General features: G+C 38.8%; 2 protein-coding genes, 1 long non-coding RNA gene and 1 pseudogene across 3 annotated transcripts; 1 reads left to right on the plus strand and 3 right to left on the minus strand.

Moving 5' to 3' along the window:
* Positions 1-23,634: 23,634 nt before the first annotated feature.
* Positions 23,635-28,005, plus strand: LOC126599764 (uncharacterized). Its single transcript, XR_007615232.1, has 3 exons — positions 23,635-24,043; positions 24,164-24,449; positions 25,552-28,005. It is a non-coding gene; the product is annotated as an uncharacterized LOC126599764 (long non-coding RNA).
* Positions 28,006-30,102: 2,097 nt separating this feature from the next.
* Positions 30,103-34,563, minus strand: LOC126599765 (vacuolar-processing enzyme-like). Its single transcript, XM_050266203.1, has 9 exons — positions 34,345-34,563; positions 33,097-33,261; positions 32,799-32,955; positions 32,564-32,649; positions 32,200-32,399; positions 31,701-31,749; positions 31,067-31,273; positions 30,404-30,607; positions 30,103-30,237 (listed from the first exon to the last, which is right to left on the minus strand). Exons 1-9 carry the CDS (start codon positions 34,561-34,563, stop codon positions 30,103-30,105), a joined length of 1,422 nt encoding a protein of 473 aa, XP_050122160.1.
* A 6,506-nt stretch (positions 34,564-41,069) lies between these two features.
* Positions 41,070-42,800, minus strand: LOC126599766 (calmodulin-7). Its single transcript, XM_050266204.1, has 2 exons — positions 42,616-42,800; positions 41,070-41,754 (listed from the first exon to the last, which is right to left on the minus strand). Exons 1-2 carry the CDS (start codon positions 42,689-42,691, stop codon positions 41,381-41,383), a joined length of 450 nt encoding a protein of 149 aa, XP_050122161.1. The 5' UTR covers positions 42,692-42,800; the 3' UTR covers positions 41,070-41,380.
* Positions 42,801-54,589: 11,789 nt separating this feature from the next.
* Positions 54,590-55,970, minus strand: LOC126599029 (3-ketoacyl-CoA synthase 4-like; annotated as a pseudogene).
* Positions 55,971-72,089: the final 16,119 nt, after the last annotated feature.

Consider the following 72,089-nt stretch of genomic DNA (forward strand, 5'->3'; position numbering starts at 1 on the left):
CCAGCTGCAAAGGCAGCTTGTACCTTCTCTGCTGAGGCCCTCTCCCTCTTCACGTGTTGCACAAGAGGCAGCTTCTTCTATTTTTTCCCCGAGGCCTCCAGGTACTGCCCAAAGGGCAGCACACACACACTGCACAAAAATGCCGAGCCCCCCTTTTCTGCGCTGCTGACCTCCTTTTATTTCTGCTTTTTTTTTTGTTTTTCAAGGCTGCAAGGGCAGCTAAGCTGCTTCTCCCCCCTCTCCTCACGTCTCTTGGATTCTTTTTACCGTCCCCCGTGTGGACTCCTCTTATTCTTCTTTTAATTTTTTTATTCCTTCTTTTCTTCTTCTCCATCCGTTCCTTTCTTTTCTTCTACAAAACAAAACCATCATGATGATGTTTCAAACATCATCATGATTTATCATTATTATATATATTTTTTTTTAATTTAATTTAAAAGCTGATCTACACAGACAGTTTTGACGAATTTATTACATAAAATTCACTTGTTCTATTTTTATTTTCTTTGCATAACAAATCCTATAAACACAAAAATAACGTAAATAGCTCAAAATATAAGGAACTAACTAAGAAAAGACGAGTGAATTTGAAGTAAAAATATATATAAATATGATCCGATCACATATCTTAGAGTATTCTCCTTCTGCCATGGAAGGTTAGAAATCCCTTGTTGTGCATTCACATGCCTACATGACTAGATAGCTTGACCCCAACAATGCCATGGACACTCTCTGTGGAATGCCTTTGACATAGTCAAAGACCAAGGACCTAACCGTTAGACAAATGTGATGCCTTAGATCAAAGGACTACTTTGCATATTGCAACTTATAGATTCTTACGTGGCATGTATGTTCGAACTCTTTTTTTATCATTGTATAATGTACTTAATTACCCTTTCAAGCACTTATGTGTTTGTCTTAGTGTCCAACACTAAATGACTTAAGACTGTCATACTCACGCTTGAGTCAACAAAACACATATTAACCTTAGCAAATTGTCAATGCCCAATTGGCAATCCTATGGCTAGGAATGTTTTAAGAATGAACATAAGAGAAAGGTCTCATTAATCTAACTTACTTAGATCACCTCTCTCTTAGAATGAATGCATTCCTTAGATTCCCCTATTGCTTAAACACATGATACAATAAACAGTGATTGATAACAAGTTTTACCATTCATGAAATAAATAATAGTTTAACGATAAAATGGGAGTTTTTAAGAATCTACTCCCTAGTCACGCTCTAGTCTCAACATGCTAGGCCGAGGTAGTGTCCGATTTCCAACAGCCCCCACAATAAAACCTTTTTGCCTATTGTAGCCTCAACAATAATTAGGGAATCTAAAGTGACCGAAGTGGCTTTTTTGCTAGGTTTCTTTACTTAGAAATAGAGAATTTGTATTCTAAAACACATTCTCTCACCAACATCTATGATATGCCCAAACCGCCAAAAAAATGGATGATTCTCGCCATCTAGGAATCCAGGATTCTCGGTTTAGGATCGATCCCTCCAAAAGCTATTACATCAAATGAGTAGCTATGTGGGCATACTTCTGATAATCTCCCACTTGCACTCAAAGCCAACTTCCCATGTATCTAATACCCATTTTTTCCATATGGCGATCAAGTTGGATTTAAGTGATTGCCTTTGTCAGTAGATCTGCTACGTTATCGGCTGAGGCAACCTTGAGGATGTTGACTTTCCCCTCAGTGACATATCATCTAATGATATTAAAGCATTTATCAAAATTCTTATTCTTTTGATGATTTCTGGGTTCCTTGGCTTGAGATATCCCCCCTATTATTATCACAATACAAAGTTACTGGTGATGTAATGGTTGGAGCCACTCCAAGTTCAGTGATGAACTTCTTTATCCAAAACGTTTCTTTGCCAGCTTTAACTGTAACAACATATTCCGACTCCATCGTGGAATCCACAATTGCATCTTATTTCTTACTCTTCCAGCTGATAGCCCTACCATTCAGAGTGAATATATATCCGGAGTTAGAACTTCTTTCGTAGACGTCAGATTGAAAATATAAGTCAGTATAGCCTTCCACTCATAACTCTGATGTTCTTCCATAAATGAAGGACTTATCCTTAGTTCTTCTTATGTACTTAAGGATCGTCTTGATGGTTGCCCAGTGTCCTGATCTTGGGTTAGATTGATATCAACTAGTAATGCTCAATACATAAGTGATATTAGACCTCGTGCATATCATGGCATACATGAGACTTCCTATTGCAACAGCATAATGGGCTTATGTTCTGTATCTCTTCAAGAGTTTTCGGTCTTATAGACTTAGAAAGGTGAATTCCATATCTTATAGGAATAGGACCTTTCTTAGATTGTTCTATGTGGAACCTACTTATCACCTTATCTATGTACATGGATTGGGATAATCCAATTAATTTTCTGGATCTGTCACGATAGAGCTTTATCCCCAGTACATAAGATGCATCTCCCAAATCTTTCATCTGGAAGGTTTTGGATAACCATTCTTTTACAGAAGAAAGGATTGCAGTGTCATTCCCGAATAGTAATACGCCAACTACATATAGCATTAGGAATACAACTGCATCCTAACGACATTTTGATAAACACAATTGTCGTCTTCATTTTGAGTAAAACCAAACAATTTGATTTCAGTATCAAAACGAATGTTCTAGCTCCTCGAGGCTTGCTTAAGTCCATAAATAGACCTCTGAAGCTTGCATACCTTAGTCTTTTCAGACTTGGACACGAAGCCTTTGGGTTATACCATATAGAGCTCTTCTTCTAGGTAGCCTTTCATAAAGGTTATCTTCACATCCATATGTCATATCTTATAATCGTGGTATTCATCTATAACAAGCAAAATCTGAATCAACTTAATCATGGCTACATGAGGGAAGGTTTCTTCATAGTCAATCCATTCTCGTTGCCTACAACCCTTAGGTACTAGTCTAGCCTTACAAGTCTCCATGTTCTCATCAGTGCCTATCTTTCTCTTGAAGACCCATTTGTTTCCAACAGGTACTATACCTTCTTAAGGGTCTACAAGAGTCTAGACTTGATTTTGATACATAAAATCCATCTCAAATTTCATGCCTTTTTGCCATATCTTTGAATTAACGTCAGACATTGCTTTACTGTAGTCTCTAAGGTCCTCATTTGTGTCATTGCCACCTAAAAGGTGCAGTTCCCTAAAGTTATTATCCAAGCCATACCTCTGAGGTTGCATACTGCCCCTTTCAGATCTACGTGGAACTAGGGGTTCAAGAACTTGGTTGTCTGTCTGTTGATTGCTTGTTTGTAGTTCATTAGGAATTTCCTTTAATTGTATCGTTTTCTTACCAGTTTCATTGAGAACGAATTCGTCCTCAAAGAACATAGCAGTTCTGGCAACAAAGACTTTATGGTCGTCAGGGTGATATAACTCGTATCCCAAAGTCTGTTTGGAATACCCCATAAAATAGCACTTAACAGACCTTACTTCAAGCTGGACAACTCCAAATCTTAATATGTTTAAGATTTGTTCTTTTGCCATGCCATATCTCATATGGCGCCTGTGGAACTGACTTGGAATACACTCTATTTAGCAAATAAGTTGTTGTTTGTAGTGCATATCCCCAGAACGAAATTGGTAAGTCAGCGAAACTCATCATAGAATGAACCATGTTCATCAAGGTTTGATTTTTCCATTCAAAAACTCTGTTATGTTGAAGAGTTATTGGTGGAGTCCATTGTGATATTATTCCACACTCCTTGAGGTAACCTATGAATTAATTACTCAGATATTCACCCCCTTGATCCGATCTTAGGGTCTTTATCTGTTTCCCAGTTTGGTTCTTTACTTCATTCTTGAACTTTTTTATCCTTTCAAAGGATTCTGACTAGTACTTCATAAGATCCACACAACCAATCCGAGAGTGATCATGAGTGAATGATATAGTAGGAGAACCCTTTTCATGCTATAGTAGACATAGGTCCACATACATTTGTGTTGATTAACTCTAGTAGTTTTTTGGCTCACTCTTCTTTCCCAGTGAATGGAGATTTATACATCTTCCCCAATAAACAAGATTCACAAGTGCCCATTTGGTCATTACCTAATCAGTCAAAATATCAGTCTTTCGACATCTTGCAAATCTTATCTTGGTTTACATGTCCAAGTTTAAGATGCCAAAGCTTAACTTGGTTAACTTCTTCTCTAGCCTTTTTGGATTTTGAGGTATTCTTGCTATCAATCAACTATTAGTCTCTAGGTGAAAAAGTCCCTTGATCATATTACCATGAGAGATAACACGACCATTCAAGTATGAAGTGCAACTCATTTTGTCAATCAACACTGAGTGCCCATCTCGTAAAAGCATAGAGATGGAAATCAAATTCTTTATACATGAAGGAAAATATAAACAATGTTTAAGTTCCAAACTTCCCTAGAAGGCAGTTTGAGCATGTAGGTGCCTACTACTTTTGCATAGATTTTAGTGCCGCTCCTAACTTGCACAATCATTTCCTCATTGCGCAGTGTTCTGCTTCTTGTTAGTCTCTACAAGGAATAGCAGATATGTTAACTAACGCCTAAATCAAATATTCAGGAATTGGAGGTTACTATAAAAACAATCTCTATAAGAGATATATTTCCTTCAAAAAGGTCGTGTCATAAGGCTCGTAATGCGCACCCTATATTTCTTCTTCCAACGTTCATCATTTCCACAATGAAAGCATGTTCCTTTGGATTTTCTTTCTTTCTTATGCAATCTTTTCCTTGTGATTGCATTCTCATTCTCACTGTCTCTTTTGAAACTACGTTCAAACTCACAGCACATGTCAATCATCTTGGAAAAAGTATGATCGAATTTGTTTACTTTAAAGTTTACTTACTATAAACTTAGTGAAATCATCTGAGAAAGATGCAAGGAAAAAGTCTTGGGCCATTTTCCCATGATGGGAGTTCCTAAACTCTCAAGATCTTGGAAGATATTTTCCATCTTTTGTCCATCTGGTCCGATGTCTCCTTTGCCATTTTAGCATTCAACAGACCACAAATATTTGAGAATCATACATTACTAGTTTCAATGTCATACATCTTATGCAAATTATCAACCATGGCATAAGAAGTGTCCATGTGCTTATTTAGCTTCTTAAGCTCCTAGAAGTGAGGATTAACCATTTGGCTTATAAGTCATCCTCATAGTGTCTAGCATAACCTTGACACTCCTCTTTTGAAGTAGTTTCATATGAGGTACATGAGGAGGGGATTGCTTTAGCACAAACAATATGTCATTCACCTTTAAGACATTCTCAATGTGACCATACCAAGTAAGAAAATGTTGGCCCCTAAGGCCTTCTTTGTCAAGTATAATGGTAGGTGTTATTTTAGGCATGTCGTTAACTACATAACACAATAAAAATCGTATTAGATTGTTGATTTTAAAACTACTTGATTGGGTCTTAAATCAAATAGTACCACCCACTATTTTTGGAAAATTCCACATCTTTCTAAATGGGATCCAAGAGTTATGTTGAACTCTTAGCAGAGTATGGGAGACTCACCATTACCAAGCCCACCTCAGAAGAATATCATATCGACTAGCAACAATAATGATGAGAGGATAATGCTTTAGCCATTTACAACTTTTGTAGTTACCCACCTAGTTTGGCCTCTAGAGGATGATGCCTCAGAAGAATATCATATTGGCTCCATTGCACTTAGTTAAGTCATTCCCACCATGCTAGTTCGAGTAGGCATTCAAGAATGGCCTTAGAAGAATATCATATTAACCATACTCGTTGCCTACCTTCACTTCATCATATGTTTATAGGTTGTTCCTGAATGTAAGCACATACTTTGTATACCCTAAAACTAGACGAATATGGTGCATGAGTCACAAATGATTAGAGCCCACCATGGTGGAAGGCCCACGAGGAAATGTTCAAAGCACCTCTCGTTTATCAACTTAATATTTGTTTTGTTGAATGAGTAGTGTTGGGCTACATCAATTCATTTTAATCTTATTACAAGGACTTAGGCCTATCACAACCCTTGGTCCAAGTTTGTATGAATTCCTAGTAAGTAATACTCCCACTATTTTGATGAAACAAGTGAGACTATATGGAACTACTAACGAATGCATAACATCCTCATATGGACCATATAGTCATCTTAGGTCTTAGGATGATTATGAACCATTTGATTTGATCCAATATGAGCCTTGTGTTGGACCTTGGGTCTAAGGTAGGTAGTTGTTGATTTTAGTTACGCGTTTAATCTAATTAAACCATTATTTCCTATTGCGTGTTGGACCCAACTATTCCAATTTGCATGCAAACAAACTAAAAGGAATACTTGAAATAAAGAGAAGGGCTTATGCCCTTTTACAACACATTTGAAATTATCAAATTACATTCAAATCTAAATTACTTAAACCATTCATTCATAATGTAAAGCAACCAATCACATAGCTCAATTGTCAAGGCATTTGGTTCATAATCACCCTTTTCTTAATCAATCACATTAACTAAGAGAACAACTTAAACAATTGGTTTTCGGATTCCTAGAATTGATTTAAATGGAGCTAAATGAAATAAAAATGAAGTTCTCATTAAAGAGACAAAACTATTTTGTGCTCTAGCTAATTTGGGCCTAAATGCAATAACCTCAACTATTGGGCTATTGTGCAAAACACAAACTTTTGGGGTCACTTTGTAAACACACAAAAGTCCACAATGTGGATGTGATAGGAGCATATTTATGCGACTTAGTTAGCTTGTTTCTTGGCATTTATGTTGTTAGTTCATAGTTATTTTAGTATTTTAAGCTATTTTCGTGTGTTTGTAGGTCCAAAGGGTTAGTGTGGCAAAGAAGTGCATTTTGGAGCATTTTGGAGCATTTTTGGGCATGAAATGGATAACATATGCTTGGAGCAAAAGGAATGGACGAAATTTGAAGTTTGTGCATCATCCTCTCCCTATAAATAAACATTTTAGTACACTCATTTCACCCAACACATCCACTCATTACAACCACCCAACACATTCACCTACCACTACATCCACTCATTTCACCCAACACATCCATTCACTTACCACTACATCCACTCATTTCACCCAACACATCCACTCATTACAACCACCCAACACATTCACCTACCACTAAATCCACTCATTTCACCCAACACATCCATTCACCTACCACTACATCCACTCATTTCACATAATTCAATGAAGTAGTAACTAGAAATCAAGTTATTTGCATACATGTCATGTGTGGAGAAAAAGCCTCTAGCTATCCCATCCATCATCTTATTTCTCAAATTTGTTTTACAATCTGTCTAGTTTTTCATACTTGTTTGTTTGTTTCAACTTCGTCCAAAACTCAATCCCCCTTTACTTTAGTGTGTCTAATTAGTTAGAATCTGTTTTAATTTGTGTTTTTAAGTGTTTTGATTCAAGTAATAGTCAATTTTCGTCCAAAGTCATTCCTAGTTACTAGTTTAAGTTTATTTGGTTGTTTTAAGCTGTTTTGAGTATTGTAAGTTTGCTTTGAGTCTTGTGAGTATCGTTAAGTGTTTTTAAGTTTAGTTTTATGTTTTTGAGTCAGTTTTGAGGTTATTAGCAAGCCCTCCTAATCCCCGATCCAGAACGATCCCTACTTATACTTCTACTACAATTGTCAAAAGAGGGTTAAATTTGTGTGTTAAGATAATTTTCGCATCAGGATGCAAATTTCTTCCTCCTTGATTTTAGACAAAATTGCACCTACAAAACTATTAACACCTTAGGTCAAGGCCAAGAGCCTCACGCGCCCACGATGAATGGGGGGGTGCTTTGGTCGAAGAACCTCCGATGTCAAAGTTAGAATTTAGAGAGAAAAAGTGTTTAGAGAGTTTTAGGAATTTTGCAAGTGTGTTGCAATGATCTTTTGGTGAAAATGGGAGCCTATTTATAGGGATAAGCTGGTCCTCTTTGGAGAATGAGTGGTCAGCCATTAGGTAGTGCTTTTGGGTTTAATTTTGGTTTAATTAGGAGTTATGAAATAATTAGCAAATTAATCAAAATAACTCCCTAATTAACCTAGTTAATTATTATCATAAAAACGAAAGATGTGGTAGAAAAGGTAGAGGGCATGGTTGATTTATTTGGGGGTGAAGGATGGCCGGCCTTTTTGGGGGATTTGGGTAAAATGAATGACCTAATTGCTAATTAAGGGATTAATTAGGCAATTAACCCATTAATTAGCTAATTATCATGATTTTAGAAGGAATGTTTTAGGAGTTATGGAATGAATAAATTATTTAACTAATTGATTAGCTAAATAATGAAGTAGAAAATATATGGAATAAGATAGGTTTTGGGAATTACCTTGTGGATAGGATTTGATGAAATAGGTTTTGAATTGTTACCTATTTTGAGCACTTTTGACTTTGTTAAGGGATGATTGCCCGCTGCTCGCACGTAGGAATCCCTTTGTACCTCAAGGGTATTTTTGTCCTCTTTTGTCCCGAAATCCACACGTCACTTTGTGATTATTTTTGGCTCTACAAATGCCCCCACACCTGTTAGGCTGCTCGCAGAAAAGGACAACAGGTGTAGAGATTTTCTTGCCTTAGGAAACTTTGAATTGTTTCCTATTTTGATGGTGATTTTCTCTTTTAGTAGGAAATTAGATCCTTCTAGGAAAAGGAAATAAATTCCTCTCAAAGCTTATTTAAGTCCACCTTAAGCAGATTATTAAATCAACTTTTAGAGAGAAACTTATTTTACCCTACAAGAGAGAAAGAGAGAGAGAGCTTAGAGGATATTTATTCCCCCTCCTCTAGCTATCTTCTACATCTTGCCCGTGCAAAGGATTGTCTTTCATTGCTTGCTTCGTCTTCTCATTGCTTCTAGGTAAGAAAAATTTAATTTTCTTGTCTTCTTGATTTTTTTGGAAACCTCAGGGCTTGAGAATGGCTCGACGGGGTGTCGAGGTCGCCTGGAGAGCTTATAACGAAGGCTACTATGGGTGCCCTGTTGATCAAATTTGGGGAATAAACCATGCCGTAAGGCTTGGCAATTTTGCTAGGCCATCCTACGATTTGAACTTCTTTTTTTTTTAACCGGGTATGGGCCCGTGTTTGGTGCAGGGAGAAAAAGAAAAAAAACCAAGTTTTGGCCCATTTGGGCCAAGAGCTTCTTTCACCATTTTTTTTTTTTTTTTTTTTTTTGCCAACAGCTGCTCCTTTTTTTTCTTTTTCTTTTTTTTGAACAACTCTCTAATGAATCTTCCTTGTACTTTTTGTAGAATTCCTTCAAGTATGTCTCCCTCGATCCATAAGAATGACGATGGTGTACCGCCATTGTATCATCAAGGCAGGTCTTTGAGCAAGGTTGGCTACTTCAAGGCTGCTCACTTCAAGATTAACTCCGATGATTTGTTTAGAGACCTTCTTGAGGCATATTGGCATGTCATTCCGTCAGGTGTGCGTGTGAAGCGAGTTAAGGATAGTAGCAGCCGGGAACCATGTTGTGGAGCTTGGAGAACTATCAAGTTCCACCCCTACTATTTTATGTTAGGGTTTACCTTTCCTATGCCGCGTTTCTTCCAAGAAGTGCTCTGCTCCATGAGATGTGCCCCCGCCCAATTTTCCCCGAACACGGTCCGTATGATGGTGCGATTCTACAATCTAAGCCAATTCTTTGACTTAGATTTAACCATTAATGAATTTTGGTACTTCTTTGACATAGGTCACATTGATGGAGTTGGGCAACTACGATCTCGTCATAGGCTTTTTGATAACTCGAGCAAGGGAGATCATGACCAAGCCAAAGAAACTTTGGAGATAAGTGGTGAATGGGAGTCTGATTCTTCCTCCAAAGTACGTGTACCAACGATCTTTATATCTGGTAAGCAGGTTGCTTAATCTTCTTGGCTGCTTTTTTTTTTTTTTAGATTCGGAATTCGGCTCAACTCCTAAGGTTTCTCTGGACATGAAGAAAGTACATGTTGCTCTGGGTATCCCTTCAGAATATCGTGAGTGGCGCTGGCTGCTTAGTCCTCTTCGTAGGGAAAAAGGTGGGCTGCCCCCAAAATAGAAGATAAAACGGATGAAGGCAGATACGATGACTCGTCCTATCACTATGATGGAGCCTACTATCAACGAAGGTGGGAAAAACAAACATTCCCTGCCTGCTCAAGAGATGCCTGCTGAAAAGAAACTGAAGACTGTTTGCGGGGATTCTCCGGTTGCTCAAGAAATACCTGTTGAAAAGAAACCGAAGACTGCTTCCGCTATTCGCGATGGTTCATCAACTGTTCGCAAGTTTGTGATTGACTTAACTTCCTCTAATGGTAAGAAAGAAAGAACTGCTAGATTTGTGCCGATAACGTCTATTGTTCTGAAAGCTGCTAGCTCGTTTGCTGAAATGATTGCCCAGAATAGAAGTTTCTTCGTGCCTCCGGTGCCGAAGTTTACGCCAAAGCGTTCGTCTGGAGCTAAGTCTGGCTCACCTTTGGAGAGGCTTACTACTATGAAGAGTGTCAAGGTGCCTCTGCCTACTAAAGTGGGGTCAACACCCGTTTCCTCCGCTGTTGAAACCAACTCGTCTGCTGATAAGAAGGAAACTGCTTATTTAGGCCGTCTTGAAAAATCCACCAAGACTGTTTCTGGGGAAGTTGCTGAGATTTGCGCACTTTTAAAGCCAGATCTACTTGAAGACATGGATATATGTGCCAAGTTTATTGATGGCGTCAAAGAGATTGTTGGTCCGAGTCTTTTCGTGAAGCACAGATCCAAGTATAAGAGGACTGCTCTACTAGCCATGATGCAAAACATAACAATTCTGGTAGCCTAGTTTATGTTCTTTAACCAAGAGGATACCAAGGCTGCTACAGAGATGGCAAGAACCATGGCTGTTGAAGCTTACTCCTCGGTCGAAAAATCAAGAAATTGGAATCTGAGCTTGTTGCTTTGAAGGGATCTAACATTTCTACCCCCACTTCTCTTGAATTCAAGATCTTGAGCGTTCCATCTCTGAATTCCGCTCCGCTGCTTATGCAAAGGATAAAGAATTGATCGTTGTTTACAACCAAGTGATCCATTTCAAAAAGGTTGTTGATAGGCTTGAGCCTCAAGTGTTGGAACTCCAAGGTGCTTTGAAAATCAACGACAATCTGAAGAAGGAAATTGAGGAGTTGCAGCGAGTTTGTGCTTGCCTGCTTAAGGAGAATGAGCAGTTGAAGGGTGAGAAGGCTGGGTTCGAGGCTTCGCTTACTCAGAGTCAAGCCGATTTGTACAAGCTGGGTTATATAGATCATCTCTATGGGCGACCGTCTGACTTTGAATTTTCCAGTAAAGACTTCGAGACCTTCTCTATTTCTCCAAAAGACTTGCTCGCTTTTACTTTTGGGTCTTCTATCGGTGAAGTAGTTAGAGAAGTTGGTGCCCAGGCTGAGGCAGCCGAGGGTAAAGCGCCGGATGATGTTGCTACTGAGAACATCAAGGCTGCTGAAGGTGTGGTGACCGAGTAGTCGTGAGAAGTCCAAGCTATTGAAGAGTAGTCTTCTAGGTACCCTTTAGGATTTTCTTTGTTTTCCTTTGTTGCTTTTGCTTGAACTCCTTCGGTATTTGCTAGTTGTTTATCAATTTTTGCTAGAAAATTTAATAAACTTGCTTCCTTCGCTTTTCTTCATCTTCGCTTCTTTTTGTCCATGCCCTAACCTTTAGACCTTATAGACCAGTGGCAGGCGTGCTACTTATCTATAAGCATATAGGCAAGCATAGCCTAGCTATTGATGTAGAACTTTTGCAAAGTTGTTAGTCATAGGGTTAACAGCCAGATGCTTTACTTACAGAAGCAGACGAATCCACGTAACCACTAGGTTGTTAACCTTGGCTTTTTCCAATTTCGTAGGTTGCGTAGCAAGTATCACAACACTTTAGGACTTGGTGTAGGTTGTTCTGCGCTTGGCAGAGGTAAAGCTTATTGACTATGTAGCATGTCGGCAGTGGATAAAGCTTCGTGTATGCATGCTAGCTTGTTTAGCCTTTCACAAGAATGTGCGGTTGTATAAGTCTAGCGTGGTTTTACTGCTCGAAGGGCAAGCCGTAGGCAGTCTTCCGGAAATCCGTAGGCTACCTTAGTGCACTTGGTAGCAGCTTTAGGTTTCCAGGGCAGCCACCGTAGGGTGTACTGCATAATGTGCCCCTTCCGTCTCTAGGGCCCAATTCCTTACGGATTAGGCCAAGAGACCCAAAATCCTTCAACTAGCTAAGCCTTGAAAAAGACCATTGTGGCTACTTCTAGGAATCCCGATGCAAGCCATCGTGCATCTAGTTATACTAGGGCAGCCAAGCTCATCCACGTCTGGATATTCGGAGTGTTGAGTTTATCCTCCCACTTTAGAGAGCATGGTTGGTCCCTCAGGGGGTGCAATTCTTGCGGTGAATCCTAAAAAGGGGTGCGATCTTCTTTTGAAGTACAGGACAGATAAGTTGTTGTAAACATGTAATCGAGCCAAGTTGCAAATTACTTCTGAATTCATCATTGAAAAATGAACAAAATGAACAAATAACTTAGCTGTAAAAAACTGCATGACGATTGGATAGTCCTCGGCTTACGAGGTGGTGCCCTTTGAGCCGCTTGAGTCTTCGGGTCTTGATATAGTGGGAAGTCACACATGGTATTTCCTCAAATTGTAGGCGTTCCATTGCTTTTCGAACTCTTTGTCATTCACGGTGGTGAGGGTGTAGTTACCCTTATCGTATACTCTACTGATCTTGTACGGACCTTCCCAAATGGGATCTATCTTTTTCGAGCCTTCTCTGCGGGCAGTGATGAAAGCATTTCTTAGGACTAGATCTCCAAGTTGGAACTACCGGATCTTGGCCCTTTTATTGTAACTGAAAATGAGCTGCCGGTGGTAGGCTGCGATGCGGGTGATGGTTTATTCGCGCCTCTCTTCTGCCAAATCCAAGTTTATGGCCATCTCTTTACAATTTTACTCAATGCTTGGCAGCAGAGTGTTGATGCTTGGCATGATGATGTTGGGAGGAATGATTGCTTCTGAACCAAATGCCAAAGAGAAATGAGTCTCATCGGTCGCTCATCTTTTGGTGGTGCAATATGCCCATAAACATCCGGGGAGTTCATCTGGCCATTTTCCCTTTTTGTCGGTGATGGATTTCTTGAGGTAATCGAGGATCGTCTTGTAAGATGCTTCGACCTGCCCATTGCCCTGAGGATATCTTGGTGTGGACATGTGTTGTTTGATGCCATACTTTTGGAAGAACTTCGCCAAATCTTTTCCCACAAATTACGAGCCGTTGTCGGTAACGATGGACTGAAGGATGCTAAATCGGTAAATGATGTTCCTCCATATGAAGTGCTCTATGTCTGTCTGAGTCATGGTCATTATAGATTCTGCTTCTACCCATTTGGTAAAGTAATCGGTTGCCACAATCATTCTGCATCTGCTCCCAATAGCAGGCTGCATAAGCCCTACCAAGTCAATTGCCCACTGCATGAATGGCCAATGACTCGTTTACGGGTGTAGCTCGGTGACAGGCAATGCTGGTACCGGTTTGTAGCGTTGGCAGCGGTCGCACTTTTGTACTAACTCCTTAGCATCTTCGTGCATGGTAGGCTAGTAGTAACCTGCGTTAAGAGCCTTCTGTGCTAGGGATCGGCCTCTGGAGTGATTTCCATAAACATCTTCGTGGATCGAGCTTACAACCTTCAGGTCATCGGGAGGTGCTAGGTAGCAGAGATGTGGTCCGGTAGAATGTCTTTCCACATGTAATAGCGTGCTGCTTTGATTTGGAGCTTCCTAGACTCCAATCTTCCGATAGGTAGTGTGTCGTTGACCAAATAGTCTATAATAGTATTTTGCCAATTGGGAGTCATACTACATGTGACACTTCAGCTGCCAGCTCCACTTCTATGCTTGGCTTGTTTAAATATTCCACTGGAATTGAGCGTTTGAATTGGTGATCGAGAGCGGAGCCTAAGCCAACTAGTGCATCTGCTTGGGCTTTGTCTGCCCGTGGAACTTGAGTGAGGGTGTAAGTCTTAACTGCCTCAAACTACTTGCGTACCTTCTCTAAGTATTGCGTCATCCTCAAATGTTTCGCCATGTATTCCCCAGTAATCTGGCTGGTGATTAACTGGGAATCGTAATGAATTGCAGGATTCTTCACTGCCAAGTCTTTTGCTATTCGGAGGCCTGCTAGTAAAGCCTCATATTCTGCTTCATTATTGGATGTTTTGAAACCTAGAGTAATCGCCTGCTCGAGCATTGAACCGTTTGGGGTGACAAGGACCACACCTGCTCCCGAGCCTTTATAGTTGGATGCTCCGTCGATATGCAAATGCCAGAAGTCTTTATCGGATGGAATAAGCGTGGCTAAGATGCGCTCGGCTGCTTCTAAGGCGTCGTTGGGCCGCTATGTTACGTCGCCTAGGCTAGGCATGAATTTCGCTATAAAGTCTGCCAAGGCTTAGGCCTTTATTGCAGTGCAGGGTCGTAAAACTAAACCATATTAGCCAAGTTCCAATGCCCACTTCATTACTCATTGAGAAGCGTCCGAACCATGTAAGATTGATCGTAGAGGATCCTGAGTCATGACAATGACTGTATGAGCTTGAAAGTATGGTCTGAGTTTCTGAGCCGTAACAACTAGCCCCAAAATTAATTTTTTGATATTCAGATATCTTGTTTCCGCATCGAGAAAAGCTTTAGAAGTGTAGAATACCGGCAGTTGGGCCCCCATCTCTTCTTGTATGAGGTCAGAGCTTACTGCTACTTTGGAGACTGCCAAGTAGATAAATAAATCTTCCGCTGCTTCTGGCTTGGATAGTAAGGGAGGTGACGGGAGATACTTCTTCAAGTCTTGGAAAGTTTTTTCGCACTCTTCATCCCATTTGTTTCGTTGTGCCCTCTTGATAGCTTTGAAAAAAGGCTTGCATCGATCAGTGGATCGTGAGAGGAAGCGGTTGAGGGCAGCTACGCGTTTAGTCAAGCTTTGGGTCTCATTCAAGGTAGTTGGAAACTTCATCTCTAGGATCGCTCGAATTTAGTTGGGATGTGCTTCAATTCCTCGTTAGGTTACTAAGTATCGTAGGAATCGGCCTGAAGATACTCTAAACGTGCATTTGGTAGGATTGAGCTTCATGTTGTACTTTCTAAGGATATTGAAAGTTTATGCCAAATTGCGAATATGATATGACCGCTGTTTGCCTTTTACCATGATATCGTCAACATAGACCTCCATGGTTATCCCAATTTGCTTCTTGAACATCATATTTACTAGCATTTGGTAAGTGGCTCCCGCGTTCTTAAGGCCAAAGGGTATATAACTTTGTAGCAGTAGGTGCCCCGCTTTATCACGAACGTGGTTTCTCCTTGTCGGGCTCATACATGGCTATTTGGTTGTAGCCGGAGTATGCATCTAAGAAGCTGAGCAGATGGTTCCCAGAAGTTGAATCTACTAATAGATCGATCCGGGGGACAGGATAAGGGTCTTTTGGGCATGCTTTGTTGAGGTCGGTATAGTCTACGTAAACCCTTCATTTACCCTTCTCTTTCTTCATAACTAGTACGACATTAGCAAGCCATGCCGAGTGTGCTACCTCTTCTATGAATCTGGCCTCCAATAGCTTGTCGATTTCCGCCTTAATGATCGCTACTCGTTCGGGTGCGAAATGTCTTCTCTTTTGGATTACCGGTTTGGTAGTGGGATCAACGTGCAGCTTGTGGCATGCCACCTTGGGGTCAATGCCAGGCATGTCAGATGGTGACCATGCGAAGACATCTCGGTATTCTCTAAGGAAAATCGTGAGTTCTTCCTTTTTAGTTGGGCTTAGTCGTGAGCCAATTTTAGCCGTCTTTTCCACTGCTAGGGATCAAGAATTATGTCTTCAGTGTCCTCTTCGGGTTTCTATCCTATCTCGTCTACTTGGGCGCCATCTTCTTGATCCACCTGCTGTAATTACTATTTGGTAGCCTCTTTGTCCTTTTAAACTTCGGCAGCCTCTACGAGGGTAAAGGTTTTCTTCTTTGATTCTTTCAACATTTGCACAGTGCACCGTCGGGATGAAACCTGGTTAGACTTGATTTCTCCGATTCCTCCTCCTGGGATGCGGAATCGGATATTTTGATACTTGACGGAAGTGACGGCATCCAGCTTAATCAACCAAGGTCTCCCAAGAATCCCATTAGATCGCTTACGATCATGAACGTTTGCTTTGAAATAACTGGTGGTGTTTTTACGTCAAGTGTGATATGATCGATGGCAGTTGAGGTATGTTCGTTGAATCCGATAAGTACCTATGCTCAGTGTATGATTGTGTTTTCTAGGCCTATCTTTTGAATGACTAAGAATTGAAGGAGATTGACTACACTCCCATTGTCAACCATCATCATGTCAACTATAACATAGGCTAGCTGGACAGATACTACTAGTGCATCATCGTGTGGAAAGTCGACACCTTCTGCATTCTGCTCAGTGAAGCCAATAATGGGTCCAGGTTGGGTATCGACTGCTTGGACTTAAGAAATTAGTAAAGCCTATTGGATCTTCCTCTTTTTGGAGTTATTAGTGGCCCCCAAGTGCTCGGATTGGGTGAAAATGCTATTGATTCAAATCATCTTGGTTGGCGGCTCCTTATCACCGTCTGTATTCCTTCTTAGCTGTGCAGCTGGCTTGTCCAAGTATCTATCGACTTTGCCTTCTTTCATAAGCTTCTCTAGGAAGTTCTTCCAAGTGTAGCAATCATCGGTTGTGTGACCAGGACCTCGGTGGAATGCGCAATACTTGGTATGGTCCAACTTGAAAGTATCTCTTTTTTATTGTTTCGGCAGCTTGAACCATGGCTCATTCTTGATGTCATGAAGGATTTGATGAATTGAAATTGAGAACTTAGAATAGCTCTTGGTTATCGGGCCTTCTTTGGTCGTGGGTCGATCTCTGTGCTTGGCCTTCTACTTGCCCTTACTGGGCTGTTTCCCGTCCTCCTTCCTTTGAGCAGCTGCAGACTTTCCTTGAGGTTGCTTGGGTGCTTTTTCTGCTCGTCGAGCCTCGTCCTAAAGTGCATGCTTCTCTGCCAAGGCAAAAGAATCTGCTAGAGTTAAGTCTTCTTTCATTATCATTTCTCCGAACAATGGGTGGTATGCTGGGAGTCCTTTTTGGAAGGCTGCACTTGCTATATAGTCATCGCATCCAACGATCTTCGCCTTCTTTGCTTTGAATCTTTTCATGTAGTCGTAAAGTGACTCCTTTGGGTTTTTCTTTACTTTGAACAAGTGATCAGACTTTTTCTTGATCGAGCGGTAAGATGAGTATTCTTTGGTGAAAACCAAGGAAAGATCATCAAAATTCTGGATGGATCGCAATGGCAAGGTATGAAACCAATCTTATGCCTCACCTTGTAGAGTGGTGGTGAATATTTTGCACATAAAGACGTCATTATTCTGATAAAGAACCATCGCACTTTGATAATGCTTCAAGTGCCTTTCCGAATCTCCATATTCTTTGAAAGATATGAAGTGCTACATGCTAAACTTGCGTTAAGGCTCTACCTGCTCGAACTCGTCCGTGAAAGGTAACCTACTTATGTTGGTCATATCCCGCCTTAGTGCTTCATCAGCCATTTCGTTGCATCGGAAATCATGCATCCATTCATTGAAAAGTCTTTCTACCTCTTCTTGGATTTGCCTTTGTTGGGGTAGCGGAGCTCTCAGCTGCCCCTGGTCTTGACCTGCCGGTTTAGCTACTCTTCTACACGCTCGGCTCATCTATGTCGTGGCTACGATGTATGAGATAAGTTCCTAGCAGGAAAGGGATTTCTTTGCAGGCTGCCGGTTGAACTAGAGCCGGATTGAATGACTACTTCCTTCCATTCGTCAGGCTGCCTGCTCCGATGTGATGTGGAGGATGCTCCTTGCAGGCCTAACGGTGAATTAACGATTTGCCTAGAAAGTTGCCCACCTTGATTATCGAAGCGTGGCCCCAACCGTGAATGTATACTTGCCCGTGAGCCTAGTCGAGAGTGCACGCTCCTCCGCACGCTAAGACGGGAGTATACGTTATCTCGAGGGCCCAATCAGGAGTGTGCACTGCCTAAATGCTCGGTTTGTGGTTGGTTGAGTGGCTGCTTCCCCAAACACTGCTTGAGAAGTTCCTCGTCTGCCCTTGTCCTACTTCGGGACCCCTCATCTGGGGTACTTGGGATCTCGATACGTTGCAAAAGTTGATTCACCAAGGTTGTTTATTATGCAAGGGCGTTCGTCAACTCTATGACTTGTCAAGACAAGTGTTGTTCACCATTTGGATTGGAAGAGCTTGAATAGAAAGTGCCTTCTTGAGAAATGGAAGGGTAGTAAACTCCGGGTACAAGATTTGAGTTGGGAAATGTTAAATCCGCGGAGAAATGCGGTGTAAATGCCACCGGCTCAACAATTGGTCTGGATGGGTAGGATACTCTTGAACCGGCTTGGGCTGCTTGGGAAGCCATAAGAGTAGGCTGGGCTACAAGGGCAGGCTAGATCACGGGAGTAGGCTGGGCTACGGGAACAGGCTACGTCGTGGTAGCAGGCTAAGAGACGGGAGCAAGCTGGGCGACGGGAGTAGTCTGCTCAATGCGTGGTGCATGCGAATGCGAGGCTTGGGCTTGGGCCCGTGCAAGCTTGGATGACATGGCTTGGGCCATGGTTGAACCTCGCAGTGGTGGTGTCACTCTGCTTACAACCGCATTTTGCCTCGTAGATCTCCGCGATCCCATCTCTTGAGTATTAGAATTTTCACTTATGGAATTTTCTAAATTTCTAGCCATTATATTTTTCTTATACGTTTTATCAAATAACCTTTGCAAGTAAAAAATTCTAATAATAAGAACGTATGAAAAATATTCAAATGGACTAGAAAATAGAGAAAAAAACTTTTTATGTGAGAGTCTTTTACGAGTATGGATAACAACTCTCAATGAAAGTACCAATTTGTGGATGCAAATTTCTTCCTCCTTGATCTTGGACAAAATTGCACCTACAAAACAATTAACACCTTAGGTCAAGGCCAAGAGCCTCACGCACCCACGATGAATGGGAGGGGGCTTTGGCCAAAGAACCTCCAATGCCAAAGTTAGAATTTAGAGAGAAAAAGTGTCTAGAGAGTTTTAGGAATTTTGCAAGTGTGTTGGACTGATATTTTGGTGAAAATGGGAGCCTATTTATAGGGATAGGCCGGTCCTCTTTGGAGAATGAGTGACCGGCCATTAGGTAGGGTTTTTGGGTTTGATTTTGGTTTAATTAGGAGTTATGAAATAATTAGCTAATTAATCAAAATAGCTCCCTAATTAACTTAGATAATTATTATCATAAAAACGAAAGATGTGGTAGAAAAGGTAGAAGGCATGGTTGATTTATTTGGGGGTGAAGGATGGCCGGCCTTTTTGTGGGATTTAGGTAAAATGAATGACTTAATTGCTAATTAAGGGATTAATTAGGCAATTAACCCATTAATTAGCTAATTATCATGATTTTAGAAGGAATGTTTTAGGAGTTATGGAATGAATAAATTATTTAACTAATTGATTAGCTAAATAATGAAGTAGAAAATATATGGAATGAGATATGTTTTGGGAATTACCTTGTGGATAGGATTTGATGAAATAGGTTTTGAATTGTTACCTATTTTGGGCACTTTTGACTTTCTTGAGGGATGATTGCTCGCTGCTCGCGCGTAGGAATCCCTTTGTACCTCAAGGGTATTTTTGTCCTCTTTTGTCCTGAAATTCACATGTCACTTTGTGATTATTTTTGACTCCACACACAACTTCACGTAATTACAACTTAGAACCCAAAATTTTCAACAATTACAAAACCTTCATTGAAGGAGCAAAACAATTTGTCCTTTAGTGATTTTGAGCCTTTACGTAAAAATGTAAACTTTTAGGTCAAAGTGCAAATATACAAAAATATCAAAACTTTCTGTAATTGCATAAAAGCCCCAAAAGTACCTTACTTGTAGGGTGGCTGGTTTTGGGGAGAGTGATGGTGGCAAAATTTTTTGTAAATTTCAAAAACAAAAGTGATGTCCATGAAATAAGATCCCATGAAACATGGAAAAAGTTTTTATATGAATAGTGATATGTATAGTGCAAATCATCTCACATCAACTATTACAAACAAATCTTTAAACAATTCAAAAAGAACTCATCAAGAACAATGAAGAACATCCATGAAAACACATAAGAGCTCCATGAACACTGTTCACCTAAAGACACCCCAAAACCCCTCAAACTTAAGGTAAAAAACATATTAGCATACTAGGGTACTTAGGGGTTCCTAATGTCACTTTAAAACAATTTTAACAAGACAAACATGAACCCAAAAATCCACCATTTGGATTTGGCCGAATTTCCACACAAACATGGCACCAAATTTTATCTCCAAAATTCATGCTTAAATGAACTACATCTACAATATTTGAGATGGCAAATTTTTAAACAAAATTTAAGTTCAAAGAAGCAAGAACAAAGCTGTAACAATTACAACATTTAAATCATAAATCATGAAAAACACAAAACCTAAAAGGACTCACCACACACTAGACCTAGGCTCTGATACCACTTGAAGGAAAAATTTTGTCCTAACTAAAAACATGTGAGAATATTTGAACACCTAAGCAAACAATTAACACTTTAAAGTAGGCATGCATTCAAAACAATTCTAAAAACTCATGACTTTCAAAGCCTAGTGAATGGTGAACCAGAAGACTCTTTAACAACATTAAAGAGAAGAAAGGATTTTGAGCTTCATTACATTTGAAGCTCATCCTTGTTTACACAAGGGATTCACCCAAGTGGAGGGCCTTCAATTCATTTGCTAGCTCCTTGGATCTTCCTTGTGATTTTGCTCCTTTTGATTCTCTTTTGCACCTTGAGGATGTGAGGAAAGGAACTCCAAAAGTACCAAAGGTTTGGTACCTCTAAGTCTCCACACCAAAGATAATGGTGTGAAGATGAAATGGATTACCTAGAAGGAATTTAATACTAGTAAATCCTCCTAGCTAGGCCAGCCTCTTTGTAGAGAGAAAGAGAGAAAATGTTTCACCCTTTTGCCTCAAAGAAACCCTAAAGAAGTTAAAGCTATAAAGATGCTTTTATACCCCTTTCTTAGGTGAGTGGCAAACTTCCAATTAAGCCAAACTCACCATTTCCCTCACTATGGTCAGCCACCTTTAAGTGATTGGGCTATTTTCCCATTTTGTTTTAGTTGTCATACAACTTAAACATAATGGACCTAGTGAACCAAAACTCTTTTGGGCCCCGAAGTCCGAAACTAACTTATAAAGCCCAATACAAACCTTTCGTATAATTAATTAATGTTGACCATTCTTAATTAAACTATTTAATTTGCTTATCCATCCCATTCATATATTCACATTCATCCTTACTCGGTGTACGATCCATTAAGTTTCAATAAGCAAGGCAATGGGTGATTGTTACTCTTAATCACATTTCAATTCTCCTTTTGATGAAGATTAGTAATTGCTAATCTTCAAGGCTTCCACAAACCATAAGTGACACTTAACAGTATGTCATGGTTACCCAAGCTAAGTAGAAGTGGTTGGAGAACCTATCTAGTTACAACTACAATGCAATACGGTCATTCTCTAATACAATTCTCTTGATCACATTGTTTAAGTGATAGTTTGTTTCGTGTCCACTATCCAGTGTGATACTTTTCTATATGATTCACTTGAATATGATTTGGAACATTATTCCTAAGTCATATTCACATGCTTTGGCCAAAGACTCCGAAGAGTATTCTCCTTCCACCATGGAAGGTTAGAGATCTCTTGTTGTGCTTTCACATGCCTACATGACTGGATAGCTTGACCCCAACAATCCCGTGGAGACTCTCAATTGAACGTGTTTGACATAGTCAAAGATCAAAGACCTAATCATTAGACAACTATGATGCCTCAGGTCAAATGACCACTTTTCATATTGCAACTTATGAGTTCTTACATGACATGTATGTTCGAACTCTCTTTTGATCTTGTTCAGTATACTCGATTACCCTTTCCAACACCTATGTGTTTGTTTTAGTGTCCAACACTAAATGAGTTGAGATTAGTCATACTCACGCTTGAGTCAACATAACACATACTAACCTTAGCGGATTGTCAATGCTCAATTGGCAATCCTATGGCTAGCAACGTTTTAGGAATGAACATAAGAGAAAGGTCTTGTTAATCTAACTTACTTAGATTACTTCTCTCTTAGAACAAATACATTTCTTGGATTCCCCTATTGCTTGAATACATGATACAATAAACAGTGATTAACAATAAACTTTGCCCTTCATTAGACAAATAATAATTTAACATAGTGAGTATTCCAAAAGCTATTACATCAAATGAGTGGCTTTATGGGCATACTTCCAACTGTTATTTTTCAGCACTGAAAGCAAAGAAACCAAATCTTTTCAATACTCAAACTTATGGCACAAATGACTCACAATTCTAAAACGAGGAATGAACTCTTAGTTAAAGATGATATTTTTGCCTCAATTAAATTTTTTAATGTTTTTTGTTTTTGAATGGAGTGCATCAAAGGAAGACTAAGTCTAGAAACGAAGGTTCCACATTAAGTAAACTCTTTTTGGAACTCATTCATACGTACATATGTAGTTCTTTTCCCACACAAACTATTAAAGGATACAAATATTTCATCACCTTCATAGATGTTATTTCAAGATTTTGTTATGTTTATTTGATCCCTGAAAAATCTAAAGTCCTAGAAGTTTTTTGAAATTTACAAAAAGGAACTTGGAAAGCAATTAGAAAAGAAAATCAAGGTTGTAAGGTCCAATAGGAGGTTAGTACTATGGAAGGCATGATCAAACAGGAAGACATCCATGATCCTTTGCTTTTTTTCTTGCAAAATCATAGTATAGTCGCCCAATATACTAATCCAGGAACACCCAAGCAAAATAGGGTGGCAGAGTGAAGAAATAGAACACTTCATGACATGGTTCGAAGCATGATGAGTAAGGTAAAGCTCCTAGATTTTTTGTGGGAAGAAGCACTGAAGACGGCAAGCTATATCCTTCATAGGGATCCCACCAAAGCTGTGGAGGGAACTTCTTTCGAGTTATTGGCTGGGAGAAAGCCTAGCTTGAAACATATTCACGTTTGGAGTTTCCATGAAGAAGCAAAAGTCTACAATCCTAATGGTACGAAATTCGATTCCAAGACCATTAGATGTTACACTACAAGAAAAATGGCCTTTGGGCACAAAATTAGGGACACAAAAGAGGTGTTTATGTCTGTTTAAACACCAATACAGTGGAACAGTGCTCATTCCCTAATGGGCACCATGTATTGTGCCCAGTGTGAAGAAAAACAGACACAACACATCATTGGGCACATAACCATGACTTTTGTGCCTTTAATGTCAACAATAGAAATTTTTTATTAATTTGCAATGACACCATAAATGTTATCGTGCCTTATAATTTAATATATTTACAGTAAAAGTAGATTTTTTGTGCCATTTGTTCAAAATAAAAAACACTTTCCTCAATCTTCACACCTCACACCGTCCTCATTTTCCTTCCTTCCACCTCTCTATGTTTCCCCAATCAAACCCACCCTCCCCTCAATTCCTCTGCCTCTTCTCTCTTTCTTGCTTTCCCTTTCTCAATCAAACCCCAGGCTCTCTCTCTCTCTCTCTCTCTCTCTCTCTCTCTCTCTCATTTTCCCCAAATTTTTCTATTTCCCTCTCTCTCTCTCTTTCTGTCTCGCCTCTCATCTCACTTCTAAAGTCAAGTTCACATCTCACGCAGAAACAGAATTTGCAAATCATTCCCCTTTAAATTTCACACAGACTCACACATACATTCTCACACTCTGCAAATGCTTCTCCTTCACACAGACTTTGCAAATTCTTCGTCTTCACACAGAATTTGCAAATCAGTCGACCTCAACTCTCATCTCATCCACAGTTCCCCTTCAGTTTAGTGCCTGCATAATGTGATTCCTTCATCTCCACTTCGTTCCAGGTAAAATGGTAAGAACTTAGATCTTGTATTGGTTAATTTAGTTAATAATTTGTGATTAATTTTAGGGTTAGGGTTAAGGTTAAGGTTCATTTGAAACAAAAGGGGAATTGAGCTTTTTTCTCTTTTAGGTTATAATCAAAAGGGGATTTGATCTGGTTCAGATTCAAACAAACCCATTTTTTCCTCTCTCAGACTCCGTCGATGGATGTCGTCTATCAGCTAGACAACCTCCGTATCAAATCGACAACCATTGCATCAGCTGACAACCACCGCATCATGGACTCCTCCCAGATCTGGGCTTTTCCTTTGTTATTTTTCTATGATTTTTGTGTAATTTATTTAACTTTTTTTTTTTTTTTTTTTTTTTTTTGTATTTGATCCTGCAAGAAACTCAAAGTCTCCTCAGGGAACTTGGTAAGTGATTCACTTTTTTCCCACTAAATATTTGGAGCCTTAATTTGAGATTGTGCTTAAATTCGTTTGATTTGTCTACAAGTTTGTTTTATAAAGAAAATCAAAAGAAATGTGAGTTTGATAGTTGATTTTAGGCTTTAGGATGTAATATAAATATTCTAATTTTGTTGGGGTCTAATTGATGGAACTCTGCATGAGAGTGTGAAGCCTTTTCTTATCTAATTTGGATTGAAAATTGTTCTACATTGGTGTTCAGTAAAAATGGATATCTATGGTTCATTAACACTTTTCTTGCTCTGTGATATAATATTGAGTTTGGGCGCCGGTGAGTTGCCATTTCATATCTTTTTCTTGCTCTGTGATATAATATTGAGTTTAGGTGCCGATGAATTGCCATTTAATATCTGCCAGTTTATTCCTTAATCAATTAAAAAATGATAGATGAGATTAGGATAACATCATTATCATTGAATGTGAAAATTTGTCAATGTCTTATAGTTAATTATGATGCCCATGACGAGATGTGCATTTTTTTTCATTACACTTATGTGTTCTGTCAATTAAACTCCAGACCAACTACTAATTACCTTCTAAGTTCCTAGAATTCATGTTTGTTATATGTTGTAGGAAATTACCTATATTGAGATTTTTTTTTTTTTTTTGCATCTCTCTCTCTCTCTTTTATTCTACATTCGAAAGAGGTAGAATTGCATTATTGCGACTGTGGATTGCTTTTTTCATATGTTAATTTGTGTGAAGATTGATTGCCATGCATGAAGAAATTAAAAATGTTACTAAAGTGGTTGGCAAAAGTCATTATGTTTCAATCACAAACGAGTGCATGTATACATAGCAGAATTACACCAATTAATCTGTTGGAGGAAGGATATATAGCATCTCATCAGGTAAAGAAAAGGAATCATGATTTAAAAATTTGGAAGCCATTACATACTCATTCTTGCTGCTCTGTGTAAATGATGTCACCTTCATTTTCAAGAGCTTCTTGGTAGTCTAAATTTATAGTTCATTTTTTCAGCGATATCCAATGTGATAATGTATTTTACTGCTTGATATATTTCTTACTCATGGTCATTTTTTAAAGGCTGTCAAAGCAGGGGATGTCAATACTGGGTTATTTGTGGTGGTTGAAGGTTGTTTGGCTTCCGACGAATTCAAATGCAATGGTATTATTAGGAATTATTGGTTTCATTATCTGTATGAATCGGTTTGTAGAACTAAATCATAAAAGCTTGTTTTTGCCCTACCCATAGTTTAATTGCCTGATCTACAAGGTATTCATATTTTGGTGGGTCGATTGGATGGTATCCTTATAAGATATACAAATTTTTTTATCAATCTCTGCAAGGAGAAATGGCTTGAGGGTTTTGTTGTTTTGCATTCTAGTTATACTATGTCTTCTTGGAATTGTATATAAGATGCACTTTTTTCTTTAATTATTCTTAATAAAGACTAAAGAGTACCAGCTTTTGTTTGTATGTTTGTCTTGTTACCAGAGATTTGGAAGTACCACCAAGCTGGCCTCCCTATTTAGACATTCCACGCTTTGAAGATTTAAGTATCACTGACAGTTAAGACTCATTTCTCCATTGTTTAGTTGTATATTTGTGAATATTCTATTTATCCATTGTTTACAATAGTTAAGACTCATTTTCTCCTTTAAAATTGCAAGTTTATTGATGATGTATACTAGATATGTCATTAAAATAAGTAACTCACTTTGACCCTAAATAATATGCAAACTTACATATTTTTTCGATTCAAGTGACTATGAGCTAAAGAAATGTGTTGTCTCAAACCCAGAAGCTTCTTTAACAACCTGGAGTGAGGAATATGAATCTTTGATATGGCAGATCTAGAACTTGTACGAATTGATTTTAACTAACTCCTTTTTAGGTGTAATTTTGGACTGATTTTCGTTTGAAATCGCCTATATTTGTTATGGCTTCTGATGAGGTGCAAGGCTTGCTGAGGAAAATGCATATGTCCAAAAATATGTGCTTTCAAGTTTTATTGTATTAGAGATAAAAAAAGTAACATTACATTATGTTTGTGAGATTGGGAATGTGTTGTAGGCCTTTTCATTTTAAGAAAATTAAAAATTTTCATTTCCTCAATTTTAGTTTCAAATTTTGATTTTCTTTTTTTTTTGAATATTTAATTCATGTTGGCACAATTACAATGTGAAGTGCCAACTTGTGTGGAAAAGGTTATCTAACAAGTTGTCAGAAACGAGGCACAAATAGTGGTTCACTTGTGTCTGCCTCTTTGAGCCCAAACAGTCTATTGTGCTCTTTTAGCAAAAGGTAACGCCTATAGAGGGCACAAATAGAAATAGAGGCCATATTTTTTGTAATGTTACTTCGTGGGACATGCAGGTCAAAGGGCTACATATTATACTGGCCTAATTACACTATGAAAATTGCTGAGACTAGCCAAGCAATCTTCAAGGCAATGACGACTCTACTTCCAACCCAAGAAAGTTCGCATTTGAGGAAGGAAATGATGTAGTTACTGAGAATGAAAATCAGAATGAGATGGTTGCTTTTTCTGGGCAAATGGACGATGTGGATGTTGATGACAATCATGAAGATCAGATGAATGTTAATAATGAAGAAGGTGAATATGTACAAGTTCAAAATGAGATTGAAGTGCATGCAGATGTCACGAATGGAGCACAACTAATCATGCAGCACACATAACCTTAGTGCAGCATGCTATTGTTTCATTAAGAAAGTCAACTAGGGTTAGGAAGTCAAATACTATGGAAGATTTTGTATATGTTGCTGAAGGTGAGTCTTACTTGTAAAAGTTTGAAGACCCTATGTCATTTAAAGAAGCTATGTCCAGTGACAACTCTAAAAAATGAATAGAAGCAATGAGAAACGAGTTGAGTTCTATGGAAGGTAATAATGTATGGGAATTTATGGAACCACTTCAGGGAGTTTAACCAATAGGGTGTAAGTGGGTGTTGAAGACAAAAAGAGATTCGAAATGAAGCATTGAGAGGCATAAGGCGAGGTTAATTGCAATGAATTTACCCAGAGGGAAGGGGATTGATTACAAAGTTATTTTTAGTCTAGTATCAACCAAGGATGCATTTAGAGAGATCATGGCGTTGATGGCACATTTTGACTTGTTTTTACATCAAATGGTCGTCTCGAATGATGATTTTGAAGAAGATATATACATGCATGGCTCAACCAGAAGGTTTCAAGGAAGAAGGGGAGAAGGGATAGAACATTTGGTTTGTATATTGAAGAAATCCATCTATGGATTGAAACAGGTATCAAGATCAATGATTGTGACAACAATGCAACCATATTCTTTACCAAGAACAACAAAAGGGTCCAATGCTACCAGAAATTTGGATATCAAGTTCCTTGTTGCTCGTGCAAAGGTGGTGGAGGGTTTGGTTAAAATAGATTACATGGATACATCTTCTATTATAGTTGACCCCTTAACCAAAGCAGTCCTAGTAATGGTCTTTAAGAATCATATGCATAACATGGGGGTTTTACAGAATTTTGATTTCATGGAATAGTGGGAGCTTATGGTATGATTACATTATTTGTTTATCAATCATGTTTGTGTTTTATTCATGCATTAAGTTTTGTTCCTATTCTCATGGCCACTCAAGTATGATTCCTTATATGGTGGCCTGTGTGAAAAGCATTGGCCCTAGTGGGAGAATGTAAACTAATTGGGGCTGCACACTTAGTTTATCACGAGCTTAAAGGATTGAAGTCATAAGAGATTAGGATAGACTAGACTTGTAAAGCTATCAGGGAATGTATTTAGACTAATATAAAGTTGAGAGTAATCCTAGTATGAATAGGTTTAACTATTCTGATATGATCACTTTGGTTTGTGGTGATAAGGTAATCTGTTTGGATGATTTGATTAGGATTACATGATGGAAGTAACCTAATCAAATACCACCACTAAGGATATATAATAGGGGTCCTGTGTTCACACTAAATACGCAAAAGCAAAAGAACAAGCCCCATTGTTTGTTAATTACATACAGTTTTGTCGGGTGTAGAAGAGCTCTATCTTTGCAGCAACAATGAGTTCTCAAGGTGAGTGGTTAATGGATTTGTGATTTGTTTATTCTGCTATTAATTATCTTACATACGCTTCTAATTAATTGGTGTGTATTTGTATTAGTTTACCATCATATGAAGGATGTATAAATCGCTTCAAACTTGGCATAATTTTTTTTTTTTTTTTACAAATTTGCATAGTAATTATGAACAATGGTTGTGTAGAGATCTATACAATTACACTAATCGAAATAAAGATAGTCTTCTACTCTCACAAAATTGGATGCTTATGCTTTCAATAGGACTTAGCACACTATTAAGCTTATATTTGGAGAGCAGGGACCAACTTTTTTATAGTCACATAAGGCCTATTGATATCCATCTATTAGGAAAACAATAGGTCTCTCAATAACTCATAATTAACTGCAATAAGTCCACTATATTATTATTTTGAATGTTTCATATAACCTACCATTACAAAACTCTATTAACTTAATCAATACACTTCTATCAAACTAATGATTATGTCTACTCAAATTCTTACATTCTCCCACTTGAGTATACATAATCACATAGTAATGGACTATATAGAATTAAGTTATCAATGATCACTGAGTTTATATAACAAGAGTATCAACTTAAACATAGATGTAATCAACTAAATCAAACCCAGAACTATAGAGATGTTGATGCATATCAGCTGCATCATTACTCTATAATCACTGAAGTTTAACTCAACTGATCACAAAGCTACATGCCAAATAATGTAGTATTGGAAGTGTCATATCTTAATACTCCCATATACATGATTATCAACTAAAACATAAAATCACAATTAACTAGAGTCAATACTAACACACAAAAATTAGACACACACGTGACCTGAGGATGAAGAAGACATGATGCTAAAAATAAAGATAGTCTTCTACTCTCACAAAATTGGATGCTTATACTTTCAATAGGACTCAGCACACTATTAAGCTTATATTTGGAGAGCTTGGACAAGCCTTTTTATAGCCACATAAGGCCTATCGCTATCCACCTATTAGGAAAGCAATAGGTCTCTCAATAACTCATAATTAACTGCAAATAAGTCCACTACATTGTTGTTTTGAATGTTTCATATAACCTACCGTTACAAAACTCTATTAACTTCATCAATACACTTCTATCAAAATAATGATTATATCTAATCAAATTCTTACACTAAAAGATTGCAATTTGAGGTAAACAAATAGAAACTATAAATAAATTAATTTTAGTTCAAATATTGGATATTTTTCTAGAATTTTGTTATTGTGATGTTGATTCTTGGAAGAACATAAGAGGACCAATTGGTTATTTAATTTAATTACATTCGACAATCAAGTTCTATTGTTCTTACTCTCTTAAAATCTTAAATACGAACTCTTTCATCAACAAGGAAAATAATTGAGCTTAAGACTAGAGTTGACAAATAAGGCGACGTACTAAGTTTTTTATTTCGAAATTTATAGAAAAGTAAAAGTACTTTTCAATTACTTATAAAAAAAAATTAAGCTTAAACTATTAGGACATGTGAGCACAATCCTTTTGTTCTCTTTTCAAGTCTAAGAACAAGTTTTCGTTGATGCTGCAGTCATTTGCTCCATGGTAACCCCATAATTGCACATGTTGGCAATAATTCTTGTGTATTGCATTCCATAATTTGAGAGTGCTCCACAATATTTCTCGTAAGTTTTCACCTGCATGGAAGATCATCTCATTAACTAGCTAGCATCAAACAAGTTGGTTTTAACTAGGGTTTAGGTATTTGCTTAAACAAATAGATCATGTACTTGTAGTTCATAATTTTTCATATTACTTGTATATATAGTTGTTACTATACTAATTCGTAAAAGAAAGACTTACAAAAGTCTTAAAGCAGTTCCAGTCATCCACAAGAGCTTGCCCGTTACGCCGAATATTTTTCATTTTTGAGCTAGAATCAAATCGAAACACTAGTTGCGCGATTTGATTTATATTGTCGTCGATGCGCTCCCGACGATACATTTCAGCAGATAGTTTCTGTTTAGCTTCATGCTTCTCATGAGAGCCATCAGGAGCTTTACGTACCTGGATGAATATATGATATATGAAAAGAATGGTTGCAGCTCAAAATCACATTTTAAGATTTAGAACTAATCCCAAGTTTAAGAAACAATATTTATAAAGAAAAATTACGCCGAACAATTTTGTTCTACCTAATCCTAGCTATCATTAGGGTTTTTTTTTTTTTTTTACGAAAATAAGACCGACCGAAAAAGTTGGTCAAAGAAATTAATAAATTTAATTTAAAAAACACTAAGGACTGGTTTGGCATTGCTGAAATTATTTTAAAAGCAACTTTTTAATAAAGTTGAGGCTAAAATTGTGTTTGGTAAATGAAACAAAAAAAAAGTGTTTTTTTTTTGTCAAAATCATGGATCCAAAACAGTAGAAAACAGAAGCAACTCTACCCTACTTCAGAAAACATCGTTATTTTTTTTCACAGCATAACAACCCCAAACTAGAAGAGAGAGAGAGATCACAGACCTTGTGCAAAAAGTGGAGGAGGTCTGCATCACGTTGGTTAAAAACTGGCCCTAAGAATGATGGTGAGGATTTAGTGTTGGTGTAAGTAGTAGAGTTGTCATCTGAACCCAAGTAAGAGAAGAGTAAATCCTTGGCTTGGTTCAAATTTCCGTATTGAGTAACATGAGACCCAAGTCCTTCACTAGTATTTGCGGTTCTATTTCTAACCTGTAAAAATGTAGCCAACAAATTAATATATGGTTCAAATAATCAAGTTTTTTATTTTTTTTATTTTTTGAACAAACGATTTTATCTACATTAAGGGAGAAGGGGTACGCTTAGCCTCATAATAAACTAACAATAATGTAGTTCAAATTCATCTTTGGCGATAATCGAACCTAAAACCTCTCTTACAAATTAAGAGGAATACCATTAGACCGTAATACTAAGTGGCGACTCAAACAAACAAGTTAAAGTTCAAATAATGGAAGTTGACAAGGCATATTAATAAATATAGTTTTTTTTTTTATAAATAAGTATTGATAAATAAATATAGTCAACTAGTCTGGTTTATAGTTTGTGTGCTCAATCTCAAGATAGTATGTATAAGCTTTTCTTGGTAAATAATTACAAGGCAAAAGTTTCGATTTCTTACCGTTTCATATTGGTTTGCAAAAGTTTCTCTTCGTAAATCTTTGACATCGCTGCTCCCCAATTTACACAAAAACAGTAACAGAAAATTATTCAAAAAATCTTCACACTTTCAAATAAACGGTACGTATTTAATTAGTACTAGGGCCTGAAAATATTTTCAATGATATTTTAAATATAGAAAGAAATGTTTAAGGAATAATTGAGAACACTTCAAATGCATAAACGTATCCGGTGCGCATTAGAACAAACAAAGTGAGATTATTGAGCACAGTACAAAGCACATCCAAAGGTCTAGGCTCACTTTCAAAAAGGGACCTAAATTTTCATGTTTTTTAGTATTTATATACCAATGACTCTAGATCAGTTAATGTTCTCAAAATAGTATTTATATACCAATGACTCTAGATCCGTTTTTAAAAGTGACTTCAAACTTTTATAATTAGCTCGAGATCAGTTAATGTTCTCAAATTAGTACTGAATATCACATGCGTTATGCTTACCAATCTTCCATCCAAGAAATACTATACAAGTCTCCCAAACAAGTGTCATATCCTGCAGGAGGAGCAGGATCAAAACCAGGACAATATGTCGCCCAACTATCTTGAGTTGCATTTGCCGCTGTAGTCGCATAGATACTTATATTACTTGGAAGCAGACCCTCGAACATGCTCCCAGATTCACAAGATTCTAGGTAAAATACCTGATTAATTTTGGTAATTACATAAAATCATTAATTTGAATTTACAAATCTACAAAGCAAGAAACCTTTTCTTTTAGCAATTAGTTATATATTGTACAGCTATCACTATTGTACTGCTTGACAAAAATTCAAGGAAAAAAAAAATACAATGACGACTTATTTACCATTTTTTTGTAACCCTTAGCTTCATGCTTCTGTTTCAGAACGTCCACGAGATCGTTAGCATACACGTAATCGCCTTCAGGCATTCCTAATTAATCACCATCCAAAACTGATCAGGTAATCTATATTATGTCCAGGTTTATATATATATAATACACACTTGATAAACAGTTAACCAGTATTATACAAAATCCTGCTATAGAAAATACATTTTATCAAGTAATTAAAGTTACAAACCAATTATCCCAGAGGCGCCATGGTCGGTATAATATATAAAAACATTGTCATTTGGACCGCTGTCCAGAATCTTGCCACTGCCCCCGCTGAGAGCTGTTTTATTTCCAAGAATAACAGCATAAAGATTGGCAGCAGTAACATTTTCTCCAGTGTAATCCTACCAAAAATAAGAATAACATATGAAACATAATATGTGGCGCATACTTGAAATATCATATTAAGCAGTAATTTTGTAACACCAAATCAGTATGTCACATGTGTTACGATGGTCCTCCATCATAATAAGATAGTAAAGAACCTTGGGAACCCCTTTGTAAACATCAGGGCCATCTGGCTTATTGATGATGACACCAGGTCTAGGGTTCTCAACGTTGTTTGCGATGTCATCGTACATAAAAACAATGATGTTTTCATCTTTTAGTCCACCTTTCTTCAATATTTGATATGCATGACACACATCGGCCTATCATATTGTGAGAAATCATGTTAGAAAAATAATACATAATTTAAGAGATGAAAAGAAATAAAAACAAGAAGAAAAAAATTGCATTTTCCATTACATATTTCCATATATTTTCTTGACAAACTTATATATCATACAAATGCTTATATATAAGTTGCTTTCGACAAAAAAAAATGCATATGTAGTCTGATTCTGAATTGAGACATGTGCTAACAAAAATCAATGATCTGATATATAGCATGTGCACAGAGTAGTAAGGACATATACATGATCGATTAATGGCTTAAGATGCACAGTAGTATACAAGAGAACATTTCTCATGTATTTAATAGTCCTCTTCCATTGAGGGATCTCTTGTAGGGCCTAAGCCCTAATTAATGTATTTCAAGGATCCAACTGTTTATCTTAGAGTCTTCCCTTAAATACAACTAGCATATGGGCACACACAAAGTGTGTGAGAAAATTTTTTTATTTTTGTTTTTGAAATAGAAGGAGAGAGGAAGAGAGTGATAGAGAATGTGGGAGTGGGAAGTTTTTTTTTTCTTTTTTTTTAATTTTTTTTTAATTAGAGATGTGTTAGGATTACATGTAGGTGAGGCTTTGAAAAAAAAACAGCAAAATTTGGTTGTGTGAAATTACATTTCTACCCCATATTTCTTCTTCATGTTCTATTTTAATTAGAGGGTTAAACTGGTAATTTCATAAGGTTTTGGTTGACAATTGGAGTTTTATTAATTAGTAGAGATTATTATTAAAAATCACCAAAATCTGCAACCATATGATTGTTTAATTAAATGGTAATCATTTTAGTGTTTCTTTGAAGAACTGCATTCATCTATTTTCTTTACTACAATTGGATCTTAGTGATTTTGAACTTGTGTAACTTATTGCAAAAATAATCTATGAATGATGAATTAAAATATAAACATTTGAATTGTTAAGAAAAAGTTACGCAATCGGCTCCATAAGTTGTCCCTCAAATAAACTTATTTGAAGGATCCTCAACGTAATTAAAGGGATTATACTCATACATATACTCATAAATAACTAACATATATTTAATGAAAGTGATTATATATACACCTGATGCCTATAGTTGCCATAACCAAACGACCCAGCAACTAAGACTGCCCATCTGGTTCCATTTTGCTGATCAGCCACAGTAGAAGAAGATGATGAGGCAGTATTAACATGAATGATGAAATCCTCCGGAAATTCTGATGGCATCAACTTGAATCCATTTGCGACGCTTTCACAACTCAAACTTAACAAAATCGCAATCAATATTAAAAATGTTCTCATTGTTTAAGCTCAAACTAATTAAGTGTTGTGTGCTCTAAATAACAAGCGTAAAAGCAACCAACTATTTATAGGGGATTTGAATTCTTGTTTGAAAAATTAATTAATGGTCCGGATTGAAACTTCGATACGATTAGATATATGTGCAGGCTACGACAATTGGGTTAATTAACTTGTATGCTGCGCAGGTTAATTAAATATAATTGTTGATGTAACTGGGTTTTGTAACTTCATCTTTTTAGAATCCATCGACTCTTCTTAAAATAAAATAAAAATATAATTGTTTTCTAATGGAAAGTTTGTCACGACTAACATCACAACATGTACTTCGATGACAATAATAATTGGAAAGCTAGCAAATTATTCATTCTTTTTCCTCTATCGATCAGGACAGCAGACTAACCTTTTCTAATATAGCCTATAGGTAGATATTGAGTCATTTAGTATTATGATATAGTGGTTTTTCTCTTTATTTATAAATGAAAGATCTTAGGTTCGATTCTCGCCAAAAGCAAATTTGAACCACTTTATTACAAGTCTATTGTGAGGCTTAGCCCACCATCCTCCCTCTTAATGTAGATAATATCGTTCATTCAAAAAAAAAAAAATATATATATATATATAGACATTGAATTTTTAGTGAAATAAATTTTTACTAATAAATTAAATTTTGATTCGCTAGGGCTTATGTAGCGCATGTTATAGGTCTCGTCAAATTGCACACATTGTATGTGACTCATCAAAGCCGAACAAGTCATCAAGAGTGACACATGTTGACATCTGAGTCTTCTGTCAAACAACTCAAATCAAGTAAAAAAGAACAAATTAACCCTCATTAATCAAATCCCTCAATTATGGTTTAATTCCTTAAACTGCTGATTCAAATTTAATTCAATTACTTTCAATTAAATCAAATCAGAAAATCAATCTCACAAATAGGTAAACATTTACATAACAATATTTAAATTGATTGATTTTAAACCATTTGGTTCGGGTCTTTAAATCAAATAGCATCATCTACTACTTTTGGCAAATTCTATATCCTTTAGTTGGATTCGAGAATTTTGGACAAAACTCTTAGTAAGGTATGAGAGGCCACCTTTACTAAGTCCACCTCACAATGACATGATGTTGAGTAGCATTAATAATAATGAGAGAGTAACTCTTGCTCATTTACATCTCTTGTAAGTTATTTGGCCTCCAAAGAATGTAACCCTCACAATGATATGATATTGGCGCCATGGCATTAGTTAAGTCTGTCTCACCATGCAAATTCGTGTGGGGTTCAAGAATAACCTCAAAATGATATGATGTTGTCACTCTCGTTGCCTACCTTCATAACATCATGTATGCATATAGAACTCCTCCTGAGTGTAAGCACATGCTTTGTACTCCTTCCTGATAGGATGACATTGGAGTACGAGTCACAAACGATTAGAGCTTACCACAGTGGGAAGCGACTAAAGAGTGTTCAAAGAACCCTCATGCTTGTCAACTTAATATTGGTTTGATCGAGGGTTTTTGATCTCATCACTTATTAACAGTCATTTTAATCTAATTAAAATTATTTGGTCCTATCACAACTATTATCCATGTGATTTATTTAGTAGCATATGTCCCACTATATTTATATAAAACGGTTTTTGAAGTAACACAAGCCTAGTGTTGGATCTCGGTCTAGGGAGGGTGATTGATTTTATTTACGCATTTAATCAAATTAATGCGTGTTTTCGTATTGGGCATTGAACACAACTACTCCAATTTGCATGCATATCAAATAAAACATAAAAGAAGTACTTCAAAGCAAGAGGATCTTATGCTCTTTTACAATACATTTGATCTAATCAAATCTACAAATTCTCATGGTTTAAACAAATTTGATAGACGGTCAAAGCTCAATCAGCGTAGACTTAGGTTTATAATCACTCTTTCTTTAGATAATCAATCACATTATCTAATTAAACTAGAATGCAACAATATTATTTGGTTTTTGTATTCATAGAACTGATTTAAATGAAGCTAAATAAAATGAAAGTCTAATTCTCATTTAAAGAGTGTTACATCCCACATTGCCCAAGGGAGTGGATCATTTATGCCTTATATGTACATGCTCACCTCCATTTAGCATGAGGCCTTTTGGGAATTCACTGGCTTCGAATTCTATCTTAACTCTGAAGTTAAGCGAATTCGCGCGAGAGCAATCCTAGGATGGGTGACCCATTGGGAAGTTCTCGTGTGAGTTCCCAAAAACAAAACTGTGAGGGCATGGTCAGAGCCCAAAGTGGACAATATCGTGCTATAGCGGAGTCGAGCCCGGGATGTGGTGGAGGTCGGGTCAGGATGTGACAATTTTGTATCAGAGTCAATCCCTGGCCAGAAGTGTGCCAACAAGAACGTCGGGCCTCTAAGGGGGTGGATTGTTAGATCCCACATCGCCCAGGGGAGTGGATCCTTTATGCCTTATATGTACATACTCACCTCCATTTAGCACGAGGCCTTTTGGAAACTCACTAGCTTCGGATTCCATTGAAACTCCAAAGTTAAGCAAGTTTGCGCGAGAGCAATCCCAGGATGGGTGACCCACTAGGAAGTTCTCGTGTGAGTTCCTAGAAACAAAACCGTGAGGGCGTGGTCGGGGCCCAAAGCGGACAATATCGTGCTACGGCGGAGTGGAGCCCAGGTCGAGATGTGACAAAGAGGGAAAGTTATTTTGTTTGCTAGCTAATTTGAGCCAAAATGCAATAACATCAACTTTTTGGCCATTATGCAAAACAAAAACTTTTGGGGTTATTTTCTAAATACAAAAATATTCACAACTTCATGGTATTATAACTAGAACCTAAAATTTTCAACAATTACAAAAACTTCATTAAAAGAACAAAACAATTTAGTGAATTTGGGCCTTTATGCAAAAATATAAACTTTTGGGTCAAAGTGAAAAACACAAAAGTATCAAAACTTTATATAATTGCAAGAAAGACCCAAAAGACCCCACTTGCATAGGGTGGCCGGTTTTGGTAGAGAGAAAGTGAGTGAAAATTTCATAAAAATCAAAGTGTGAGGAAAGAGAGGAAAGTGTGATGAGTAGAAAAGTACCATTCAAATCACACAAACAAAGACAAGCGAAGACTAAACAAAACACAAAGAAATTTTGCATCAGAACTCCCCCAACGTTTTGTTCTTGCTATAAACATGAAGAACAGAACAATGATAATGAATAACAGAACAATAACCCATAACGAGCTTCATGGACATTTTTCATCCAAAGAAACCCAAAACTCTCTCAAACAAAAGGGGTTTCTAATGTCACTTTAAAACTCTTTTAACAAGACAAACATGAACCCAAATTCCACCACATGTATTTGGCCAAATTTCCCCACTAACATGGCCCCAAATTTTAGCTCCAAATTTTATGCTCAAATCAACTACAACTACTACTTTTGAGATTGCAAATTTTCAAACAAAATTTACGTTCAAAGAAGCAAGAATAACCGTGTAACTATTATAAAATTAAAATCATAAGCTATGAACAACAAAAGCCAAAAAGTTCACCAACTACTAGGCCTAGGCTCTTGATACCACTTGAAGGAAATTTGTTTGCTAAATTAAGTTTATTGAGCAACATATTACATGCATTTAACTATTAATTGGCGGAAGCATGCTTGTATGCACTCTAGAACAAAACTTAAACCATGAAATTCAAAACCTAATATATTGGTGAACCGAAGACTCAACTCATGAGACAAAAAGAGATAAGATTGCTTTATACCTTTGAAGTTCCTCTTTGCATAAGCGAAGGCTAATCACCATGAGAGGGCCTTCATTCCTCTCCTTGAGTTGAACTCTTTGGCCTTCATCTTCATGTTTTTGCCTCCTTGAATTCTAGGATTTGGTTGACTGAATGATTCTCCAAAAACCCCCAAAGTAAAGGCTCTAAGTTCCAACACCAATGATGGTTCAGGAAGAAGATGAGTAATCATGGAAGAAAATATTGGTAGCTAAATCTTCCATGGTGGCCAGCCTCCTTTAGAGAAAGAGAGAGTTTGTGTTCTCTCATATTTTCTCAAAGATAACCCTAATGAGGTTAAAGGTATAAAGTTGCCTTTATACCTCTTTCGAATTGAGTGGCAAGCTTGTAATAAGTCAACCATCATTCTCCCTCTAGCATGGCTAGTTTTGGTGTTTGTGTTTTGGTTAATTCCTATTTTGTTTTAGTTGTCATACAATTTAAACTCAATGGGTCTTATGGACCCCAAACTCATTTGAGCCCTGAAACCCAAAACCAATTAAACCCTAATACAAACTTTTCGTATGATTAATTAACCAATTAATTAATCTTGACCATATACAATTAACCTATTTTACTGTCCTTACTCAACTTTGTTATATCCTTCAATCATTACCTTACTCAGTGTGCGATATATTAGTTTTCCATATAAAGAGGCAGTAGGCAATTAGATCTCTTAATAATTGATGGTGAATTGAAATTTACTTTCAATTCTCCCTTTGTGATTCTTTATCTTCAAGGCTTCCACAAACCATGAGTGACACCTTAATCAGAAAAGGTTGGGCTATCAATGCAATTGACCCTTCTTTAATATAATACTCTTGATTACATTGTTTGATTGATAGTTTGTTCATGTCTGCTATCCAATGTGATTCTCCTGTCTACAAGATTACCTTGAAACTGATTTGGAACGACTTCCTAAATCTCATTCATACTTTGGCCAGAGATTGTTAATCATATCATAGAGTAATCTCCCTCAACAGTTGAAAGGTTAGAGATCCCTTATTGTACATTCACGTGCCCACGTGATTAAGTAGGTTAGCCCCAACAATGTCGTGGACACTTGCAAATGGAAGTCCTTTAACATAATCAAAGACTATTGACCTAATCACAAGACAACTATAGTGTCATCAGGTCAAAAAACTACTTTGCATTATCCAATTATAAGTTCTCATGTGACATTAGGGCTGGGTTTGGTACCATTCAGTTCGGTTTTTTACCGAAACCAAAAATCGAACCAAAGGTACTATTTGGTCCGGTTTGGTTCGGTTTTTTTTTTTAATAATACAAATAATGCCGAATACAATGAAAGTTGAAGAAACGGGAAGAAAAACAAATCTTTAGCTAAAAATAGCACTTCAAATCCATTCAAATCAAACAGAATTTTTAAAATAAAAAATACCAAATTCCAGATCAATAAAATTGCAGACCCAGGCCACTCATATCTATGAAAATTAAGCCATATCAAAGAATAAAATCGACAATAATTATATACAATTTGCACCACACTTAGTCGAATCTTCCAGATCAAAGCTCAGTGACCGAGGAGAACAAGTCCATCATAACAATTGTGGTGAAAGGTGGCTAGATCTGGTGCATGTCAACAATGGCGAGCGAGAACCACCTTGTTATCAAGAATGGCGGAAGCCATGGCTGACTTCGGTGAAGGTATGAGTTGGACAGTGGGATAAAGAGAGATGCAGCAGGGGAGAAAAAAAGAAAGGGAAAGAAATGGGTGAGAGGGAGATGAGAGAATAGAAGAAGAAAAAAGCAAGAGAGAAATGGGAGAGGAAGGTGGCGGCATGAGAGGAAAAAAAAGGAGAAAAAAATGGAGAGAAGGAACACGGCTAGGGAGAAGAAAAGAAGGAATAATTAGTATGCTAAGGTTTCTAACTTTCTAATAGGAGGCCTAACATTCTATTTGGGCTTGAAAGGTTTGAAGTTTGGGCTTAGAATCAGTTTGGAAATAAATACTCATTATATATACAACAACAACAAAGCCTTTTCCCACTAAGTGGGATCGGCTAAAATACTCATTATATATAATAATTAAAAATTAAAATTAATATATATTTATTCGGTTCGTTCGATTTTGTACTTTTGGTTCGGTTTTTTCGGTTGCGGTTTCGGTTTTCGGTCCCCTTTTTTTCGGTTTACGGTTTTTTCAACCCGCCCCTATGTGACATGCATGTGAGAACTCCTTGTTGATCACATTCGTTGGACTCAATCTCTATTGAGCACATACGTACTTGTCTTGGTGTCGTTTATACCATTGACTCGATACCAATCACTCTCTCAAGAGAGAAGACATAGTACTATGCGAATCTATCTGGATTGTCAATGCCCAATCGTCTATACTATAATCAGAAACGTTTAAGATGTGTATACAAGAAAAAGGATTCATGAATATAACTTCTTTAGAACATATTATTTGCCTTCAACTAAACTAGTTGAATTTATCGTGTGAAATATTCATAAAATATCATTTTACGATTAACTTTAGGGCACATTACACGTTTAGATGTTGATTTGTATGATTTTGACCAAGGATTTGGCCGTTGTAATCCATGTAACATCCAATACTCCAAAACTTTGTAGAAAATTACCAAGTTAAAAATCCTAACGACAAGTTATGATTGGGCTTGTGCTTCAACAGAGTCGACAAATGGTACATACATGGACAAGAATCGTTGTCCGAAAAATATAGACATGCAGTTGCAGATTCATTGTAAACGAGGAGATAGCCTTCCATCCAACATAGAACATTGAATCCTCCCACAAAGTAAAAGGTGCACAATAGACCAGAAACTGAAACAATTAAAAGGGAGAACACAAAAAAATAAAAAAAGAACTGCCAAACCATAGTCAAAGGACCACAACATGAGTCTACTACTTTCTTTCAAGGCTTGATTACAAAAACCATAACATAAAAATGGAAGCTAGGAATCCCAAATTAAAATTAAGCCCTCTTCCTTTTTTTTTTTTTTTCCCTTTTCTTTGGTTCTCAAGTGAGTTGGGATTTTGACATGAGTATCACTTGGCCATCATCACCTTGACAAACTCCTCGTAATTTATCTGGCCATCGCCATCAACATCAGCCTCCCGGATCATCTCATCAACTTCCTCATCAGTGAGCTTTTCCCCAAGATTGGTCATCACATGGCGGAGCTCCGCGGCGGAAATGAAGCCATTCTGATCCTTGTCAAAAACTCTGAAAGCCTCTTTCAGCTCCTCCTCAGAGTCAGTGTCCTTCATCTTCCTGGCCATGAGGTTTAAGAACTCAGGAAAGTCAATGGTCCCATTACCATCAGCATCGACTTCATTGATCATGTCCTGGAGCTCAGCCTCAGTCGGGTTCTGCCCCAATGATCTCATGACAGTGCCAAGCTCCTTTGTGGTGATACAACCTGCATATCAAAATTATTAGAAACGGCAATAAGTTGCTTCTATTTCTTCTGGGTGCTTATGTTTGCTTATGAGGAACACAAGATATGCAGATATCGGGACTACATACTACATACAGAAAAGTATTGGCATTCCATATCCTTTGAGACACTGGAAACCAGCGCCCATTTTGCATTAGTTCACCAAGCAAACATAACACCGTTTGTCCAATACACACACGAGCGCAAACAAACATTTAAAAGCATGGTATTCGCAAGTATGAAAACCTGATCCAAAAGAGCGCACATGAATTTTAAATTTCCTAGCATCGAGAGTAATAAAGAACGCACACGACAAGAACCATACCAGCCTATCATGGACATTCTAAGAAACTAACCCATCAAGCATTCAACAAATATCATACAATGACAATCCTTGAATCTCATATTTTCTGCAAGAGAAAAATAAATCTCAAATTTCTTACACATGCTTGACATGTTCAGATTTATGTCAACAATCACAAAGTTCCGGAATTAATTTCCCTTTTTTTACAAATCACAAACCCTAATAACACTCAAACACAAGATTAAACCTCTTTGAAATTTGAAAATTTGAATCGATCAATCGCAACCCCCTTTTCAATCTGTTTTCGATTTTCACAAACGCAAGTAATAATTCCACGAAACAAAATATAAAAAACAAAAGCCGAATTTAAAAATCAAAATCGAGGATCTACAATTCTCCAATTATAAATCGAAGATCCAAAACCAGAAATCCAAGATGCAGATCTGACATAGATAAAGGAATCAAAACATGTAAATAACATGCATAATATAATTGTAAAAAATGGATGGAAATTCGGAAGAGAGAGATCTGAGTCTAACCATCGCCATCCTTGTCGAAAAGGCTGAAGGCCTCCTTGAACTCAGAGATCTGATCGTCAGTCAGCTGATCCGCCATCGATCCCCCTTGATTTCTTCTTTGTGTTTTCCTTTTCTCTTGGAAATTAGGGAGCAGAGAGAGAGGGGAGAGTTTCAGACAAACAAGGGAAAGGTGTGGGTTCAACGCGTTAAGCTGACACTTTTATATCGGCTTCCAGCGCATCCAATGCATCCCCTCCCATGTCCCATCCAATCATCTCCCTTCACCCTCACTTTTACTATTTTACCCTTACTCGCCTTTATACTCTTCCCAAGTTGTGCATCTTTCATGCACGGCGACAGCTACTCTTCTGGTGACTTCTAAATCCAAATTCCGAGTTCAAATTTGAACTACATTATTATTAGTTTATTGTGAGATTAAGCATAATTTTTCTTTTTTTTTTATATAGAAAAATATCATTCCTTCGAAAAAAAATTCTATCTATACCATCGTCTCTCTTTTTAATCAAGTGACTTTAGTATTTCCCTTAATTTTTATATCTATATGTAATATCCATCTAAAGAAATAGAAAGTTTTTTTTTTTTGTTGGAACGAACGAATTGAATTTGTGTGTTCAAGTGAAGGGATTGAGACAGTTTTTAAGAAATATGTTTTTCAGTTCAAGAAAAATCATCCAGGGTATTTGAGTTGGCAAGGTATAAATCAAATTAAAATATTTTGTTTCTTCAAATAGACTAAAAATTTCTCAACATCAAGTATGAAGAGAGAGTCAATTCAAGTATATAGTTAATAAATTCAATTCTGATTTATGAAACTGAATATTAAATATATGATTTTCCTTTCTGAAAAACAATATAATAATTTACATTAATTTATAAGGAAGGGGAGTCGAACATATAATTTCGGATATAAGGGCAAATGCTTATAAACAATGAAGCCACAAACCACTTGCTAAAAAATATAACCCTTCAAAATCTTCCTCAATCAGCCCCCATACCTACAGTTGCCGCAATCTTCAAAGATGGGACTTGCAAAATGTGCAGCAAACCAAGGTTTCATGTCATGAAAGCTATTATGCTAGAATTGGAAAATGTAGAAAACTAACCAAAAGCCGCAAACACACGCCACTATGTGTTCGATGGAAGAACCTTGGATTTTCCAATGCCACAAAATCAAGCCTAGAACGGTCGACATTAAACCTTATATCGAACTTGCTTTCCCGTTGGAAAAAAAAAAAAAAAAAAAAAAAGACTTCGTTTTGACCTGATTGCTTAGAAAAGGGATGGAAATCAGGTTCTTAGGAACGAACTCTAACCGAATGTGCGACCACACCTCCTTGCACTTGTTGCTTTTGTTTTTAAAGGACATGGGTTGTATCAAGTGTATGATTTTTTGCTGGTTTACTGCTGGTGTTAAATTTTCGTTGGTATTTGATTACAATGATATCAATTTATCATTTGAAAAGAATTAAAAAAAGCCTTCTTAGACTAAAAAGAAAAGAAATAAATACTGAAACCTTTATTTATGTCAACCAATAGCTCATTTGCTTTTTATTATTACAATGTTTTTTTTTTATGTCAAACAATAGATTTTGTTAAATTAGATGTCAGATTAGCGACCTACAGGGTTTGAACTCATGATATCATACAAGGGCTCAACACCTTTCTACGACTGTGATAAAGGGTCATTTGCTTATTATTATTACAATGCTAGGTAGATTAAATTTGTAAACTAAATGGTGTGTCACAATAAAAAATAAGTATGTTAATCAACACTTAAGTAATAATCTAATTATCGACTTTCATGTTATTTAATTTATAAAAGAGTGTTGATAAACTCATCCAACTGTCTTATTTCTCCACCCACCTTTTAATATAAATTTTAATAGCAATTTTACTCTCTTGTAAAATGACATCTAAGACCAAAGAAGAGAAAAACTCTGCTCTCTAGGTTGACAGGTTCGTTCTACCCCATCTTCTAGAACAACCCACCTATCTAAATCTTCAAAAAATCAAGTCCCCAGTACCCTTGGCTCTTTTAATTTGATTTGTTTGTTTTTGGTGTCAGTACCAGCAAACAACCTTGAAGACTAGGATAAAGGCTTGTATGTAAAAGATATCAACTTGAAAAATAAGAATATTTGAACACAGTGCAGTTTGTAGGCTCAACTCAGTTGACAATGAGTGGTGCCAATGTATTTCATTTATAGAGAATACAAGGTATTCAGTTATAAGGAGATTTATTTCCTATATCAAGACATTTACAAGATAAACATATTGGATAAATAAAGCAATTCATAAGCTATGCAACAGACTTGATCTTGAAGAGGTTGGTGTTTATCCAAACACTACTTGCAAGTTCGAATGTTAAGTGTCACATCCCGGCCAGGGCCCCTACCACATCTCGAGCTCAACTCCGCCGTAACACGATATTGTCCGTTTTGGGCGCTGACCACACCCTCACGATTTTGTTTCTAAGAACTCACACGAGAACTTCTCAGTGAATCACCCATCATGGGATTGCTCTCACGCGAACTCCCTTAACTTCAGAGTTCCGATGGAATCCGAAGCCAATAAGCTCCCAAAAGGCCTCGTGCTAAATGGAGGTAGGAATATACATATAAGGCTTAAAGGATCCACTCCCCTGGGCAATGTGGGATGTTACAATCCACCCTCCTTAGGGGCCCGACGTCCTCGTAGACACACTTCCGGCCAGGGTTTGGCTCTGATACCAAATTGTCACATCCCGCCCCGGGCCCCCACCACATCCCGAGCTCGACTCCGCCGTAGCACGATATTGTCCGATTTGGGCCCCGACCACGCCCTCACGGTTTTGTTTCTGGGAACTCACACGAAAACTTCCCAGTGGGTCACCCATCATTGAATTGCTCTTACGCAAACTCGCTTAACTTCGAAGTTCCGATGGAACCCAAAGCCGATGAGCTCCCAAAAGGCCTCGTGTTAAATAGAGGTGGGAATGTACATATAAGGCTTAGAGGATCCACTCCTCTAAGCGATGTGGGATGTTACATTTAGCCTGGGAAATACATTTGCTAAATTCAAGTTTGGCTTACTAGAATGCTGATGTGGCTAACATGGTTTATCGGTCTGTCCACAATCAACAAATCAATTGCGGTGGGAGGCGCAGATGAAGTGGAACACAGAGTGCTTAGGGCGGGTGGTTTGCTGGAGGATGGAGAAGAAGTCGGAAATTGTGTAAAATGCAAGTAAAATTGTATAGATGGATCCTCATTGTTTATCTTGATCAATTGAATCGTTTCTTTCTAAATTTCGTTTTACTAAATAAAATAAAAAAAAGTTTCAATATAAAGGTTATTTGGTAGAAAAATAACATTTTAATTTTTTAATTTTTTATACTGGATGGGATTATAACGTGAGCGGAAAAATAAAACACTAGAATAAGTCTAGTAGAACTCTTTATAAAATTTAGTCTCACATTTAATCACTCTAACATTATCTTTTGAATTTTTTTTCAAAATGATCATAACGGTAAGAAACATATGAATAACTCGAAATTTGAAATTAGAGACTTGAATTGACCAAAATTAGCCACGTAGGAATACATGCCAGATTAAAAGACAAATTAGAGTCTGGAGCTCATGTAGTCCCGACTGTATCCAAGCAATTCCTTTGGTCCATTTATCTGATATTTAACTTTACGCGTATGCCGTGGAATTTTCAACCTTTTCTTTTATTTTCTTTTTTTAACACGGTTTCTACGCGTACGCGGGATGTGAGCTCAGCCTCTCACACGTCGGCTGCCACGTAACACACCTGCGTACCATCTTAAATTATGGGAGGACCATTTTAGCTAGGGAGTTTTAATGTAAAGGTCATCTTCTATTCGATTTTGACATATCTGCTATCAAAAGTACATATTGATGATTATATTTTTGTTTAATGTTTGAATTATTGTATGTATTTTGCATAATGTTGCAGTGAAATATTCTCCCGTTATTGTATTCTTGTAGTGTTTTTCATCTTTTACTTATTTGTCAGCTTTTCTATATTTCTATCATATTGTCGATATTGTACGGTTCTTCTTCTTTCATTATTTTAGTATTGTTCATCTCTGTCTTCTTGTTCTACTTCTCTTTTGTTGTCTTCTTTGATCTTGTAGTCGGTTAATTCAATTTCTTTCTTGAAATTTTGAGGCTTCCAATATGGTTGATGAGTATTTTTTTGTTTAGCTGTAAATGTATATTTGTTCATCTTCTGGTACCAATAATATATCATACTTAAAGTCTTTAAATTCATATGAAGCTAAAATTTGAGATCCTCGATATCTCATAATGTTTTGTCGTGTAGGAGTCCATCTGTAAAGTGATATAGAGGACAATCTAAAAGATTTTCATTTATCATGGCAATATGCCTACCTTCTTCCTTGTGCATATGCATATACCAAATGATTATTGATAAAACTTATACAAATTTCCTTCCACTCTTCTAAGTAATCTTCTGCTACTTTCTTAAGCTTATCAGAAAATGATTCTAATTGGGAATATGGTGAATAAATATTTTGTCAAGATAGTCAAACTTTAAGTTCTATTACATTATACTTTTTCTTATGCTCTCTCACATTAATTATGGCCAAAACTATATTAATCTCTGGTTTACAATTACAACTCTATATACTATCACGAAGACATAATGAATATATCTTTATAAGAATATCCATTCATGATTTTGGATCAAAGATGTACTGATACAAAGCAGATTGTAATTGTAATTCTTAAGCAAACTATGACGCTCTATTCAAGATTTCATATTGCATATCCATTTGATATGTTGTTAATTTTGCTTTTGAGATTTCTTCATGTTATCATTTATTAAATCTAATGGTACAGTGCTAAGAATTCCTTCATACTTTTGTTGTTTTTCTTCTTGTTTCAATATTACTATAGTCTAGGGATAAGGGGGATTAAACTGTAGCTTATCTACAGAAACATGATTGACCCTTGATTTTGCTTTATTTACACCACTACCATCAAAATTGCACTATTCATGTTGCCTATGGGATTGGGCCTTAATTTTGTGGTAATAACAATTGTGTTATTGTGTGTGGGGCTGTGTTTCACCCAAAACAGCCGGGCTGGGGCTGTTGTTTTTGGGCCCGAAGTGGGCTGTCCCTTGGGTAGGGAAAATGTCAATTTAACCAGATTCAATTCGAATCGAACGGTTAGTGATTAGGGGTGGTTTGGTCATTTAAACGTGCAGATTTTGGGGGTGGGTTGTCTTGTGTCCGTGCCTTCACGGGGTGGGGGCGTGATTTGGGGGAGAGAGGAGAGGGGGTTGGTTGCAGGGAGTGTGGGCGTGATTTGGGGGAGAGAGGAGAGGGGATTGGTAGTAGAGAGAGGGTGAGGGTGGGTGCACGATTTGGGGGACGGAAGGAGAGCTGATTGGGTTTGTTTTCTTTTCAATTTGGGGTAATTTTGAATGCAATTCGTGTATTTCTTGATTGTTGTTGATTCTTGATGCGATTCTTTGCCATTGGGCTTCTGACTGATTGGACCACATATTGTTATTACTATCCATTAGGCCCATTATATAATACCATTAGGTCGACTTACACCCCAAACTCCTTATAGCCTTAGATGTATTTAAACTCTGTTTCTGATCTAAAGAAGACTATGAATGAAGATATGAATTTACTTTGATTTCTATTCCATTAGAAATTAGGATAGGAGTTCAAGGGTAGATAACATTGTATATAGGGTGGTCGCGCTCGAACGCCAAGTGATTTGGTGGATTGAGCGCTATACCATGACAAACTAATACTACATGAAACTGTTAACCACCACACATGAATGTGTTAATGGAAATCCACGTTGGCCCAAACCACTAACTGTTAAATGTTATTAAGCATCTATATGTGCTCGTTGCCAAGAATCAAGTTGTTCAAAATTATATCAAATCTGCGGAAAGGCTTTGGGTTTAAATTGTTGATTAGTGATTATTGCCTGTTTCTAAACGGGTTAGTGCAACAATTAGATAAAGATTTACAGGATTTTGCCTACTCTTTAAGAATTCATCTAATTTTGGGATAATTACTTCTTATCAAGAGATTAAAGTTCTAGAGGAATGGATAACTTTAGTTTAGGTGCAGCAAAAATATGGAAGATTTTGCAGTTCTGGATTCTACGTACAGTTTTTACTGTCTTTTGTTGGTTTCCATTTGCAATTGCATGCAAGTTTTTCGCGTGGTTCTACTTCGTGTTTTCGATGAATTCAGTGTTTAGTAGCATAGTAAGTTTGTAACTAAGATATCCGAAGTACATGTAATTATGTTAGTGTGAACACGGAAAATTCCTGAAACGAAAGAGACAAGAACAACGTGCACAAACAAATATTTGTATTTGATGATTTTAGGTTACAATCTCTCTCTATTTTGATCCTCTTATTCGATCTCCGTAAGGTGTTGATTTATGGATATTTGGTTGATCTAAGGGTCGTGGAGGCTTGATTTTGGATGAACTGTTGAAAGTTTCTTCAAGGGGCCGTGGGCTTGATCTTTGAAGGTGGATTTGAGCGGATCTTCAAGGAGCCGTTGGGGGCTTGATCTTGAGGAGGAGTATTTCTTCAAGGGCCGTTGAGGCTTGATCTTGAATAACGGTGATGAGCGGATCTTCAAGGGCTTTTGGGCTTGATCTTGAAGAACAGTGATGAACATATCTTCAAGGGCTTTTGGGCTTGATCTTAAAGAACAGTGATGAACGGATCTTCAAGGGCTTTTGGGCTTGATCTTGAAGAACGGTGGCTGCGTGGATTCGTTGATGTTGTTGATCCAAAGGGCCATTGGGGCTTGATCTTGGATGAACGGATGATGAACGATGGTGCTTTCTTCAAGGGCCGTCGGGGCTTGATCTTGAATTGGTGGAAGTTCTTCAAGGGCCTTTGGGGCTTGATCTTGAATTGGTGGATGGTTGATCCAAGGGCCGTCGGGGCTTGATCTTGGAAGAACGATGAACGAAGAATGAAGAACACTTTCTTCAAGGGCCGTCGGGGCTTGATCTTGAATTGGTGGATGATTGTTGATCCAAATGGCCGTTGGGGGTTGATCTTGGAAGAACAATGAACGAAGAACGAAGAACACTTTCTTCAAGGGCCGTCGGGGCTTGATCTTGAATTGGTGGATGATTGTTGATCCAAAGGGCCGTTGGGGCTTGATCTTGGAAGAACGATGAACGAAGAACGAAGAACGCTTTCTTGATTCTTCGGGAACCTGGATGCTTGAGAGTTTCGGAGTTTCAGAGCTTCAGAGCTTCAAGAATTTTGCCTAATGATTTTGGTTCTCCCTTCAAATGAATGAAATGGGCTTGTATTTATAGAATTTTCCAAGGCCTAATTTTGAATATAATATTCCAGATGAAATAAGTCGTTTCTGCCAGGTGTTGACATGTGTCCTATTTGATGACTTTTCCAACTCATTTCAATTTTCGTTGAGTCACACGCTACGTGTAAAATTTATGTAATACATGAGCGTTGAAACTTTGATTTATCGGTCAACATTTATTTACCGAAATTTCGATGTCTACAAATGCCCCCACTTCAAGGCACGTCGTATACATGTGCTTGTCACGTGTAGGAGATGCGTTTTGAAGTCCCTTATTGTAGATGTCGATCCAAGGGCCATCGAGGCTTGATCTTGAATTGGGCTGGAGATTTCTTCAAGTGCCGTTGAGGCTTGATCTTGAATTGGTCTTGAGATTTTTTCAAGGGCCGTTGAGGCTTGATCTTGAAGGTTGAAATTGGACCACAAGGAGTTTCATGTGGTAGATGATCTTTAGCTTTGGTAGTGGATGAATCGGCACGTATTTTGTTGCGCTTGTTGTCTTTCCACAGCTTTGATCTTGAACTGGGTTGGAGGATTTTCTGGATTCCTCCAATTGTTGATTTTCCACAGCTTATTCTTGAACTAGGTTTTGATTCAAGAGTGGTAGACACTTGATCTTGAATCGGACTTGTGATTTCCTCAAGGGCCGTCGAGGCTTGATCTTGAATTTGGCTGGAAGCTTCTTCAAGGGCTGTTGAGGCTTGATTCTTGAAGGTTGACTCGAACACATGGCAAGCAGGCACGAGGTGAAGGTGACGACTTGTTGCTTTGTTCAATCTTTCTAATTCACACCTGAGCAGTTTGGTCAACGGTATGATCTTCAAGATTGATGGCTATTCTTCCAGTTGGTGACTTGATCTTTAAGGTTTTGATTCAAGGGTGGTGAATCGGCACGTGCAGCTCACAACGCCTAGTAAGCCGACCCAAGAATTTGAGGGTCAAAACGAATTCACCGTCCAGAATGATTGCAACCCTGATGATATGAGATACTTTTGATTTTGAAGAAGTAGCGGATGACTCAGCACGTGCTTTGTTACACTTGTCTCCACATGCTTCAAGGTATCATTTTCATTTCCTTTATCTGTTCCTCAGGCAGATGTGGCATCTTATCGAGTTCCTCATCTCAGACTCCTTCTGCTGAGTTGACTATGCATGCTGCATTCTTCTCTGCTTGTTTCTTCTGCACGTTGTCTCCACGTGCTGCAAGGTATCATTTTCACTTGCCTTATTTGTTCTTCAGGCAGATGTGGCAGCTTCTTTGGAAGTACAGCAGCAGTGGGAGACGAGTACTTGAGAGCAGTGCTAGGTAGGCAATCAGGGAAGGGTTCCTAGCAGTCGGTTCCTTACCCGAGTTTGAGTGGAAGTTCCGGCATATTGTTTTCTTTATCCTTGTCTTTGTAGGTAGGAACAAGGACAAAGGAAAGGATAGGGAGAACGCATGATATGAGATACTCTTGCTTTCTACCCTGATGATATGAGATACTTTTGCTTTGGTGTCATTTGTTTGCAGAGGTACCCCAAGGAATAAGAAACACTGAGTGACTCGAGAGGCTTCGTTGGGAAGACATTCTCGGAGATGAAGAAAGGTTCTGTATGTCTGCCTTGCTATGAAGGGTGAAGGTGGACAGTTATAGGAATTTCTTTAGTACCTGTAGAGGTACTATTCTTTTACTCGTGTCGGCAACCAATGTGTGATTGATCAGTATGGCTTCACGTTCTTTCTTCTTTATCAGAAATCTTCGACAAATTGTCCGTAATTTTCGTCAAGCTGAGTGTGCATGTGATAGGTGTTGACGAGGCTGAAAAAGATTGGCGCCTCTTCGATATCTGGGATCGGTGCTTCGACAAATTGCCCGTGATTTCCGCAAAGCTGAGTTTGCGCGTGACGGGTGCTGACGAGGCTAAAAAAGACTGGCGCCTCTTTGATATCTGGGATTGGCGCTTTAACAAATTGCCCGTGATTTCCGCAAAGCTGAGTTTGCGTGTGACGGGTGCTAACGCGTCTGGAAAAGCAAGATGCTTCTCCGATTTCTGAGCTTGCCTCTTCGATTTTTGAATTGGCATTTTCGAACTCTGAGCTCACCTCTTCGGTCTCTGAAATCCCTTCGAGTGCTGATTTTTTATAGAGGCACGTAGTTCGTTTCAAAGCACACTTGAATTTTCGCTTGTATAAACTCCCTTCTTGCACTTCTAAGATCTTGATTTGTCCGACCTCTTCTTTCTTCAACACCTTTGAAAATGTCTGGACCCTCCGACCGTCGTTTTGATTTGAACCTTGGTGAAGAGGTAGTCCCGTCTTCTCCAGATAACGTATGGCGCCCATCCTTCATATCCCCTACTGGTCCTCTTACTGTTGAGGATTCGGTGATGAAGAATGATATGACCGCTGCGATGGTGGCCTGGAACCTTGTCACTCCCAAAGATAACAGACTACTTTCCAAGCGGTCTGATGAGTTGGCTGTTAAGGAGTCTCTGGCTCTTAGTGTGCAGTGTGCGGGTTCTGTGTCCAACATGGCCCAACGCCTATTTGCTCGAACCCGTCAAGTTGAATCGTTGGCGGCTGAAGTGATGAGTCTCAAACAGGAGATTAGAGGGCTCAAGCATGAGAATAAACAGTTGCACAAGCTCGCACACAACTATGCCATAAACATGAAGAGGAAAATTGACCAGATGCAGGAATCTGATGATCAGATTTTACTTGATCATCGGAGGTTTGTGGGTTTGTTCCAACAACATTTGCCTTCGTCTTCTGGGGCTGTACCGCGTAATGAAGCTCCAAATGATCAACCTTTGGTGCCTCCTCTTCCTGGAGTTCTGCCGAGTGGTGTGGCTTCAAACAGTCAACCTCTGGCGCCTCTCATTTCTGGAGCTCTGCCGAGTGGTGAGGCGGCACCTGATCGTCCTTGAAGATCCCCTCTTGTAAATTTGATTTGATTTTTTTTTAAGTATGTATAATGCAAATTTATGTAAAATTTCCAGAAAAAATAAAAAACGGACTTTATTTCTCTCAATGCATTTTTTTTTTTGCTGTAAACATACATATATTATGCACACACACATACATACATACATATTAATTTTTTCACATGGACTGATCCACCATTCCAAAACCTTTTCCCTTTTTTTTTTTTTTTTTTTTTTTCACGTGGTGCCAGATGCACCCACCACTTCTTTTTTTCTTTTGTCATATGGTGCCAGATGCACCATCATCATATATTTTTATTTTTTTATTTTTTTTATTATTTTTTATTTTTTAATTTAATTAATTAATTAATTTTATATGCTTTTCAGATTGGCTTTAAAACAATCAAAACACGGTGAGTGGAGCACCCAAAACCTTTATATATTTTTATCTTTTCCTTTGCACATGGTGCCTGATGCACCCCCCCCCTTTTTTTTCCACGTAGTGCCAGCACCACTTTGCTCCACCATCCCCCTTTTTTTTTTGTTTTTTTTTAATATATTTTTTCTGTATAAATTTGGGTGGTGGGTAGAGGAATTTGCAGGGAGCGGAGCTCGAGTTTGAGGAAGGGCTTCTCGGCCGGCTAGTCGTTTGACAGCGGTCTTTGAAGTTGTTGGCAGCTGCGAGGCAAGAGACGGAGGAGAAGGAAGAAGGATGAGCACGGAGGAGGAGGAAGAAGGAGGGGTGGGTGCCGAGAGGGAAGATCCTCGACTACCAGCTTCAAAACGCTGGTGTTGACCCATCTTCCGTCCATGTACTCGACATCTCCGACGCCTGCCTTGATCCTCGCTCCTTGCCGTGCGTTTTCTCGGCTCCGCAACCTCGTCGGTGATGACGCTGCACCCATCTTCGTGAGCAGGCGGCAGAACGGCGGTGGAGATCCTGAGGTTGAAACTGAAGTTTGAAGATGGTGATGGTGAGGAGGAGGTCCGATCTGCCATTGATTCTCTCGCGGTGGTTCCACGCTTCGTCGTCTAGGGACCACGACCGCTACCTGTAGAGCAAAAAAGGTGGCGTTGAGGAGCTTGGTGGAGATCCTGGCGTCACGATGCTTGGGGCGCGTTTCCTGCGACGACGGCGTCCTCGCACTCGGCGCTGCTGAGCCGGGTCTTCCCAAGAGATCTGTCGCTGTCGCTGGCTCTTATGGTGGACAGGCGTTGTGGCGGGTGGTCTTGATTTGGATCCGACTTGCTGCAACTTGAGAGAGGAAAGAAAGCCGGAGCGGACGCCGAGGGAGACGATGGTTTGGGATATTAATGGCGCCGGCAGAGGATTGGAGGAGCATGACAGGCTCCTTTTGGATCTCATGTTGGAGAGCGTTGGGTCGACCAGACCCGAGACCAGCAGCGGCGGAATCTCTTCAGGGCTGCTTGCTGTCATCTGCGAGACCTCACCGGGGCCAGCTTCTGCTTGGGGACGATCCTGCAGTGATGAAGGTGGACTTGGTAAGGTGGAGTGCCAAGACCGGCTAGTTGTTTTGACAGCAGTCAGGCGGATGATGTAGAGTTGAGATGCCTGAGCAGGTTCGAAAGCAACGGAGCTTCAGCAACGGAGGGCACGGCCATGAAGTTTGGATGAAGAACATGACGATGGCCGCTGTAGAAGACGAGCATGGATTGTGAAATATCTGATTTTGTCGGTTCTGCAGCAGCAGATGCACCTCAGTCGATCCTTCCGGCGTGTATGCAAAAATGATCAAATGCCAGCTTGAAATCCGGGATATATGGCTTGACGTTGGACTTGAACAGCTTCTTAACCACAAGTGATGAAAAGAAAAGAAGCTGCTCGCTTATAAGAAGCACAATAGGTCCCAAAGTGGCAATGTTGGTCTTAAGTGCCCCACCGGCAATTGCCATCAAATCTTTCGACAAAGACACATCAGTATTCCCCTTGTCATCCTGCTCCTGATAAACACAACGGAAAACTTTATCATTCGCGCCACGATGGGTCCTCACAACATGAACAAGCTTGTACTTAGCCCGCCTCCTATCAACGGACTTATTGGAAAGCAAAACCGCGGAACCCCCAACACGAAACAAGCAATTGGGTATCAACATAGACTTCTTATTCCTAAAATACCAATTCTGAGTAATGTTCTCAGTACTAACAACAACAGCATAAGTGTTCCGATGGATTTGCAACAAGTCTTTGGCAAGATCAACAGCTATAACCCCAGCACTACAACCCATTCCCCCCAAGTTAAAACTCCTAATATTACCCCTCAATTTGTACTTATTAACAATCATGGCGGAAAGCGACGGCGTCGGATTAAACAAGCTGCAATTCACAACGAGAATCCCAATGTCCTTTGGCTTCACATGGGTATTGGCAAATAGATTATCCAGAGCACCGTACATCACCTGCTCCACCTCCTCCCTGGCGGCGGCCATCGACGGCCGGGGAGGGATGTAATGCATCACCTCCGGGACATAAGTCTCCTCGCCGAGGCCGGAGCGCTCGAGAATCTTACGCTGGAACTCGAGCGACGAGTCGTCGAAGTCCTGCGTGAGGCGGGAGTGCTTCATGAAGCGTTGGTACGGTGCCTTGAGGTGATCGGGCGGGCGGTAGCAGGCGTAATTGACCAAGTAGACGGGTCTGGGTCGGGTTATGATGTAGACCGTCAACCCGAAGACGAGGACGGCGGAGCAGATGATGACGGAGATGAGATTGTATTGAGATTAACGCTCTGGAGGAAATCAGGGAGCCGTCGGGTTTGGTGAATCCGGACCCCGACCTCACCGCCTCCGTCGCGCGCGGTGGCGACATTGATTGCTCTGCCTGGGTCCATGGCCGGTGGCTCCGCTTCCGGGGGTATGTGAGAAAGGTCGTCGCTCTCTGTGCTTTGGAGGGAAGCCTGGACGGAACGAGAACTTACAGGAAGTGGGAGGGAATTTGGGCTTGGAGGCTGTCACTTGGGCCTGGATAGCTTCCTTTTGAGAGGCTTGCTGCTGATGCATATACATATATATATATATATATATATGTATGTATATGTATGTAAAAGAAATCTTTTTTATTTTTTTTTATTTTAATTTTTTTAATTAATTTTTTTTTTGTAAACAAGTAATAACATATGTATTCCTTTTTTTTTTCTTTTTCTTTTTAGATACATAAAACATATGTATTTTTTTTATTTTAATAAAACATTTATTCTTTTTATTTTTATGTGACTGAACTCGAAAAATTGAACATTCGAGCTGCATACGTACTCCTCCAAAGAAGAGATCAAGTCGTAACGTAGTTCAAATACATACATATATTATTTTTTTTTTGGTATTTTCTTTTTTTGTGCCGTTTGTAGTTTTGCCTCATGCAAGCAATGAGCTTTTGTTGTCACCTTTTATACTCGTGCGGACTAGGAGCGTTGGTGTTGCCTTTTATGCTCATGCAGACCAGGAGCGTTGTGCCATGCAGTTTAGGCTCGTGCAGGCAAGGAGTTTTGGTTCGTGCAGTTTAGGCTCGTGCGAACAAGGAGCTTAGTGCCATGCAGTTTAGGCTCATGCAGGCGAGGAGCCTCGTGTCCTACAGTTTAGGCTCGTGCGGACAAGGAGCTTTGGTTTGTGCAGTTTAGGCTCGTGCGAACAAGGAGCATTGTGAATTTGTTAAACGATCCTGGAGAGGCTTTCCTTGCAATTTTCATAGCAAGGAATCTTGATTGAGTGATTGAAGAAGTCTTCAGGAAAGAAATCGTGCATCGTGATGGGGATGGACGGTCTATGTGTCGAAATTTCATCATCTTCAACACGTTCACGTTGCTTTGAAGGTTGACAATAGCTGCTTTGTCCCCTTTCCGATTGGCAGACTTGTGGAGGAGATGTATGCTTCTTGTGCAATTTCTTAGGAGTGACTTGAGTCCATCCTTCAACTTTGCTTGTCTTAGAGGATGCCCCCAGCAGTTGAGGTGAAAACTTTGAGTCGGAAGAGCCAGAAGTGAAGGTTGTATAGTTTGACTTCACCACATCATCAAGATCTAGCTCGATGATTCCTTTCTGAGCCAGCTTCATGATGAGATCTTTTAGCACGAAACATTTTTCTGTCGGATGACTGATGAAGCGGTGGAATTTACAGTACCTTGGACTGTCAGTGCGATTAATCTCTTCTGGCCGTTTGCACTCAGGAAAACTAATCACCTTCTTTTCCAGCAAGTCTTCTAACATGGCAACCACATCAGAGTCGGGGAATGGATAAGTCCTCTCCTCAAACTCCTTCAAAGTGCGTCTACGCATCTCTTGATCACGAAAAGCTTCGGTTTGAATCACCTTACCTCGTGTAGGGATTTTGACGGGAGCTGTGTTGACCGTCATTGCTTCCTTGGTGGGTTTCCAGGCAGTCTTCTCCAACTTTGGCCCAAGAACTTTGTCGTTCTTGTAGTCGGCGATCGGTTCTTTCTTTCCATGATGGGCGATGGTCAACTCCATGTCATGGGCGCGAGTGGCCAATTCCTCGAAAGTCCGCGGTTTAATGCCTTGAATGATGTATTGCAAACCCCATTGCATGCCTTGGATGCACATCTCGATTGAAGAGGTTTCCGAGAGCCTGTCTTTACAGTCGAGGCTTAGAGTGCGCCATCTGTTGATGTAGTCAATGACTGGCTCGTCCTTCCACTGCTTTGTGCTCATTAGCTCTAGCATGCTCACAGTGCGACGGGTGTTGTAGAAGCGGTTGAGGAATTCCCGCTCTAATTGCTCCCAGCTGTTGATGGACTCAGGCTCTAGGTCTGTGTACCACTCAAAGGCGTTTCCTTTCAGCGAGCGCACAAACTGCTTGGCGAGGTAATCCCCTTCGGTCCCTACGTTGTTGCAAGTTTCAACAAAGTGGGCAACGTGATGTTTCGGGTTTCCCTTTCCATCGAATTGCATAAACTTTGGCGGTTGATAACCCCTCGGCATCCTTAAGGCATCAATTTTCTTTGAATACGCCTTCGAGTACAACCCGGAGGTATTTGAGCTCCCTTTGTATTGTGCATTGACGGTGCTGGCGATCATCTCCTGCAGTTGCTGGATAGAAAGAGATCCCATGAGTGCCGCTGCTTGGTCTGGCTCCGGCTTCACATCGATATTCTCCACCGGAGGCTCCTCTTCTGGGTTAGGGTTATCGTCGTCCTGTGGCTCCAGTCGGCTGACGAGTGCAGCGATTTGCAAGTCTTTTTCTTCCACAGTTCGGGTTAGCCTTGAGATTGCTTCATTCATTTGAGCCAGCTGCTCATCGATTGAAGTTGCTCCAATGGTCATGACTTGCATGGCTGAACTGCCGCTCGAATCTGCATCGGAGAGCATGGATTCGGAGTATTTCCTTGGACTTTCGCCCCTTGGTGCCTTTGGTGAGGCTAAGGTGATCAAAGGCTCGTGCCTTGGGTGCTCTTGTTCCCTTGGCACAGTTGATGCAGAGGTGAAAGAGGCGGCAGAAGTAGCTCTTGCCTTGCTTCGAGTCGTGATTCCTAAAGTGACACCACTTGCGACGAGGACGCTCTTGTTCTTTGCGCCAGTTGCGGGAACAGTTTGAGCCTTCCTTGATGCCATTAATTTTGGAAATGTGCTCGAATTTCTTGAACGGAGAAAGAGATGAGAGGTAGAGATGATCCCACCGGGCGTGCCAATTTGTGAACACGGAAAATTCCTGAAACGAAAGAGACAAGAACAACGTGCACAAACAAATATTTGTATTTGATGATTTTGGGTTACAATCTCTCTCTATTTTGATCCTCTTATTCGATCTCCGTAAGGTGTTGATTTATGGATATTTGGTTGATCCAAGGGCCGTGGAGGTTTGATTTTGGATGAACTGTTGAAAGTTTCTTCAAGGGGCCGTGGGCTTGATCTTTGAAGGTGGATTTGAGCGGATCTTCAAGGAGCCGTTGGGGGCTTGATCTTGAGGAGGAGTATTTCTTCAAGGGCCGTTGAGGCTTGATCTTGAAGAACGGTGATGAGCGGATCTTCAAGGGCTTTTGGGCTTGATCTTGAAGAACAGTGATGAACATATCTTCAAGGGCTTTTGGGCTTGATCTTAAAGAACAGTGATGAACGGATCTTCAAGGGCTTTTGGGCTTGATCTTGAAGAACGATGGCTGTGTGCATTCGTTGATGTTGTTGATCCAAAGGGCCGTTGGGGCTTGATCCTGGATGAACGGATGATGAACGATGGTGCTTTCTTTAAGGGCCGTCGGGGCTTGATCTTGAATTGGTGGAAGTTCTTCAAGGGCCTTTGGGGCTTGATCTTGAATTGGTGGATGGTTGATCCAAGGGCCGTCGGGGCTTGATCTTGGAAGAACGATGAACGAAGAACGAAGAACACTTTCTTCAAGGGCCGTCGGGGCTTGATCTTGAATTGGTGGATGATTGTTGATCCAAATGGCCGTTGGGGCTTGATCTTGGAAGAACGATGAATGAAGAACGAATAACACTTTCTTCAAGGGCCGTCGGGGCTTGATCTTGAATTGGTGGATGATTGTTGATCCAAAGGGCCATTGGGGCTTGATCTTGGAAGAACGAATAACGAAGAACGCTTTCTTGATTCTTCGGGAACCTGGATGCTTGAGAGTTTCGGAGTTTCAGAGCTTCAGAGCTTCAGAGCTTCAAGAATTTTGCCTAATGATTTTGGTTCTTCCCTCAAATGAATGAAATGGGCTTGTATTTATAGAATTTTCCAAGGCCTAATTTTGAATATAATATTCCAGATGAAATAAGTCGTTTCTGCCAGGTGTTGACACGTGTCCTATTTGATGACTTTTCCAACTCATTTCAATTTTCGTTGAGTCACACGCTACATGTAAAATTTATGTAATACATGAGCGTTGACACTTTGATTTATCGGTCAACATTTATTTATCGAAATTTCGATGTCTACAGTTAGTAGATGCAAAATATTGCTGTTCTTGTCCATGGATGAGGATATGAAACACCGCTTTTTGATTTGAGATCATTCTGTTTTCAAGAATAGATTGTTCCTGCTATATCTTATATCACATTTACTTTTTCCTTTTTCGATTTGTTGGGGTGAATTCAGGCCAAGCTGACAGCAGCAAAAGAAAAGTTCGGGAGAGAAATCCGTGTTTTTCGAAACAACCTCAGCATCTTCTTCTTCACAAAGTAAGCACATTTAGTCCACTGCTTCTTTGCCGACCTAGGTAGTTCAGAACCGTCCGCGCAGCATCTTGCAACTGTAAAACAACTCAATCAAAACTTCAGAGCATGCAGATTTTATTGACGCAATTACGGTTTCAGATGTAGTTGGCGACTGTTTGCTATTCTTTTGTCCTCTCCCCTAAAGTTTATGCATGCATTCATGTTAATCCCTAAAAGAAGACACATTATTATTAGAGTTCTACTTATGTCCCCAATTAGATTTGACTAATTGGGAAATTCTAAAAATCTCCGCCTAAACGTTAGACGGCTGGCCACCGTCCTGATTAATGTCTAGACATTTGAAAATTAAGAAAGGATGCCTAGACCTGTTGAGGTGTTTGCCTAGACCGCCTAGGCACCCGCCTAGACCCGCCTAGGTTGCGACTCACTTAGGCAAAAAATAGATAACTTTCATTTTGCATTTTTTTTTCAATAAATTGTAAGAGACTTTTGACAAAAAAAAAAAAAAATTGTAAGAGACTTATTGAATACTTAAATAAGCACACATTATATGATTGCTCCCCATGTTTTCATTATATTCCAATACTTCATAATATATGTGTCATTCTATTTTGTAGTTTATGATGAAATTATATATATTTTAAGTATAAACATACACTTATTTACATGAAATATAATGGATTTTGTTAAATCCGCCTAGGTGCTAGGCCCCAGCTCACTGCCCGACTAGCGTCTAGCGTCTTTTATAACCTTGATTGGGACACATACCTTGATTGCTATAGAGATAAATTTTGACTTGAAATTAAGAGATGAAGGAGAAATGATTATGAATGCTGCTGGTAGCAAAACATCACAACTAATCACCCTTAGGTTGATAATATCGTTTGTTAAAAAAACAAAAAAAAAAAAACAATCATTTGACAACAATTTGAATCACATTAGTATGCGTGTGCGAAAGACCTTTTTTATAACAAGCATTATGCACCTGTTAAGATGTTTTGAACGCGTTTAAAAATAGAAAAAATAATATTTAATAAACAACTGATTTGTTGATGCACAAAATCGGAAGGTCTTGGAACAACGTAAATCCGACCGTGAATCATGTAAATGCCCAAGAACACAAAGATGTATTGTGGTTCACCCCAATGTTTGGGCTACGTCCACACTGATGTTGATTGTATTTCTCTGTATGAATATATGGATTACAAGTGTGAGGGGGAATCCCCCAGAGAAAGAGAGAGTTTGGGAGAGTTTCTCTGTTTATGAGCTTTGTGGCTTCTGTATGTGAGGATGAGCTTGAGGATTGTGAGGGTGAGAATGCCCTTTTATAGACTAAGGGCTCATCCCCTTTTACATAAATCATGGGCTCAATATCTGAAAGCCCAAGTAACGAGGCCCAATATAATATGGTACCAACAGTAGTCCCCCAAGTCTTCAGTCAAGAGAGTCTTTTGGCTGGAGACTTGAAATTCAGTCCATGTGTGGGCCGAAGTAACTAGATGTCGTCTAGAACTGATACTCGATATGAGGCGGTGCTCAATGTGAAATGATGCTCAACTAGAAGTAGCACAAGTTGCGAGACTGCTCGACTTGTGGCTTATGTTGCCTTGGTTGGCTCGGTTTGTGGTGTTGAGTGTAAGGGAGTCCTTTTTATAGAATAAGGGCTCGTTCCTCAATACATAAATGATGGGCTAGAGTTGATGCTCACGGCGAGGCGGTTGCTCAGCAGGTGGCGATGCTCTCTAATGACGGTGAGGGAGTCCCTTTTATAGAATAAGGACTTGTTCCTCAATACATAAGTGATGGGTTAGGAGTGATGCCTCAGCTGGCTGTGAGGCGGTTACTCAGTTGGTGGCGATGCTCTCTAATGAAGGTGAAGGAGTCCCTTTTATAGAATAAGGGTTCACTCCTCAATACATAAGTGATGGACTAAGAGTCTTTCTCTAATGAAGGTGAGGGAGTCATTTTTATAAAATAAGGGTTTGCTCCTCAATACATGAATAATAGGTGTTCTCTAATGAAAGTAAGGGAGTCCATTTTATAGAATAAGGGTTCGCTCCTCAGTACATAAGTGATGGGTTATGAGTGATGCTCGCGGCGAGACGGTTGCTCAACTGGCGGTGATGCTCTCTAATGAAAGTGAGGGAGTCACTTTTATAGAATAAGGGTTCACTCCTCAATACATAAGTGATGGACTAAAAGTCTCTCTCTAATGAAGATGAGGGAGTCCCTTTTATAAAATAAGGGTTCGCTCCTCAATACATGAATAATGGGTGCTCTCTAATGAAAGTGAGGGAGTCCTTTTTATAGAATAAGAGTTTGCTCCTCAGTACATAAATAATGGGCTAAGTCCCCCAAGTATTTTTCATGAGGCCCAGTTGCGAAAGCCCAATATATGGTACATAGTGTAGTCCCCCAAGTCTTCGGTCAATAGAGTATGTTGGCTGGAGACTTGGAATTCAATCCATGTATGGGCCGAAGTGGCAGTTGTTCAGAGGCGATCTTTGTATACCATGCATTGAAGCTTTGTAGGTGAAGCTTTGAAAGTGAAGTTTTATAGGTGAGGCTTTGAAAGAGAAGCTTTGAAGCTGGAGCTTTTGTAAATGAAGTTTTGAAGTCAGAGCTTTGTAAATGAAGCTTTCGAAGCTAGAGCTTTTGTAAGTGAAGCTTTCGAAGCTGGAGCTTTTGAAGCTGGAGCTCTGTAAATGAAGCTTTCGAAGCTGGAGCTCTATAAATGAAGCTTTCGAAGCTGGAGCTTTGTAAATGAAGCTTTCGAAGCTGATTGACATGAGTGATACTCATGAATGTTTATGTTGATTGACATGAGTGATGCTCATGAATGTTTATGTATGATTGACATGAGTAATGCTCATGAATGTTTATGTATGATTGACATGAGTGATGCTCATGTACGATGGTGATTTCCATGTGATGCGTAAAATAACTAAACACACAAATTAACCCTCTTGTTGACAATTGTAGTATGGATAAGTAGGGATCGTTCTTAAACCGGGGATTAGGAGGGATTGCTAAAACACTCTAAACTGACTCAAATCTGTAAAACAAAGTTTAAAATATGAAACTAGACTCAAAGAATGCAAAACTAAACTCTAAAACACTAAAACGAACCAAAAGACTCAAAACAGCAAACAAACACTCAAAACTGCCTAAAAACCACTTTCTGGGCAGTTTTGGGACTCTAACACAACTTGGACGAATTTTGGTTTTCTAATGACCTAAAACACCTAAAAACATATTCTAAGACAAGTTCTAGTTAATATGACTCAAATAAATAAGGTGGGGTTGATTTTGGACGAAATTAATTAAATTAAGACAAGAACAATGAAAACAGATTCTTAGACAAAATTAGGTGATTTGATGAGATATGGGGTAACTAGGGGGATCTTCTCCACACATGAAACACTTGCATTCAAATTGATTTCCAATTGCTTCTTTCAATAAACTATGAATCTCAATGCCCTAGGTTAACTGTGATAGCACTTTTTTAACCTTCAAGTCTTCCTTACGTTATTGAATTGGATGGGAATGCACATGCAACAACTCAACACATTCTTTAAAAGTTCCTTACGTGAAAAGCACAATAAAGATACAATCAAAGATCATTAAGCTTCATGAAAACTATAAGTATTGACGAGGCAATTGTTACTATGAAAAGCATGAAACGTTTGCCAAGAATTCACTTAACACGATCGTTTATAAGCGACCTCCACTACTTGCAAACATAAAGTTGTAACTATTAGGTGAAACTTCCTTATGTTTTAGCTTCAAATTCCTGCATGAAAACTAAGTTGGCCACCTTAATTAACACACAAAAATAAGTCATCAATCAAACGGTTAAGCAAATTGCATTCACAATTCATGAAATAACAATTAGACGTACTCAATTCATCTTGTAAGCATAATCATGGTATTGAATAACCCCCTAGCCAAAAAGGCTTAGTTCCTCATGTTCACAAAACAAAGGAAAACAGATTTATACATTGTAAATATAAGAAAGAGAACACCTAAATATTCCAACGATTCGATGTTGAACAGCTAGAATCTTCAAGTACTTTTTCTTCCTCTCCTTTGCTGCGGCACAGGGACTTTGGGCAGGTTTTTGGGTTATTAATTGATGTAGAATGGATGGGGGACGTATGGAAGTGTTTAGGGTTGATGGGTGATGCGGCTAGGGGTGATTTGTGGCAGAAATTTGGGTGAATGGTGGTAGAAAGGTGCAGCTGAAGGTGGTAGGATGTTTCTGGCGTGAATGGTTATTTTCTAGATGTTTTGTGGCTGCAAAAGAGGAGTTTATTTAAAGGATTTCAGGAATTAAAACCCTAGGTTATTTAGGTAATCAGAAATTAAGTCTAAGGCTTCTAGAAATAGGAAACAAAATCAGAAAATTAAAGGAAAGGGCAAGGGATATGCGGCACAGCTTTAAAACACATTAGGAATGTGTTTTAATGCATAAAATCAGGAAACAACCCTCTCCCTTGCACGGCAAGGAAGAGGAAATGTCAAGGGGGTGCGGAAAGGGTTCATAATATGCAAGGGATGTGTATTTGATGTCCTAGAATGCTTAGGATGCCTTCAAAGTTGATAAAACTTAGGAACATTTAGGAAATGTCAAACCAAAGTAGGAAACCTTGGCTTAACTTTCCTATTTCAAGTAGGAATCCTTCTTGGAGTAGGAATCCTTGTTCTTCTAGGAATCCTCATGTGATTAGGAATCCATCTTCAATTAGGAATCCTTCGTCGATTAGGAATCCTTCGTCGATTAGGAATCCTTGGTTGATTAGGAATCCTTATTTCTTCAAGTCTTCAATTCATCCATTCTTTTTGCTCCAAAAGGCTCCAAATTACATCATTTTGCACACTTCGGCTTTGGAATCTGAAAACACACAAAAGTGACTTTAAACACTAAAATAACTAAAGAAACACAACGTAAATGCACGAGAACAAGCCAATTAAGTCGCATAAATATGCTCCTATCACCATGAGTGATGCTTATGTATGATTTTTTGGAGGACGGGTTGTACTTTTGATCACCTGGTTGGTGATAAAACGGTAGGCTGCTGAATAATTTTATAGTACTGGACGTACTTTTGATCACCTAGTTGGTGATAATAGTGGCAGGCTACCGAATAATTTTGGAGTACTGGACGTACTTTTGATCACCTGGTTGGTGATAATAGAGGGTGAACCTTAAGTGGAGGGATGAAGGTTGGAGTTTGAAGCCATATGGCCGGCTTTTTTGGGCATATGGGCATTCGCCCTCCACATAACATTCTAGCCCACTATTTTGGGCTTGTCGACATTTTGCCCTTTTTTTTTGGCATGTTGTCTTCTTTCTTTATTTATGATTACCCTCTGGTGGGGTTATACAAATGTCTCCAAAATATAAGAAAAGTAAATCACATCATTAAAAAAAAGCTTATGGGACATGTCAATAACGAGATTTATCCCTTCACATCAACCTCAGCGGTCCAGCTGTTGGAGGAAATAAAGCGTCGACACGGAGAGCTAAGGTGGACTGGTTCCTAAGAGATTCCAGTAATCCATTTGTTGTGGCCAATTAGTCGATTACCTGAAGCAAGGACCGACCTTGAGAAGGTAGTCCCCCACCATAAACGCATATTTTTGACTTGAGTGAGCCCTCTAGGTCTTGTAAGCTGTCATCATTATTAGCACCGTGCCAAATGTTGGTGTCATACCCCAGATTTACCCATCAGTATGACTATATAATAATTGCTCCAATTTACAGAAGATAACTTAATAAAATATTCATCAATGACAGTGGGTATGGGCTGTAAAGATAAGAGTTTTATCTTTGTGGTTGTTTTACATGAGTGCGAATGGATGATTGAGTGTGGCAGACTTGATAGTGGTGGACTATGACCTCCCCCATAACAAACCTCATAGAATAAAATATCACATGATGCATGTGATGATGTGATGATGTGGTTTCTAGTAACAAGATATGAATTTTGAAGAAAACTTATCTTCTTTGTTACTTTTTCGTGGCTTTTTTAGAAAAGCCCTTTCTCCATTATTCTCAGGGGCTGTGAGGTAGCTGGGGAAACAGCAGGGGTAGGAGTACTAGTACTCAGAGCTGGTGCGAGAACAGAGGCCGGTGGTGAAGGTGAAGAGGGATGAGTCTTCATGAAGTTTCTTGAGATCCCTCTCCAATCTCATTTTCCTGCTTTCTGCAATCCAAGCAAGAAAAGCTTGTGCTCTTCCTCCGTCCATGGAACCCCAAGATCAACACGACATTGTTCGCAAGAAGGGAGCCTCGGTGAGAGAGTCGGGTGAGGTGGATGAGATTGGGGAAGCTCTAAGGAATTGGACCTATAATTAGTTTTAGCCCACTGATAACGAGTACCTCTGAGAAATTCAAGTTGGCAAGAGAAGGGGAGATAGTGCCCTTCATGTAATCAGGTCCGGAAGCTGGGCGCTGCAACTGCAAGACAGTAACCTTACCACTTGGGTTGCACTTAACACCTTCCCAGCCAACGGCGCAACAGTCTCTGCCCGTCCATGAAAACATCATTTGTGTTGTGTCCTTGAAAATTCTGAATTTGAAGCTAAGAAGGGATGCTCTATCTGCTTCTGAGCAAACAGCCGAAGATGACAACGACACTGAGGATATAGAGCATAGCAGGATTGACAAAACATAAACAACGATAAGTTGGAATTAGAAATACGAACCCATTGCCATCGCCATCTTCATGTGAGGAGGAGGAGGAGGAGGACCAGCATCCTCATTTTTTGGGAAAAATGAGGAGGTCCAAGTCAGAACCTTTCCGGTAGATGTGCGAAAGGCGGCGACGAAGATCTCGTAAGTGGTGAGTCGGAGGTCCGAGTCGCTGAGTTGGGCCGAGAGCTGGCCGAGCGGGAATGTGAGATCGGTAAGGGCGTCGGCGTCGGTACCGAAACTTAAACCCGAATCCACCTGGTGTGTGTTGGAAATCCAAGCAGGTCTCGAAGTTGAAATTATCCATGGAGAAGATGACCTCAGATTCTTGAAACTCGTAGTTGGCCATGGCTAGATTCATAGAGCTAGAGCTTTTCATAGTCTGTTCTGAAGATCAATTTCTTTGTTCTGGATTGACAAAACCAACTCCAGGTTCTGCCATGGACCAGCTTCTTCGAGATCGTGACTGGGTTCTCTCAGCTCGTGTTTTTTAGCTCCTTTAACTTCCATCATGTCTTGCGATTCAGTCTCTTTCTCTGAGAGATTAATACACTATGTTTTGGAAGGTCTTGGGAACGCTTCAAGACTCCTCTGATTTCTCTTTTTGTTCTTTGATCATTGCGCTTTAGGGGTGGCTTCAAAGCCGGCCATTGTTGAACTATTCTGTCAGTCACTGTGGTTTTTTGGGGTTTTTGAGTTGTCCAGATTCACGATGGTGAGATGAAAAATTGAAAGAGAACCGACACAGCTTTTCGTGTCGTTTCCCACAGACGGCGCCAAATGTTAATGCACAATACCGGAAGGTCTTGGAACCACGTAAATCTGACCGTGAATCATTCCAATGTTTAGGCTATGTCCACACTCATGTTGATTGTATTTCTCTGTATGAATGTATGGATTACAAGTGTGAGGGAGAGTCCCCCAGAGAAAGAGAGAGTTTGTGAGAGTTTCTCTGTTTGTGAGCCTTGTGGCTTCTGTATGTGAGGATGAGACCTGAGGATTGTGAGGGTGAGGATGCCCTTTTATAGACTAAGGGATCCTCCCTTTTTACATAAATCATGGGTTTAATGTCTGAAAGCCCAAGTAACGAGGCCCAATATAATATGGTACCAACATGATTGAATCACATTATTGATAGCCCATTGTGAGACTAAGCTTACCCCTCCCCTTAATGTAGATAATATCGTCTGTTAAAAAAAAAATTTGACAACTAATTGAATCACATTATTATGCACGTGCAAAAGACCTTTTTATAACTGGTATTGCATGCCTCTTAAGATGTTTTGAACGTGTTTAAAAATAGAAAAAATAATATTTAATAAACAACGAATTAAATCACATTATTGCTAGCCTAATGTGAGGTACTAATTATAAAATAAAATTAAAAAAAAAACTGTACATAAAAATTAATATTAAAAAACATTATTAATATGACGAAAATACCTCTGCATTATTTGGTGCATTATTTTGGACTGCTTTTGAACTTTTTTATTTGGGGAGCATTTTGGTTCAAAAATTTTGGTGACGCCAGTGACCCCAAAAGAGACTATTGGCTTTATATATAGCGATAGTTAACCAACTAAAAGCACTCTATCGTCATTGATATGGTTAACTTTACTAATTTACACTCATTTTAATAGCTTTTTTAATTGTGTAATTTGTATTTTTGTTTTTCATGTTACTAAGATTTTGATTAATGCAATTTTAATTTAGAATTCTGAATAATCATTTTTGTTTGGGCTAATGCAGGATTTGGAAATTAGGATGATCATTTTCGGATTTCTATAATTTTGTATGTCCAACTACAGGTAATCTAGCGCTCTCAATTTTTCATGTGCCTTTAATTTCAGTTTTTCTCCTTTTCCTCATTGGCATTGTGTGGTTATGGCTTCAATCTGATTTCCTCATGAACTGAGTTTTATTGCTGAACAGACTTGGGTTTTATTGTGGGTTTATCAGTCGTGTTCTTTTTTTTATTTTTTTTATTTTTTGAACAAGCGATATCATTTATACTAGAGGAGAGTGGGTGTGTTTAGCCTTACAATGAGTTAATAATAATGTGGTTCACAGTCGCCTATGGCGAGAATTAAACCTAACACCTCTCATTTACAAGTAAAGAGGAATATCACTAAACTGTAGTACTAAACGGCTTTTCAGTAGTTAGATTGGGAACATAATCTTTGTGTAATTCTTCTTATTTATAGACAGTCAATTAGACCTTACAAAGCATGTGACGATTGATTATTTAATCTTTGTGTAATTCTTCTTATTTATAGACAGTCAATTAGACCTTACAAAGCATGTGACGATTGATTATTTTCAATTCATGTGCAATCTGCCTGCGGATAGACTCTTTAATGTTCATTTGAATTACCTAAAATTGGGATAACGCAAAAAACAACACAATATGCAGAATTATCCAACTGAAGGCATATCGGTAGATATCTGTACAATCTAGAAAAGCAAGAAGATAAAAGGAATGAATTTGTTATATAGGAGTAGTTATATTTTGAACAACTCATTGTATGTATATAATATCGGTGTAGATGGTGAAACTATTAACAACTACTATATATACTTTTTACATGTTTTATGTAAATAGCTTTTACATATTTACACGGACAATGGTTATGATCTATTTTTAATCCCGCAGCAATGCGTGGGCTAAACTTCTAGTCTTCTTTTAAAAGTTTAATTTTAATATTTCTCTTCAATGGGCCCAATTTCTACTTTTTCTTTATTTTAATAGGTTCAACAACCACTTTTCCTTTACTCTTATGCTGATCACATTTTATGCCGATTTTCAATTCTTGTTTCAGGGTGTTACTTGTCTTCTGCTGCATTCGAAGAGATTAGAGTTCTTGGTTCATTTTGGTTAATTGGTTATCAGTGCTGTTGAACCATATATTTTCACAAATTAAAAATAAATAAATAAAAATATAAAAGAAGTGGAGTAGATGTGAAGATATGTGGGGATTGCAAGTGCCCACCATCTCCAAACCTGGGCTAAAAGCCAAATGACCCCCCCCCAAACACTCTCCAACCCATGTTAAAATTTTAGGCTAAATGCCAAATGTTATTTCTGGGCCAAATACCCCCCCAGCTTTCCCCATGGCTAAATGCCAAATGTTTATCGGAATTTAAATTTTTTTAAATTAAAATGTTCATAAAATTAATTTACAATAATCCACATATTTATTTTTAAAAAAAATGATTTAAGAAAAAAATTAGCCTAAGTTCATTCTTTAATAATTCCGGGCTAAAATTTTAGGGCAGCAGGGTTGGAGCAGAAAAGATGTTTCTGGGCTAAAAGCCAAATTTTCCGGGCTAAAAAATTTAGCTTTTAGCCCAAGGGTTGGAGATGGTCTTAAGGAGTGAAAACAATATGGAGGTTGATTTTTATCCCTAAATATATATAAAAATGAGATAATAAAATCACTTCACAACTGGAGACGTGGGTGGTTTTCTACAGGTATCCCACTATGCAGGGTACGTGGTAGCACTCACCCACTAACCACAACTTCCGTTTCCACTGTTCGCCTATAAAATGCACTAAGCCAAAGCAAATGGGAGAGAGACGACAAATGGCTGAGAGATATCAGAGAGAAGCAGCAAAATGAGAAGAACCAAAACGCTGCTGAAATTCAAGAAGCTTTGCAGAAGACAAAGTGCGGAGAAAGTGAGAAGCAAGCAAGAATCTCTCTCAGTCATAAACCAAGACCAAGAACTCCAAGCGAGGGAACCGAAAAATACAAAGGAAAGGTGGACAACAAAAAGGAAAAGCAAGGACTCAAAAGGTATAAATCCATTTTTTGGGTTATTCTTTCCTTTGTGTTTTGTTTTGTTTCTCTCTACTTTGCAAGGAAAAAAAAGAAGCAATTTGCTTCTTCAATCTCTCCCATTCCCCGAAGCAAAAATGAAGGTGGGGACTCTAAAGAAGCAAGCCTGTAAACGGGTCGGGTTTATTGGGTTTGGGTCGGGTTCAACCCGATATGTTAAGTTAACAGATCATCCGAACTCAACCCGTTAAGCTAACGGATCACCCGAACCCGACCCGTTAAGCTAACGGGTCACCCGAACCCGACCCGTTAAGCTAACGGGTCACTTGTTTCACCCGTTAACAATTATTATTATTATTTTTTGCATAAAATTTATTTTTTGTTATTAAGACTTTACTAAAATTACTAAAATATCATCAACTAACGAGTGCTAACAAGTGTTAACGGGTCCTAACGGATCTAACAGGTTGACCCAAAGTGACCCGTTATTTAACGGGTTGTTAACGGGTTCACCCGTTAGCGACCTGACCCGTTAAGCATCCATCCAAATACAAATATTAACAGATTGAGTTGGGTCGGGTTAACGGGTTGGCTCCAAAATGCCAGGGCTATCTCCAAGGCCTCAGGATTCATATCCAAATCCCACAACAATTTGCCTTTTTCGGAAAAATGCAACCAATTAGCATAAAAAGGTGGTCAAGAAATCCCAGCCGTAGTTTATGAGTTAGAAGACAAAAAAAAAATGCTTCAAAAATCCCAGGACCTACTCGTTAAGCATTTTCTCGGCACAACATGTCTCTACATAGACACGAAGGTGCCGAAAATCTTTACGGGGACGGTCAAAATCTACTCGTCAAGAATTTCCTCGGCACAACATGTCTCTACGTGTCTGGAGATGCCGGAAAATGATTTGTACAGAACGGTCAGATCTACTTGTTAAACATTTTCTCGGCACAACATGTCTCTACAAAGACACGGAAGTGCTGACAAATGATCTCTACGGGGACGGTCAAAATCTGTTGGTCAAGAAATATTCTACACCACAAAGGTTTTAAAGACAGCAACGTTTAAAAGAAAAACAAAGAAAGAGAAGAAAAAGGAGTAGTCCATGCCACTCCCTACAGAGCCGTCCCAGCCATGAATTTCTAAGTGGTCTAGACCACTCGTCGAAGTTCGAGATGAATCTCCATGGCTAGACGCTCTACGTTCCATGCCATCATCATCGACTCCATAAATTTCCAGGGAGTGGTCGCTGCTCTCCATTGTCTATGCTCCGTCCAAAGAAAGAAGACGCATGTAGTCCTCCGTCTTCACCACAACTAAACTCCCATAAATAGCACGAGTCTGAAGAAAGCAAAAGGTGAAAATAGCGGAGATGCAACAGTCTCGTGTAGAGTGACAACGTAGCTGCCAAATAGGGATGACAACAACATTCCTCTACTGTTGCAACGAAGAGTAGTATGCTCTTTCCTTGGTGACAAGTCTTGGAGAAAGCCCAGCCAACAATTGTGAGTACCTTACAAATAGTAGAAAAAAAAAGTCATCCTGCCCTTTTTGTTTTGAGTACACACTTGGGGAAAGAAACCACCGACTGTGATGGTTG

The sequence above is a fragment of the Malus sylvestris genome, chromosome 14 (genome assembly GCF_916048215.2).
Source record: "Malus sylvestris chromosome 14, drMalSylv7.2, whole genome shotgun sequence".
Classification (NCBI taxonomy): Eukaryota; Viridiplantae; Streptophyta; class Magnoliopsida; order Rosales; family Rosaceae; genus Malus; species Malus sylvestris.

What these genes read in the sequence shown, in the direction of transcription:
- LOC126599766 (XM_050266204.1), bottom strand. Translation starts at nt 42,691, where the DNA reads ATGGCGGATCAGCTGACTGACGATCAGATCTCTGAGTTCAAGGAGGCC. An exon ending in TTTCGACAAGGATGGCGATG is followed by an intron (nt 41,755 to 42,615) that starts GTTAGACTCAGA and finishes TTTGATATGCAG; the next exon opens with GTTGTATCACCACAAAGGAG.
- LOC126599765 (XM_050266203.1), bottom strand. Translation starts at nt 34,563, where the DNA reads ATGAGAACATTTTTAATATTGATTGCGATTTTGTTAAGTTTGAGTTGT. An exon ending in ATGGCAACTATAGGCATCAG is followed by an intron (nt 33,262 to 34,344) that starts GTGTATATATAA and finishes ACAATATGATAG; the next exon opens with GCCGATGTGTGTCATGCATA. An exon ending in CTAAGGGTTACAAAAAAATG is followed by an intron (nt 32,400 to 32,563) that starts GTAAATAAGTCG and finishes AAAATTAATCAG; the next exon opens with GTATTTTACCTAGAATCTTG.